Source organism: Ips typographus, unplaced genomic scaffold (genome assembly GCF_016097725.1).
Source record: "Ips typographus isolate SLU unplaced genomic scaffold, UJ_Ityp_2.0 IpsContig100, whole genome shotgun sequence".
In the NCBI taxonomy this organism is placed as follows: domain Eukaryota; kingdom Metazoa; phylum Arthropoda; class Insecta; order Coleoptera; family Curculionidae; genus Ips; species Ips typographus.
Window position 1 is genome coordinate 163,088 of NW_028098529.1, and position 72,089 is coordinate 235,176.

Genomic DNA, 72,089 nt, shown 5'->3' on the forward strand with positions numbered 1-72,089 from the left:
TTTAAAGTGAACTTCGTTTGAAGCCAAACAGATGATCGTTTGATCCCAAACAATCGTAAAATGTCTTTTTAGCGTTCAAATGATGTCGGGCCATGATGCAGTCAAAATATGTCACTCTACCTGCTACTTGCTCTGTCAGTATAAAAAACAAGTACCTATTATGCATACAGGGAGTAGGCAAACGTACTTAAGATTCAAGGTATTAAAGACAGATCCGTCAAGTTTTACATCTGTAGTAGCAAAATAAAATGGTCTAACATAGGCTTAAAATTAAAAATTTAACACGTAGAATCCTATGTTGCGCGTTAAAAATAACGCACCGTATTTTGTTTGTGCACAAACAAACTGACGCTGACTTGAACTGACAACTCGTGAACAAATATAAAAATAGTCTGATGTCTAGATTTTTAAGAAATGCTCGAATTTTTAACACTGTGGTGTCTAGAAGCCAATTTTATAGTGACAAAGTTTAAAATGACATTTTTAAGCTTATGGAAAATGAAAAATTTGTTTTTTTAAATCAGCTATGTCAAAAACTTAGTGAAGATAGCCTTCAAACTTGATTTTCCAAGCTGAAAGCAGTTTTAAAACACTAAAAATCCAGAGTTGTAAAAAAATAGAAAGAATATAAAAAAAATAATTGAAAAGCTAGTCTTAAAGTCAATTTTCATGAATCATATGTCAATATTCTCTATTTAAGACTATTTTCAAAACTAAAAAAATGATTTTTTTTTAAATTTTATAAACTTCCTTAAAATGCAAATTTTAAGCTTCTGATGTCACTTTTTATTCGTTCAGAGACACTTTTATGTGTCTAAGCCAATTTTCAAGGTTTAAATGTATGAATTTGTAGTAAAAAATTTTTGAGAGTTGTTAATAATTTTTAAGACAGTTGTTAAGCCTCACAAGTCAATTTTCAATGTTTCAAAGTTTACTACTGGTTTCTAAGTCAATTTTCTAAACAAGCCTTTCCCATTAGTCTGATTAGTATCGAGGACTGTTCTTAAGTATTTGGCGAGTGTCCAGTTGAAACGTTTTATCATTCCGTCTGATCGCGGGTGTAGCGGAGTAGTTCTGGTTTTCTTAATTCCCAGCCGATCACAAAGTGCTCTTAATACTGCGGACTCAAAATTGCGCCCCTAGTCGTAATGAAAATCTATCGTTACCTCGAATCTATAGAAGTTCTCCATCCCAACTTCTCTTACAGTGGCGGCTTCCTGGTTTAGTATTACATACACTTCTGACCATTTGCTAAAATAGGTAATTGCAACCAAAACATCGATTTCCGGAATTTGTTTTAAAAAAGGGTCTGCTACATCCACAGCGATTCTCTCAAACGGTGCCCCGATATTATACTGCTTCATACATCTTCTATATACCTGTGCAAGTAGTTTATCTAATATTTCAATTTTTCCACAAAATTATTACTTTTTACTATGACGGAAAATTGACTGTATGCATATCATGCAGGTGTTGTCAAACTTTGACATGTCAAATAAGTAAGTTTAAGTTTGTTGTAAGTGACGGACAAAAATAGAACAATTATGGATTTTCTTAAAAATGAATTAATTGATATGATTTATACAGTGCGTTTTTTTTAACGCGCAACATAGGATTTAGCATGTTAAATTTTTAAGCCCCTGTTAGACCATGTTATTTTGGAACTACAGGTCTAAAACTTGACGGCTGTATTTTCAGTACGCTGTTGCCAAAATCCAATACCGTCGACAAAATTAATTGGATTGATACTTGGTATTTTTTTCGTTTACTGTCTTCACGCATGCAATTATCTACGTTTCTCTGTCAGTTACACGTAATTAGAGAGAGAAATTTTCAAGAAATCTGGAATTTTTATAATAAAAAATGTTTATTCTCAATTAAAACGAAATGGGTTGGATTTAGGTATAGGCAAGTAAATTGAAACTTATAGTAATTTTTAATGCTCAAAATGATTCCGTCATAAAAAATGGGGGTTTCCATTTAAAAAACTTGAGATTTTTCAGTTTTTTTAGTGGCAAGTTTATGATTTTTTTTTGACGACCCTGTATACAAATGAGTCGTTACGCACCCTCAGTATAATAAAACGATCCTTTATTTACAATATCCCAAAGTTTCATTGCAAAATGAAATACGGTTTTAACATAGTACAAAAATATGTTGAGCGTTGCAACTGTCACTTTTTTGGAAAAACATCAAATATTTCGAAAACGGCTAGAGATAGACATAGGGCATTCTATACAAAAGTTGGTCAGAATTTTGTGAGGAATCCAAATATGTAATAATATATAGGGTGTTCTATTTAAAATAAGAAAGTTGTGATCGACTTCCGGTATAAGCGGAAGTGCAACCATCTTGAAAATATTTTAGTTGGATTGGGCATGCCCACATCAGTACCCTACCAAATTTTCAAAACTCTCCTATTTATACTTTTTCCAATATCAATCGAGGTCTTTCGTCGTGGGACACCCTGTATAAAGACCCTCAATAAAAAGTTATCATCCAACTGTTATGCTTTAAGAATAATTTCAAATGAGCTGGATAAAGGCTTATCAAGGCAAGCATATTTCGCATTGATAGAGTCCCACTTGCGTTTTGGCGTATGTTTTTGGGGATCCTGCACTGGGCGGCTTCTGCATTCGGTATTTGTCTTGCAGAAGAGAGCGGTTAGGTACTTAAGCGGGGCTAAACCTGGTGACTCGTGCAGGCCGCTCATTGCAAACAGAATTTTGACATTGCCAGCATGTTAGTGAATATTATGCGGAACGGTTTTAAATTTCTAATTATTATCTTTATGTGCATATGTACCTCTAAGTTATTGAAATTGTTTTTATACTAAACTTTTATACTTACATGTAATTTGTTAGTGATAACGTGACTGTGGGTTGGTGAATTTGTATTTTTATCTTTATTTGTATGTGTATAGAATGGCTTTATTTACAACTATTTTTAGTTAAAAAACAATAAAGCGTATTTTGATTTGATTTGATTTGATTTAGCTCAAGGTCGTGGATTAATTGCATGAGATAATCACTATAAATGAACACTCTTGGATTTACTGTAGGAAATCAAACAAACCGTTAGTTGTATAAAGTGCGTTTTTTTTTAACGCGCAACATAGGATTTCACGTGTTAAATTTTTAAGCCCATGTTAGACCATGTTGTTTTGGAACTACAAGTGTAAAACTTGACGGGTGTCTGTTTAGTACCCTGAAGCTTAAGTAAGTTTACCAATTCGGTCTAAAAACTGTTTACAAACTAACAAAAAATCATCTTTTTTTGAAAAGATTTTATCTTTCCGTGCTCCCTGTATGCATGGTAGGTGCTTGTTGTTTTTGATACTGGCAGGGCAGGTAGCAAGAACGTGCTAGACCACCAGTTGGTGGTCTAGCACGATCTTGGGGTGCTGTGGAAAAACTCCTGCCGTAACGTCCTAGTCAGAACTTATTTCGGTCAGGAAAAATTTCCAGGACTCTGGGTCGAGCCGAACACAAAATCTGTGTTGAAAAATATGGCCGATACAAAATAATTCTCAAATAATCCAAAATCAAACCAATTTACCTGTGTTTCGGCCAGATGAATCTAGATTTAGATTAAATCGCAAACACGTGGTACAGAGGTCAAGAATCAAACGTCAGGTCACTTCGATATTAATAGTTCGGGTGCTGCAGTGGTACCGATATCACAAAGTGGGGTGATTAAATAGGCCACATGGCACCTGACACAAAGAAACACGACCACAGTCGTGTGCACAAAGTGCAAATGGAGCTATTAAGCTATCGGAATCGGTCTACTAGTGTAACTAAAAGTAACAAAAAAGACGAAAACTCTATCTCGTGCGTAACAATATCCAGAAAAGCCAATAAACCAGTCAGTAGCTAGTAAAATTGAAAGGAAGTTTTGAGATACGGGTTCTGTACATAGAAAATAAGTCAAAAATAGACGTCCTGCGATAAACAAAGATGAAAAAATAAATGTTTTATTATCTGTGAAAGAAAATCCACATATTAGCATTCGTCAAGTTGCCCGCGACTATGATATCCCTTGTTACCTCATTACAGCAGGATGGTGCACCCCCACAGTATGCAATACAAATTAGACAATATCTTAACGAAGTAGCATTTCCCAACAGATGGATTGAAAGGCGTGGATCAATTGAATGGCCTCCAAGATTTCCTGATCTCAATCCCCTGGACTTTTTTGTGGGGCCATCTCATAATGTTATTTATTAGACTAAACCTGAATCATTGACGACTTAAAAATCAGAATTAGAAGAGTGTGTGCTAACATTAGTCAAGAAACCATAAATAGGGTTAAGCACGAATTTATCGATCGTTTGGAATAGTGCCACAATAAGGGTTTCAGTTTGAACATTTACCTAACTAAATAATTATTGTTTTTTCTTTAATAATAAAATAGTGTTTAATATTTTCAATAAAATCTGTTATATTTTTTAACTGTTACTTTCTCGAAAACGAAATCTGAATATCGACATAGGATATGCTACATGAAAAATACCCAAAACTTACGTAGAATCCATAAGTGCAATAAAAAATGGGGGTTATTATTTGAAAATGTCAACTCGAAGGTCATATCTCAGTTTTTGGACACCCTGTATATTTAATTTTTTTCTCAAAAAATGCTCGTCAATGCACACACTTTTATGAAATTAAATGTATGTAGGAAACTAATGTGTGACCGTAAGTTTCAATATTTGTATTAAACAATTGTTACAACTGTTCTAGGTCACATTTTGATGGCAACATACAACGAAATTTTATATCGAAGATACAAAAATCTCAGCTCACTGCCTTGAAAGGAACAGTCAATTGTACAAATACTAATAGTTTTTGTACTGAATCTGATACTCATCAAAAACGTTCTATCGAGGACTATGAACAAATCTACTTAAAAGTCCATGTTTACCGAGGTAGATTATAAATAATTGTATATTTTAATATTATTGTTCATAAAATCGTTATTGTTTTAAGTTCCAGTATTTGGACGCATCAAAACAGACCAGGTGGTCTGGGAGGATAGGACGGTTGTTCAGCATGAACATGATAACATGAATAGCAAAACTGAATCGAAACAAGAAAATAGTTGTGATAGAATTATCCTAAGCGGTGGAACACAGACGATTAAAAGCTGGAGTCGAGAGAATTGCAGTAGTGGAAGTAATAATCATGGTATTGATAATCATAGCAAACATATAAAGAAAAACCGAAGTCGGCAGAGTAGCAAAATCAGGTAATAAATTGTACCATTTTTACTCACTAAAACACCACGCTTTCTTTTTATTTAATACCATATACAGTGCGTTTTTTTTTTAAATTTTTAAGCCCACGTTAGACCATGTTTGTGACCTAAACAAGGTGGTCAAATTGCAGAAGATCATCATTGATATCAAGAAGCGGATAGCTTAGCTGAGAAAGATAGCTTAAGTTTAGTAAAAAAAAAGTATTTTTTTAAATGTATTGTTTAAAGTGAACTTCGTTTGAAGCCAAACAGATGATTGTTTGATCCCAAACAATCGTAAAATGTCTTTTTAGCGTTCAAAAGATGTCGGGCCATGATGCAGTCAAAATATGTCACTCTACCTGCTACTTGCTCTGCCAGTATAAAAAACAAGTACCTATTATGCATACAGGGAGTAGGCAAACTTATTTAAGATTCAAGGTATTAAAGACAGATCCGTCAAGTTTTACATCTGTAGTAGCAAAATAACATGGTCTAACATAGACTTTGTTGATGTATCAGTTCAATAAGTACAATTGTTCATTGTCTACTCTTAATACTCTACTTGTCACACTAGTGTAAGTCGTATGTCAGAATAAATTGACTTCCGTCAATTATGTCAAGAACGTCAAGAAGTGACAGAAGACAAGTTGTAAGAATTGTTGTTCTAGATTGTTCTAAAAACTGTCTCAACACAGAAACAACATATTATTTTTAACATGCTTTATATTCTTTAAATAAAGACCTTATAAGTAAAAAGGGCTATTCACGTGTCTTACTGTGCGGTACCTGCTTACAGGTTATGGGCCCAGGATTAGCCAGTATTGGAAGTTTGGTAGTGAAAGCCTGTTGTTAAAAGGAAAAGTGTTGAGTGTAAAGTGAAAATCATCCCGGAAATCAAAACAAGAACCTGTGCTGGTAAAAACAAAAAAAAACAGGATGGCTACAGCATCTGCAATTGTATCAGTGAAACCTTTCGACGGAGCTGGATTCTCAAATTGGGAATTTCGTGTTAAACTGCTCCTGGAACAGTATGAAGTTTTGGATGTTCTTGATATGGAAATGCCAACAGAACCCACCAGATTGGCGGAATTCAAGAAAAGGGATGTGAAAGCCAGGAATGTAATTGTACAATGTCTTACAGATGATGTTTTGAATACAGTCAAGGACAAAACTACTGCAAGAGAAATTAAGCAAGTATTGAGAAACACTTATTATAGAAAAGTCATTGCAAATTTAGTACAGCTGCAAAATAAGCTGAGGAACTTAAAATATACAGAAAAGGAACCAATGAATAAGTTTTTATCTGAATTTGACAAAATAGTGTTGGACATTAAGGATTGTGGTGGTATTTTAGAAGAACAGGAAACAATAACTCAGTTACTTTCAGCTATGCCTGAAAGCTATCAGTCTGTTGTAACAGCCATTGACATTATGTTTTCACATTCGATGAGCCTAGGAACATCAAACATATCACTCTCCTTAGTAAAAAATAAATTGCTTCAAGAGGAAGAAAGGAGACATAAACTGAAAAATGAAGTGAAAGATGAAGCCTGTGCCTTTGTGAGTAATACACAAGCAAAACAAAACTGGCGAAAAGCTTCCAACAGTTTTCAGTCATTTAGAAATGGAAATCCTAATCAAAATACAAGTAAGGGTGTATTTCGTTTTAACTGCCATTTTTGTGGAATTAAAGGCACAAGAAATCAGACTGTTTCAAGTATAAAAAGCAACAGAATGCTCAAAGTTCTACCTCCAGGAATTGCAATCTTGTTCAAGAAGAGGATATTGCATTTTTAACATCGGAAAATGACACTATAAGTAAGTCTCACTTTGTTATTGACAGTGGTGCTACAAACCATCTTGTCAAGAGAGGTTTTGAGCAATATCTAACAAATTGCAAAATGGCTCATCACCAGATTAAAGTTGCTAAACTAGGAATTACCGTTGAAGCTGTTATGGAAGGAAACCTTAAACTTGAGACATCAGAGGGAAAAATTATCACAGTAAACAATGTACTCGTATGTGACAGTTTATCACATAATTTGTTATCAGTTAAAAAAATAGTACAAAATGGATGTACTGTTACTTTTAAAGATGGGACTGTACATATCAAAAGAAGTGGAAAACAAGATACGATCATTGAAGGAAGTTTACAGGGAAACCTGTACATAGTTGAACTCTCTGTGCTGTGTTCTCCTATGGTAAACATTTCAAGTAGTCATGTTGTTAGTGATGCAAACTTGTGGCATCGAAGAATGGGACATTCATCAAAGTTTCCATCTTTTGGACTGTGTAAAGTGTGTCTCGAGGGTAAGCAGACTCAAAAACCCTATGTGCCAGTTCCTGAAGAAAGAAAAGCTCGACAACCAATGGACATTGTATCTACTGATGTGTGTGGTCCACTTAATCCTGCTAGTCACAATGGTAAGAAGTATTTCTTAACCTTTATTGATCATTATACTCATTTCACCATGTGTTACTTTCTTGAAACAAAAAATGAAGTATTTGTACATTTTAAAAACTGTATTTCTATGGTTGAAAATCAGTTTAACAGACGTCCTGTACATTTAATGTGTGACAATGGTGGTGAATATGTTTCTCATGATTTTAAGAACTTTTGCTTAGAAAAAGGAATACCTTAAGTTTATACAATAAAGTACACACCTCAACAGAACGGGGTTGCAGAACGTTTAAACTGAACTATAATGGAACGTGCCAGATGTCTAATTTTTGAGTCAAAATTATCCAAGGAGTTTTGGACTGAAGCTGTTTGCTACTGCCGTTTACCTGATTAATAGAACTATATCATCAGCCACATTAGATAAAAAAACACCTGCAGAACTGTGGTATGGACATAAACCTAACCTAGAAACAATTAGAGTATTTGGATGTGATGCCCATGTTCATATACCCAAAGAAATACGAGGAAACAAGTTGAATGCTAGAAGTAAAAAGATGATTCATGTTGGTTACACATCAAATGGTTACAGACTTTGGGATTTTGAAGATCAAAAAGTAATTACTGCTCGTAATGTGATATTTGACGAATCATCACTTGATAAGTCAAGCGACAAAAGAATGACTATGGACTTGACCTCAAGCAATGTTCCACATACAGATAATCATCATGACATTTTTATGGATAGTGTTGGTCAAGATAAACATAAACACAAAGTTGTTCAAAATGAAGCCATGCAACCACAAGACATGACAGAAGGAAATGTTGACAACATCAAAGTAACCAGTAGAGGCAGAAAAATTGTACCACCAGCCCGTTTTAATTGCTTTATCCATTGGTGATGTACATCAGGGTATTCCAGAAAGCTATGAAGAAGCCATAAATCAAAATGGTTGGAAAGAAGCAATAAAAAATGAACTAGTAGCTCTGGAGAAAAACTATACTTGGGACATTGTTCCATATCCTAATGATCAAGAAGTAATTGATTCCAAATGGATTTTTAAAGAAAAGAATATCAATGGACAAGTGACAAAGAAAGCAAGGCTTGTGGCTCGGGGTTTCAAACAATCCAATATATTCCTTCAAGGAGCTCTATTCACCAGTTGCCAGAATGATGACTATTAAATTGCTATTGTCATTGAGTGTGGAATTGGATATGTCAATACATCAACTAGACGTTAAATGTGCTTTTCTGAATGGAGAACTTGAGGAGCCAGTGTTTATGGAACTTCCAGAAGGTTTGGAACTATTGGGTGAGAAACATGTACAAAAATGTGTAACTAGTGGCGATAATCATAAGAAAGTGTGTAAGTTAAGAAAAGCGCTTTATGGTTTACGACAAGCTCCTAAATGTTGGTATAATCGACTACATTCATTTTTAATTAATAGTAGCTTTTGTAGATCTTCTGCTGATCCATGTTTTTATTTTAACACAGATGTATATTTAATTGTTCATGTTGATGATGTACTGTTATTTTCTAAACAAGAAAAGTTACTTATTGATTTTAAACATAAACTTATGTCTGAATTTGAAATGCGAGACTTGACACATAACGCTGAATTTAAATTTTTGGGTTTAACTATTGTGAAAGATAAAAGTAGTTTAATTATCCATCAAAACGAACTAACAGAAAGAATTCTTAATAAGTTCAATATGATCGATTGTAAACCTTCCAATGTTCCAATTCAACCCAAATTAAACTTATCTATAAGTAAAAATTGTGACAAAGATAATGTAAAATCTAATTTGCCTTACAAAGAGCTAATTGGTCACTTGATGTATTTAATGATTGGTAGTAGACCTGATTTAAGTTTTTCTGTTAGCTATTTTCGCCAATTCCAAACCAATTATTCAGAGGAACACTGGAAATTTCTGAAACAAATTTTGAGATATTTAAAATCGACAATAAACTTTGTGCTCAAGTATAATAAGTCAACTGAATGTGTTAATATTATAACAGCTTATGTAGATTCTGATTTTGCCAATAATTGTAATGACAGGAAAAGTATTACTGGGTTTTTTGTTAAACTATTTAACAATGTGATATTCTGGAAAACAAAGAAGCAAGCAACTGTTTCTTTATCTAGTGCCGAGTCAGAGTATGTTGCCTTGTCTATGTGTGTTTCTGAATGTCTCTTTATAGCACAACTGTTAAAAGATATTTTAAAATCGGATGTGATTTATCCAATAAAAGTCTATGAAGACAATCAGTCATCTATCAGAATGGCAAATACACTTGAAACTCGACGCACAAAACACATAGATGTAAAGCATCATTTTCTGAGAGACATCGTAGCGAACGGAAAAGTTAGTTTAGAATATCTGAGTACTGATGAACAAATAGCTGACATGTTAACTAAACCATTAGCTTATCCAAAGTTTGAATATTTTAGATCTAAGACTAATGTAATCAATAATTTGTAATTTAGCATTAAGTTTTGATGTTATGTATATGACATTGTTTGATACAACTTGTTTGATGTATTTAGAATTAATTCTTATTAGTTATGACAATTCACAATTGGGAGGGTGTGTTGATGTATCAGTTCAATAAGTACAATTGTTCATTGTCTACTCTTAATACTCTACTTGTCACACTAGTGTAAGTCGTATGTCAGAATAAATTGACTTCCGTCAATTATGTCAAGAACGTCAAGAAGTGACAGAAGACAAGTTATAAGAATTGTCGTTCTACATTGTTCTAAAAACTGTCTCAACACAGAAACAACATATTATTTTTAACATGCTTTATATTCTTTAAATAAAGACCTTATAAGTAAAAAGGGCTATTCACGTGTCTTACTGTGCGGTACCTGCTTACAGACTTAAAATTAAAAATTTAACAGGTAAAGTCCTATGTTGCGCGTTAAAAATAACGCACCGTATTTTGTTTGTGCACAAACAAACTGACGCTGACTTGAACTGACAACTCGTGAACAATCTCGACAACAATTTACTACCGGGCCTAGCCCGGCTGTTTATACAGGGAGGTCCAGTTGTAAGTGTCAGTAATTCAACATTCGATAACTTATCATAAAATAACTTCACATGCATTATGTCATTTTCCTAAAGAACGCTTCCTAAGGAAGAAAGAATTCTCCAAATTTCAGTTTAAAAATCGTATTTTGCTTAACTGTCAGATCATTCGATCCATTGGCAATTTTGATCAAATTTGGAACAAGTACTTATGAAATAAATTTTTGTTATGAGATGTAATTGACATTCGTCAAAATGGTTTTTTGGCATCGATATAGGGGGATGGTCTATATTTTCCCGCTCTAATTTCTACGCTTACTGGATATTATTTAGAAATTACAAAAATTTCTACCTAAGCTATCGTAAATTTTACTTTAAAATGGTTCAAAAAGATTCAAATCCCTTTATCTGAGAGGTTAACAAGTCAATTTTTGACACTGAAAAAAATAGTCAAAAAACAGGATTTTTGGACTCATTTTTACTGGCGTTTATTTTTTACATTATAGGTAGTGTAAAACTGAACATTCAAGACTTCCAAATTTGTACTGAATAGTCTAAAAACTTGTTATTTACTTCTAAGAATAATCTTATAATTTGTTTTTCCAGACTGCAATCCATTGTCAATCTGCAATAAGTGTTTAAAACGGAATTTCAAGTACTAAAAACAGTCCGGAAATCAATTTTTACTACTAAAAATAGTATAAAAGTTGACTTTTTTTCTCAATTTTCTGGATTAAAACAAGTCTAGAATTAAATTTCACAGTGGAAACAGTCCAAATTCAATTTTTGGACTAATTCATTTCCTAAAATTAGTTTTTATTGCTAATATCGTAGCATTTTGAGCCAGTTTTTTTGTTTGAAAGTCTGAAACTTTACTTTTAGTATTTTAAATAGTCTTAAACTCGATTTTTCAGTCTTAAAGCACTAAAAACAGTCAGAATTTCTTAAAAATTATCCAATTTTTTGCACCAATGAGTGAGGAAATCAATTTAATAGTGAAAAAGCTTGAAATGACATTTTCAAGATTATGGACAGTGTACAAACGGGCTTTCAGGCCTGATAAGTCCAAAACTGTATAAAAATAGTCTGAATGTCTAGATTTTTAAGATATGCACCACGCCATAAGTTTTTTGTTGTGTAAATGAGTATGAATGTGGCGAATTGCCATCCACCTCAGATCAGCTGGTCACATTGGCAACACCGCTGATCTCGTCGGCAGACGACAGCAGACAGACCCCGGACGTCAAGAGAGTTGACAGAAAGAAAGTGAGGAGACAGATTCTCCCGACCCCCCGACCGCGATCCCAAGATGACCGACTCGTTTTCGACCCACAATTTAGATATGCTTGCTGCCTTCACACCAATGCAGTGGGACAAGACAAGGACAAAGGCAGTCTAAACTCACACCCGCACAAAAAAATGGCTAAAAAAGTTTTGCTTATACTAGAACACCTGTTTCCTGTCTATTGTCAAAGCTTATGTACTAATGTACTTAAATATGTAAACTATAATAACACTAGTCACATCAAAACTTTACTGTACTAGCCCACATTCCTGTTTGGAAAAGTTTAATTGTGGTTTGGTGCGATATACCTAATAGTGTGTTCCAGTTTTAGCTCCAGTGATTGTTGCTATCCCTGTTACTACATATGTACCTGTGGACTTCTGGATAAACAAAATGAGTGGCCATAGTTCCTTAAGAAGCCTCAGATCAAGGTAAATAAATTTTGTATAATCATTTTATACTTTTATTATTAGGTATGTTAAAAAAGAACACAATGTAAACTTTTTAATATATAGTAAAACTGCAATATCTAGGTGAATGGAAAGATTTTGTTTTTTGTTTAGATTGGGATCTGGTTGAATGTTGCAAAAAGGTGATAAGTTAACAGGAATATAGTAGTCAAGCAAAATCACTGCCCTAACCCCTCGCCTAACCTCTATTAAACTGAAATTAAAAATTGCATACTTTAGTTATTTCTTTTTGCTGGTGAGATTTTAGCCTTTTCAACTAAGTTGAAAATAACATTACCAGTTGCATTAACCTAGTCATCCCAACACAGGACCACTAGACTAGGTTAATGGTTAATGTTATTTTTTTGTTAGTTGAAAATAATGGGAAATTCTATTTTTGCAACAATGGAGTAAATTTTTAATCAGGAAATGTATTATTGAATGTACCAGGTGTCCAAGAGCACCCTGGACATAGGAGATTAACATGGAAAAAGGGTTTTAATTTTTTTGCGCCTGTAGGGTTGATTTGATTGAAAAATCATATTAATGAAAGTTGTAGTACCTGTTGCCCTCGTACAAAACTACCCGTTTTGCCCTTGGAGTTGTCTCTTGCACTCTGGATCGGGAAAAAATATAACACCCTTTACTCGAATTCAACTTTATTCGGTGTTAGAACTAAACTTTAGATTGGGATTAAAACCCTAAAAGATATCAAGAACATGTGCCTATTTTTTACTTAACGCCAATAATCTCCCTTTTTTAGGTTATAGTTACACGTTGACATTACTTTTCAAAACAAAATTTTTCAGCTAACAGATGACAGTTGAAACTAGAAAATGTACATAGATACAACATTCTCCCACCTGAGTCACTTAAAAAGTACAATCAAGTGACTCACAAATCAAATTTAAATTTACAAGTATTTTTTGGGCATCTTAGACACACGCCCGCTTCTAGTCATCTTCTGCATCACTGGAGCCGGTCTAGGGATCAGAACTTCTTGCTCTGGATCAGCCTCATCTGTACCATTCTTTTTGGAGGTGGTTTTCACGACTTGAGGAACACATTCGGACGAACTTGGTTCACATACCTTAACCTGCTGCACACATTCCAAAGGGTAAAGTCTCTGAATCGGCCGCATAAAGGTTCCTCGGTTAGTAGACACTTTGACCAAACGTACTTGTCCGTCTTTGCCAGGCATCAGCTCACAAATCCGTTCCATAGTCCAATCGAGGCGTTTCTCATTGTCATTGCCAATAAGGACAATATCACCAAGTTTAGGTTCTGTTGTACGTTTTCCCCAGTTTAGTAACTTTAACTGACCTAAATACTCAGTTCGGAATCTTCGATGTAGATCTTCTCGGATTTTCCTGAGATATACAACTCTTTTGCAAAGTGACTGACCATCTATTGCATCAATGTCACAAACGCTACTGCTCGCCTGGTCTCTCAAAAAGAACATGGGAGTGAGAGGTATTAGTTCTTCGGGATCATCTGACAAATACGTCAACGGTCTGGAGTTCACAATTGCTTCGCAATCACACAATACTGTGACTAGCTCCTCGTAATTCAACGACGCCCGTCCTAAAGTCTTACGGAGAAGTTGTTTAACAGCTCCCACTAACCTTTCCCAAAATCCTCCCCACCAGGGTGCGGACGGAGGGTTGAATTTCCAGGTAATACGTTCTATACTGGTTTCCGTAGTAATTTTATCCCAGTCCAGCTTGCTGAACAGTGTCTCTGTCCCTACGAAATTAGTCCCATTATCACTGTAAATGGCCCGTGGTCGTCCTCGTCTAGCGATAAACCTACGAAGAGCTTGAAGAAAATTAACAACCGACAGTGAAGTACACAGTTCCAAATGCACCGCACGGTATACAGCACAAGTAAAAAGGCATATCCATGCCTTTTCTCCATTTTTTAAATATAAAGGTCCAGCAAAGTCTAAACCGGTCACTTCGAATGTAGCAGCTTCGCGAACACGGTCCCGCGGCAGAGCAGGTGAATCCACGACGTACGATTTACCGTTATGTCTCTTACACACGACACACTTAGAAATTATGGATTTGATAACTCGCCTACCGCCCGGGATCCAGTAGTTTTCTCGAAGTATCCCCAATAGACCCTGTGCTCGAACATGACACGATTTAATATGAAGGTCAAATATCAAGTTTTCAACCAGCTGGTTTTTGGCAGGTAAAATAATAGGGTAACGAAACTGGTCAGTATCGTCGCGTTGACTCACTCTAGACTTCAAACGTATGATACCCGATTTGTCCACAAAATAATCAAAACTTCCAAGTCGTTTTTCTTCATTTCCTTTAAATGACTGTTGTTGCAGCAGCTTAAATATAAACGTCTCTGCTTTACTCAATTCTTCAGTAGACAAGACACTTTGTAATCGTCTGGAAGGAAATCGAGCATTATGAGAAAATCTAAATATCCAAGCTATCATTCGGACGGTTTTCCAATACTTAGAGAAATAAGTCATATGCCAATCATCTACGGTCATACTACAATCATTATTGGCTAATAATGAGGTAACAAGCCCTTTCTTGCGTTCACGTTGAACTTCTTGTTCATTTGTTAGTGAACATTGGTTAGGCCAATTATCAGATGCTGTATAAAGCCATTCTGGGCCCTCCCACCAATTTGATTTTTTAAGTTGACTGGCCGAACATCCACGAGATGGCAGGTCTGCAGGATTAAGATGGCCAGGAACGTGTCTCCACGCATCGAAGGGGGTTGCATTTTTTATTTCATTGACTCGATTGGTGACGAATACGTTCCATTCTTCCTGTCGTCGAATCCAAGCTAAAACTGTAGAGGAGTCAGTCCAGAAAAAACTTCCATAACTACACTGTAAACTTTGCTGGACTGAAGAATACAACCTCGCTCCAATCACCGCTGCTAATAGTTCTAATCGTGGTATAGTTATTCTTTTCACTGGAGCGATTCTGCTTTTCGCTGCTAGGAGAGTAACAAAAACCTTACCATGTTTAACTCCACGCAAGAAAACAACAGCTGCGTAAGCAGTTTTACTTGCATCACAGAAAGTATGCAGCGTCCAGTCTTCTGCGTCTTCCAATCCTGCATGAATCCAACGAGGAATCTTGATGTCCAAAAGATGTTTTGACTCTGTCAGCCAGTTCTTAAAGTCTTTGGAAATATCCGGAGTAACCTCAGCGTCCCAACCTATTTTCATTCCCCATGTCAGTTGCAACAGCAGTTTGGGAACCAATGTCGTAGGACAAGTAAACCCAATAGGATCAAATATTCTTTGAGCTACAGACAGCATTATTCTTTTTGTTACAGGGGTATTCAGAAATTGTACAAAAAAACAGTGTGACACCGATTTATTCAAACCTAAGGTATCCTGGTCAGTGTTCCACTCCATTCCAAGTAACGCAGTCACGGGTTCGCTGTTTTCTGGTAACGTCTGATGAGAAAACTCCCACCCTCTCAAGTCAAATAATGCTTTCTCCAAAAATGTAGTGGCTTCTCGTCGAAAAGTAATCAAGCTTTCTTCATCTGGAACACTACAAACACAATTATCTACATAAAAGCTCTTACTAAGTCTTTCTAAAGTTTGTTTGGAAAACTCAAGACTACATTCCTTCAAACCTTGATTTATATGGTACTCTAAGGTAGCCCCCAACAAAAATGGACTACTTCTAATACCAAAGACTACTCGTTTGTGTCGATAAATTATTTCATTCCCTTCAGAATCGACCCATAAAAAGCGCAGAAAGTCTCGGTCAGCTTCGTGAATACTAATCTGTAGAAATGCTTTTCTTATATCTGCAGACACACCTATTTTATGTTGACGGAAACGAAGAAGTATGTCTGGTATCAGCTCTATTAAGTTGGGGCCAGTCTCTAAACATTGATTCAGTGAGGGTCCCTGTTTGTCTTTGGCTGACGCGTCGAACACTGGTCTAATTCTGGTAGTGCTATTTTCCTTGACGACTGGCCTGTGAGGTAAATAATGAACCAATGAAGTTACCTGGTTTTCTCTAACTTCTTCAATGATCCCAGCTTTAATCCATTCCAAGAAAACTTCATCGTAAGGTTGCCTCAATTGACTGGTGATTAATTTCGTCAAAGTGTTTTTCAAACGTTTTTGTGCCAGCTCATAATTTGAAGGCAATGGCGGATGTCCATCTACCCAGGGAAGCCTTACTTTATAACGACCCCTTGGTGTAACTTGAACAGATTCTAAAAAGAGCTGTACTGCCGCCGAAGCTTGTTCTCTTCGAGAGCGTTGTTCATAAGGGTCACGAATTCCTAAAGTATCTAAATCCCATAGTTGGGACAGTAAAGCAAACAGAATTTTGACATTGCCAGCATGTTAGTGAATATTATGCGGAACGGTTTTAAATTTCTAATTGTCTTTATGTGCATATGTACCTCAAAGTTATTGAAATTGTTTTTATACTAAACTTTTATACTTACATGTAATTTGTTAGTGATAACGTGACTGTGGATTGGTGAATTTGTATTTTTATCTTTATTTGTATATGTATACAATGGCTTTATTTACAACTATTTTTAGTTAAAAACAATAAAGCGTATTTTGATTTGATTTGATTTGATTTAGCTCAAGGTCGTGGATTAATTGCATGAGATAATCACTATAAATGAACACTCTTGGATTTACTGTAGGAAATCAAACAAACCGTTAGTTGTATACAGTGCGTTTTTTTAACGCGCAACATAGGATTTCACGTGTTAAATTTTTAAGCCCATGTTAGACCATGTTGTTTTGGAACTACAAGTGTAAAACTTGACGGGTGTCTGTTTAGTACCCTGAAGCTTAAGTAAGTTTACCAATTCGGTCTAAAAACTGTTTACAAACTAACAAAAAATCATCTTTTTTTGAAAAGATTTTATCTTTCCGTGCTCCCTGTATGCATGGTAGGTGCTTGTTGTTTTTGATACTGGCAGGGCAGGTAGCAGGTAAAATTTGGTGTATAAAGTAAAACAGGGTGGTCAAAATGCGATTATTAACTTTATATCAAGAATTAAGTACAGAAGAAGTATTTTTTAAAATAAATTGTTCAAAGTGACCTCCGTTTGAAACCAAACAGTATCCCAAACGATCATAAAATGCCCTTTTGACGTTATAAATAAATATGTCACTCTACCTGCTACCTGCCCTGTCAGTATCAAAAACAACAAGCACCTACCATGCATACAGGGAGCATGGAAAGATAAAATCTTATCGAAAAAAGATGATTTTTCGTTAGTTTGTAAACACTTTTTAGACCGAATTGGTAAACTTACTTAAGCTTCAGGGTACTAAACACACACCCATCAAGTTTTACACTTGAAGTTACAAAATAACATGGTCTGGCATGGGCTTAAAAATTTAACACGTAAAATCCTATGTTGCGCGTTAAAAAAAACGCACTGTATGTACATGTGTATATTACAAAAAACAACCACAATATTTACAATTTACAACTATTACAAAAATTACAGAGTTGCAAAACTAATGTTGTGAATGAAATTGATTAACGAAAAGAAATAAAGTTTAAACAGAATTGACAAAATTGAAAATGAATTAAAGTAAAAAAAAAAACAGGAAAAGTTTTCCCAGTGCCAAAACCGCTTTAAACTGCCCTTACCAGTTTAAAATCGGTGGTTGGGTCCTGGAACTTCCAGTATCCTCTTCCCAGTTGTCAGGAGTGGCCACTGCTGATTTGCAGGTAGGAAAGGGAGCCCAGAAACTGGTGACAGGTTTCCTAGGACAGAAAACAGCAAAGCACAGGGAAAACAGAAGGTTTCCTGGAGGAAGGTTTCCTCCCAGAAGTACCTCTGGAAACCTTTTGGGTTTCCAGAGGTACTGACAAGTGCTAAAGCCGTTTAAAGTAAATTAATTTAAAAAAAAGAAAAAATTTACAAAATTAAAAAGGAAATACAAGTTGAAATGCTACGAAATGAAATGAAATTAAATTAAATAAAAACTAAAACAAATGAATTAGGGACTTGGTGGTTTCAACCCTCACCTTTCAAGTCCCAAACCCCCTGGCTGTGGCGGCCGGCTCTTCCACCTATAAGGGTTGTTGATGTTAGACACTGCCCTTTTGGTGGTCTAGCACGATCTTGGGGTGCTGTGGAAAAACTCCTGCCGTAACGTCCTAGTCAGAACTTATTTCCGTCAGGAAAAATTTCCAGGACTCTGGGTCGAGCCGAACACAAAATCTGTGTTGGAAAATATGGCCGATACAAAATAATTCTCAAATAACCCAAAATCAAACCAATTTACCTGTGTTTCGGCCAGATGAATCTAGATTTAGATTAAATCGCAAACACGTGGTACAGAGGTCAAGAATCAAACGTCAGGTCACTTCGATATTAATAGTTCGGGTGCTGCAGTGGTACCGATATCACAAAGTGGGGTGATTAAATAGGCCACATGGCACCTGACACAAAGAAACACGACCACAAACCGACGCTTCCCCGTCAAAAATCGAAAACTAACCACGTGACTACGCTACCTGATAACTTATCAGGTCACGCACCCACATTAACCACAAAATGTGCACAAAGTGCAAATGGAGCTATTAAGCTATCGGAATCGGTCTACTAGTGTAACAAGGTTATGGACATTAAAAACACAAACCAAACGAGTTACGGACGAAAACTCTATTTCGTGCGTAACAATATCCAGAAAATCCAATAAACCAGTCAGTAGCTAGTAAAATTGAAAGGAACTTTTGAGATACGGGTTCTGTACATAGAAAATAAGTCAAAAATAGACGTCCTGCGATAAACAAAGATGAAAAAATAAATGTTTTATTATCTGTGAAAGAAAATCCACATATTAGCATTCGTCAAGTTGCCCGCGACTATGATATCCCTTGTTACCTCATTACAGCAGGATGGTGCACCCCCACAGTATGCAATACAAATTAGACAATATCTTAACGAAGTAGCATTTCCCAACAGATGGATTGAAAGGCGTGGATCAATTGAATGGCCTCCAAGATTTCCTGATCTCAATCCCCTGGACTTTTTTGTGGGGCCATCTCAAAAATGTTGTTTATTAGACTAAACATGAATCATTGACGACTTAAAAATCAGAATTAGAAGAGTGTATGCTAACATTAGTCAAGAAACCATAAATAGGGTTAAGCACGAATTTATCGATCGTTTGGAATAGTGCCACAATAAGGGTTTCAGTTTGAATATTTACCTAACTAAATAATTATTGTTTTTTCTTTAATAATAAAATAGTGTTTAATATTTTCAATAAAATCTGTTATATTTTTTAACTGTTACTTTCTCGAAAACGAAAGCTGAATATCGACATAGGATATGCTACATGAAAAATACCCAAAACTTACGTAGAATCCATAAGTGCAATAAAAAATGGGGGTTATTATTTGAAAATGTCAACTCGAAGGTCATATCTCAGTTTTTGGACACCCTGTAAATTTAATTTTTTTCTCAAAAAATGCTCGTCAATGCACACACTTTATGAAATAAAATGTATGTAGGAAACTAATGTGTGACCGTAAGTTTCAATATTTGTATTAAACAATTGTTACAACTGTTCTAGGTCACATTTTGATGGCAACATACAACGAAATTTTATATCGAAGATACAAAAATCTCAGCTTACTGCCTTGAAAGGAACAGTCAATTGTACAAATGCTAATAGTTTTTGTACTGAATCTGATACTCATCAAAAACGTTCTATCGAGGACTATGAACAAATCTACTTAAAAGTCCATGTTTACCGAGGTAGGTTATAAATAATTGTATATTTTAATATTATTGTTCATAAAATCGTTATTGTTTTAAGTTCCAGTATTTGGACGCATCCAAACAGACCAGGTGGTCTGGGAGGATAGAACGGTTGTTCAGCATGAACATGATAACATGAATAGCAAAACTGAATCGAAACAAGAAAATAGTTGTGATAGAATTATCCTAAGCGGTGGAACACAGATGATTAAAAGCTGGAGTCGAGAGAAATGCAGTAGTGAAAGTAATAATCATGGTATTGATAATCATAGCAAACATATAAAGAAAAACCGAAGTCGGCAGAGTAGCAAAATCAGGTAATAAATTGTACCATTTTTACTCACTAAAACACCACGCTTTCTTTTAATTTTATACCATATACAGTGCGTTTTTTTTTTAATTTTTAAGCCCACGTTAGACCATGTTTGTGACCTAAACAAGGTGGTCAAATTGCAGAAGATCATCATTGATATCAAGAAGCTGATAGCTTAGCTGAGAAAGATAGCTTAAGTTTAGTAAAAAAAAAGTATTTTTTTAAATGCATTGTTCTCAAAGTGAACTTCGTTTGAAGCCAAACAGATGATTGTTTGATCCCAAACAATCGTAAAATGTCTTTTTAGCGTTCAAAAGATGTCGGGCCATGATGCAGTCAAAATATGTCACTCTACCTGCTACTTGCTCTGCCAGTATAAAAAACAAGTACCTATTATGCATACAGGGAGAAGGCAAACTTACTTAAGATTCAAGGTATTAAAGACAGATCCGTCAAGTTTTACATCTGTAGTAGCAAAATAACATGGTCTAACATAGGCTTAAAATTAAAAATTTAACACGTAAAATCCTATGTTGCGCGTTAAAAATAACGCACCGTATTTTGTTTGTGCACAAACAAACTGACGCTGACTTGAACTGACAACTCGCGAACAATCTCGACAACAATTTACTACCGGGCCTAGCCCGGCTGTTTATACAGGGAGGTCCAGTTGTAAGTGTCAGTAATTCAACATTCGATAACTTATCATAAAACTTCACATGCATTATGTCATTTTCCTAAAGAACGCTTCCTAAGGAAGAAAGAGTTCTCCAAATTTCAGTTTAAAAATCGTATTTTGCTTAACTGTCAGATCATTCGATCCATTGGCAATTTTGATCAAATTTGGAACAAGTACTTATGAAATAAATTTTTGTTATGAGATGTAATTGACATTCGTCAAAATGGTTTTTTGGTATCGATATAGGGGGATGGTCTTTATTTTCCCGCCCTAATTTCTACGCTTACTGGATATTATTTAGAAATTACAAAAATGTCTACCTAAGCTATCGTAAATTTTACTTTAAAATGGTTCAAAAAGATTCAAATCCCTTTATCTGAGAGGTTAACAAGTCAATTTTTGACACTGAAAAAAATAGTCAGAAAACAGGATTTTTGGACTCATTTTTACTGGCGTTTATTTTTTACATTATAGGTAGTGTAAAACTGAACATTCAAGACTTCCAAATTTGTACTGAATAGTCTAAAAACTTGTTATTTACTTCTAAGAATAATCTTATAATTTGTTTTTCCAGACTGCAATCCATTGTCAATCTGCAATAAGTGTTTAAAACTGAATTTCAAGTACTAAAAACAGTCCGGAAATCAATTTTTACTACTAAAATAGTATAAAAGTTGACTTTTTTCTCAATTTTCTGGATTAAAACAAGTCTAGAATTAAATTTCACAGTGGAAACAGTCCAAATTCAATTTTTGGACTAATTCATTTCCTAAAATTAGTTTTTATTGCTAATATTGTCACGTTAAGGGGTAGCTCAGAGGAAGGAAACCACAGGTGTATCGGTAATCCACTTTTATTCATGATGATTGATACAATGGTCTTACTCCCAGATTGCCAAGATGGCGAGGATCATGATGTGCTGTGGGTGTGTCTGTGGGAATGTTTGTAGAGGTTCGTGGAGGGCGCACGCTTTCCGGGGGTGAATAGAACCCTAGACTAGTGTCCCAGGGCATTCACCACGCCGAATAAGACGCTGTGGTACCGTTAAGGGGAGATAAGCCGGTACGGCAACTAATGCTGCTCGCCCGTGCTATTTCCTTTAACAGGCTTATTCCCGGGTGCTTGCACTTGGTTACCACCTGCTCCACTAAAAGCTACACAGATGGTGAACCCAGACTACCCCAGAGATCAGTCAGTGACTTCCCTCTGGGGAAGACCCCAGAGTTCCGTGATTAGTACGTGCTTTGAAGCTGTATTTATACCCACATCATGACCCCAATTCGCCGATCTTGTTTACATAAGTCTGGTATTGGGGGAGACCGACGCAAATGTAGGTACGGAACATAGTGCAATTACTATGTTACAATATCGTAGCATTTTGAGCCAGTTTTTTTGTTTGAAAGTCTGAAACTTTACTTTTAGTATTTTAAATAGTCTTAAACTCGATTTTTCAGTCTTAAAGCACTAAAAACAGTCAGAATTTCTTAAAAATTATCCAATTTTTTGCACCAATGAGTGAGGAAATCAATTTAATAGTGAAGAAGCTTGAAATGACATTTTCAAGATTATGGACAGTGTACAAACGGGCTTTCAGGCCTGATAAGTCCAAAACAGTATAAAGTGAGGAGACAGATTCTCCCGACCCCCCGACCGCGATCCCAAGATGACCGACTCGTTTTCGACCCACAATTTAGATATGCTTGCTGCCTTCACACCAATGCAGTGGGACAAGACAAGGACAAAGGCAGTCTAAACTCACACCCGCACAAAAAAATGGCTAATAAAGTTTTGCTTATACTAGAACACCTGTTTCCTGTCTATTGTCAAAGCTTATGTACTTAAATATGTAAACTATAATAACACTAGTCCCATCAAAACTTTACTGTACTAGCCCACATTCCTGTTACTACATATGTACCTGTGGACTTCTGGATAAACAAAATGAGTGGCCATAGTTCCTTAAGAAGCCTCAGATCAAGATAAATAAATTTTGTATAATCATTTTATACTTTTGTTATTAGGTATGTTAAAAAAGAACACAATGTTCACTTTTTAATATATTGTTGCGAAGCGAACTTTTGATTATTAGTTAGGATTTCTTTAGTTATTTGTTGTTACCCCTGTATGTTACGTTGCTTTGTTTACGTTCTACATTCTTTTGTCTGTGTTCTAGAAAATCCTGGCTCCGTTGCTTATATAGAGAGAGATTTATGTTATAGCTTAATGAGTGTGAGAGAGAAAGTCAATTTCATGAATATTTGGGAACTTTCTAGAAACCATGGAAGCCTATATAAGCAGCTGAACCAGGCCTGGTTAGTTAGTTGTTGAGTTGATGGTTGTAGTGAAGTCGAAGTTGTCAGATAACGAGGTTAAAAGTCAGTGTCAGTTTATTGTTTGTAAACAATATACAGTGTTGTACAAGAAGTGTGTTATTAAGGAGTACGACGGTACATTTGGTGTCAGAAGTGGGATTGGAAAATCGAAGAGGAGTTCCAGAGGAAGACAGAATAAACCGACAAAAGCAGAAGGTGTGTTGAATGCCTGTGAGTACACGACAACAAAGCGCAAAAATGGATGAAGGAATGAAACAACTTATGGAGATGATTCAAGCAATGAAAGCAAGTCAGGACCAAAAGTTCGAAGAAATGAAAGCAAGCCAAATAAGTCAAGAGCAGTTCGAGGAGTTAAAAGCAAGCCAAATAAGTCAAGAGCAGTTCAAAGCAAGCCAAGACCAAATTAAAGACCAGTTTCAACGACAAGATGAAAAATTAGACCGAGTAATAAATGAAATAAAAGGAGAAATGGACAACAGGATGGAAATTTTGGAAGAAAAGGTAAATGAGAGGATAAGCGGTATGGAGGAGACCGTTCAGACCTTGCGAGAGGAATTTGACAAACTACAGGAAAAGTCTTCAAAGCCAACCGTAGTCGCCAGTTCTAGTGTCTGCTCAAATATTAAGCCACCAGTTTTCGACGGTAAGACCTCATGGCAGGTTTACAAAAAACAGTTTGAGGCTGCCGCAGAGGCCAACAATTGGACATCAAGTGACAAAGCCACTGCCTTGGTTTTGTCACTTCGAGAAGAAGCACTGGAGGTTTTGCAGACTTTGGACGAGAGCCAGTACAAAAACTACGACGACTTAATCCAACATTTAGAGATGATATTTGGAAATAAGCACCTAGAACAAGTATACGAAGCTCAGTTGTCTAGTAGGACCCAAAGAAGCACGGAAACACTTCAACAGTATGAAGCCGACATTGCTCGATTAGTTTGTCTGGCCTATCCAACGGCCTCTCACGACATTAGAGAGCGAATGGCAGAACGGGCTTTTGTACGAGGTCTTAAAGATTGTGACACAGAGCAAGCAATACGATTAGCGAGATGCCAAACATTGCATGATGCTCTTGCCTACGCTTTGGAGTTTGAGGCGGTCAAGCAAGTATCACGAGGACATACTCGAGTGCGTCAAGTCAGAAGCCTTACACCGGAACCGAGAAACCGATATTCCAATTCAGATCACACAATCACTCAGTCAGACTTGAATCGTCAGCTGGAGACATTTCGAAAAGAACTAATGGGAGCGTTAAATAGAAGAAGTCAGAACAACCGAAACGCTCAAACCACCACGTTTACTCGGTCATTGGAATGCTGGAACTGTGGAGAAAAGGGACACATTCAATCGCAGTGCCGCAAACCTAGAAGAATGCAGAACCAGGAAAACGAAGAGTAGCCAGTTTTCCGGGGCAAAAGCTGGCTACGCAACACTGTCAAGCCCCACCAACCATAATTAAAGTAGCCCGTCTTCAGCACGAAAACACCAGCTTAATAGTGACCGGTAAGATTTGCGGCCGGGATTGCCAAATGGTTGTTGATACCGGTTCTTGCCATACTATCGTAAGGCCGGACATAGTGAAACACTGCAGGATTAGCGACACTGGTACAAAGTTTATATTGGAAACTGCCGCTGGTGAGTCAATGCCTGTTCTGGGAATCCATGAAGCTGAAGTGAAGCTTGGGCGGCATGTCTTCAACCATACCGTTTTTGTGGCCAACATAACTGATGACGTCTTAATGGGCTTAGATCTTATGGAGCAACACAAGTTCCAGCTGGATTTGGAAAATAGACTGATCAAGACTGGACAAGACGAGATTGTTATGATGACACCCGAACAAGATATGCGTGTGAGGAAAGTCACGTTGCAAGAAGATGTCAACTTACCTGCAAGATCAGAGACCATCGTTAAAGTTAATTTGGATAGGAAAACGGAATTGAGCAAACTTCAGCTGATAGGACCGAGTTATGAAGAGGAAGATGATGCTGTGAAGAAGAGAGTTCTTGTAGCCCGCACCCTAGTCCAGCAGAAAAACGGCCAAGCCTACGTAAAAGTCGCCAATTTGAAAGAATGTGGTCAAAGATTAAAAAAAGGCGATATAATAGCCAAATCCGAACCAGTACTTATGGTGACTAAGGAGTCGCACGAAACAAAACCAAACCCCGACAGTGACCTTCCTGAGTGTTTGGTGCACTTAATGAAAAAGACGAGCTCAATTTTGACTGATCAAGAAAAACAGACTTTTGGCCGTTTGCTTCACGACTACAAGGACGTGTTCGCCTTAAATGAAACGGATTTGGGAAGAACTCATTTAGTGAGGCATAAAATTGAAACAGGGGATTATTTGCCCATTAAGCAAAGACCCAGACGACTCCCATTGGCTAAGCAGGCAGAAGTGGAAAATCTTATACAGGACATGGCGGATCGCAGCGTCATTGAGCCATCCACCAGCCCTTGGAGTTCTCCTGTGGTACTTGTTACTAAGAAAGATGGGTCGACAAGATTCTGCGTGGACTATAGAAGACTAAATGAAGTTACTAAGAAAGACAGTTATCCCTTGCCCAGAATAGATGACACCATAGACACTCTGGGTAACGCAAAGTGGTTTTCCACCTTGCATCTAAAAAGTGGATACTGGCAAGTGGAGATGGATCAACGGGACAAAGAGAAAACTGCCTTCTCAACTGGAAATGGCTTGTGGCATTTTAACGTCATGCCTTTTGGACTTTGCAATGCTCCGGCAACCTTCGAAAGATTAATGGAAACTGTTCTACGAGGATTGACTTGGAAAACCTGTCTTGTTTATTTAGACGACATCATTATTATGGGCAAAACATTTGAAGAACACCTGCAAAACGTTGAAGAAATCTTCAAGAAGTTCAGAGGGGCAAACCTGAAATTAAATCCGAAGAAGTGCAGCTTTTTCCAAGAAGAAGTCGAATACTTGGGACACGTTATATCGTCAAAAGGAGTAAAAACCGACCCGAAGAAAACTGAAGCTGTAAAAAATTGGCCTGTTCCGAAAGACAAGCATGAATTAAGAAGTTTTCTGGGATTGTGTTCCTATTACAGAAGGTTTGTTCGTGGATTTGCTGATATAGCCAGACCCCTACACAAATTGACGGAGAATAACCAGCCCTTCGAATGGACTGCAACATGTCAGGAAGCCATGGAAGAACTGAAAGTAACCCTTTGTTCTCCACCAGTTTTGGCTTTTCCACGACCTGGGGAAGAGTTTATTGTGGACGCAGATGCTAGTAACATTGGTTTAGGCGGAGTTTTATCTCAAATCCAAGATGGTGAAGAACGAGTGATCGCCTATTTCAGCAAATCACTATCAAAGCCAGAGAGAAATTATTGCGTAACCAGGAAGGAGCTGTTAGCCGTAGTGAAAACAGTCGAGCAGTTTCACAAATACCTGTACGGACAACGATTCAGACTAAGGACGGACCATGCCTCTCTGAAATGGCTATTTCAATTCAAAAATCCAGAAGGACAAATAGCTCGATGGTTGCAAAGACTTCAAGAATATGACTTCCAGATTGAACACAGAAAGGGACGTTTGCACGGAAACGCGGAGCAGTGTCACGAAGACCTTGTGTGGAAGGTTGCAATCACTGTAAACGCCTGGAGATAGCTGAATTTGGAAAGCCTTGTCGAAGGATCGCTCTGAAAAATGACATCGCATGGGATCGGGAAAACTTGGCTGCCGATCAACGAGAAGACCCCGATTTAGGACAGATAATTAACTGGAAAGAGCGTGGAGAAAGACCAAATTGGGAGGAGATTTCCGCTAAGTCTCCAACATTAAAGGGATATTGGGCATTATGGGAGTCCCTTATTATTGATGGAGATTTACTAAAAAGAAAATGGGAAAGTCCGGATGGGAAAGAAGAACGACTACAGGTAGTTCTGCCAAGAAACCGAGTTAGTGACGTACTGGAAGAAGCCCATAGAGGAATTGGTGGAGGGCACTTTGGCATCAACAAAACGTTAAATAAAGTTAGGGATAGGTTCTATTGGCTACAAAGCCGCTCAGATGTACAAGATTGGTGTCGGCGTTGCGCAGACTGTTTCAGTAGCAAGGGTCCCAAAACTCGGAGCCGAGGATGTATGAAGCAGTATAATGTCGGAGCTCCGTTTGAGAGGATTGCCGTTGATGTAGCTGGACCTTTTCCCAAAACTAATTCCGGAAATCGCTATGTCTTGGTCGCAATGGACTACTTCAGTAAATGGCCAGAAGTGTACGCAATACCAAACCAGGAAGCCGCTTCTGTAGCAGAAGTTCTGGTTGACAACTTCTTCTGCAGATTTGGAGTACCGAGGGAGCTGCATTCGGATCAAGGGCGTAATTTCGAATCGGCAGTATTCACGGAAGTGTGTGACCGATTGGGAATTAGGAAAACCAGAACTACTCCATTACACCCACAGTCAGACGGAATGGTGGAACGTTTCAACCGGACACTAGACAACTACCTAAGGACAGTCGTCGATAACAATCAGACAGATTGGGATCAGCACATTCCGTTGTTCCTGATGGCTTATCGATCGGCAGTACATGATTCCACTGGTAAAACACCAGCTAGTGTTGTCTTTGGAAGGGAGCTTCGTTTGCCAATGGATCTTCTTTTTGGACGACCGGAAGAACCCCCAGCCTCTTGTGATAGCTATTCAGAAAAATTGGCGCAACGCTTGCACGTGATCCATGAGGAAGTCCGGCAGAAGTTGAAATTTGCAAGCGACCGACTAAAGACAAGATATGACAAAAGGGCCAACAGCAGCGGATTCCAAGCCGGTGATCAGGTCTGGTTATACAATCCTGCTCGAAAGAAAGGAAAGTCACCGAAGCTACAGAGGTCATGGGAGGGACCCTACGACGTTATAAAGCGTCTGAACGACGTCGTCTACAGAATACAGCGAGGACATCGGGCGAAAATGAACATAGTTCACCTGGATCGACTTGCACCTTACCGATCACCCAAAGCTGGTGAAGTTGATGATCGGGACTCTAGGAGGGGGGCAGTGTTGCGAAGCAAACTTTTGATTATTAGTTAGGATTTCTTTAGTTATTTGTTGTTACCCCTGTATGTTACGTTGTTTTGTTTACGTTCTACATTCTTTTGTCTGTGTTCTAGAAAATCCTGGCTCCGTTGTTTATATAGAGAGAGATTTATGTTATAGCTTAATGAGTGTGAGAGAGAAAGTAAATTTCATGAATATTTGGGAACTTTCTAGAAACCATGGAAGCCTATATAAGCAGCTGAACCAGGCCTGGTTAGTTAGTTGTTGAGTTGATGGTTGTAGTGAAGTTGAAGTTGTCAGATAACGAGGTTAAAAGTCAGTGTCAGTTTATTGTTTGTAAACAATATACAGTGTTGTACAAGAAGTGTGTTATTAAGGAGTACGACGGTACAATATAGTAAAACTGCAATATATAGGTGAATGGAAAGATTTTGTTTTTTGTTTAGATTGGGATCTGGTTGAATGTTGCAAAAAGGTGATAAGTTAATAGGAATATAGTAGTCAAGCAAAATCACTGCCTTAACCCCTCGCCTAACCTCTACTAAACTGAAATTAAAAATTGCATACTTTAGTTATTTCTTTTTGCTGGTGAGATTTTAGCCTTTTCAACTAAGTTGAAAATAACATTACCAGTTGCATTAACCTAGTCATCCCAACACAGGACCACTAGACTAGGTTAATGTTATTTTTATGTTAGTTGAAAATAATGGAAAATTCTATTTTTGCAACAATGGAGTAAATTTTTAATCAGGAAATGTATTATTGAATATACCAGGTGTCCAAGAGCACCATGGACATAGGAGATTAACATGGGAAAAGGGTTTGATTGAAAAATCATATTAATGAAAGTTGTAGTACCTATCACGGACTAGTTTTCTGTATTTTTTTGAGATCTGTAACTTAAGCTCTTTCGTCATAAAACACAAACAAAAATGCGAAAATTTTAACTTTTTACCTGTACTGTATAAGCGGTGGTCGAGCAACCGTACCAGCAACAATGACCTGTTTACCCGTTGCCTGACAACCGCCTATACAGTGCAGGCCAAGAGTTTAAATTTTCTCATTTTTGTTCGTGTTTTACGACGAAAGGGCTCAAGTTAGAGATCCGAAAAAAATACAGAAAACTAGTCGGTTATAGGTACTACAACTTTTATTATTACGATTTTTCAATCAAATCAATCCTACAGGCGCAAAAAAATCAAAACCGTTTTCCCATGTTAATCTTCTATGTGCAGGGTGCTCTTGGACACCTGGTATGTTGTGCTTGAGATGTGAATGTCATTTGTCATCCTAACTGATCATCATGAGTAATGTTACTTGTTTTCTTTCTTTTAAATCAACCATTTTTTATTCAATTTACAATGCAACTTATATCATCATAAATTATTAACAGGAAATGTTGACTACTCTGTTAATACTATGTATTTTTATTTCGAATTTCTAATCTGAGTGTAATCCACATTCTAATTTGATTTTATCAGGGACTTGGCCAAAAATAAAACTGGTTGTTCTTTGATTAAAGTTTAAACCTTCGTTTAAAAGAAAAATCACCTGAAGTATTAAGAAAAGGTAATGTTATATTAGTAACAATTATATTAAAACCAAATGTGCTGTGTTCAAAGCCCTACTTTATAAAAATTTTCAATGACTATCAGGAGATATTTTTTCTTGGAATTCTTAACCTTACATAGTACCTATATAAAATTTTTTTTACATTTGGAATACTCAGTATATGAGAAATTGCTGTTAATTTTTGTTTCCAACCTCTTTCCCAGCATCCCACCACCTGATTGTTTAAACTTGGTCCAGGATTTGTTGTCCGCTTCAGAAGGTCTGGACCCTTTCCAGGTAGAAGACTTATTAACCCTGGTGGCTCTGGTACTGGACCAAAACTTTTTCCAGTTCAACAACACCTTCTATTCACAGTCCGGGGGCCTGGCTATGGGTTCATGCCTTTCCCCTCTGCTAGCAGAGATTTTTATGTCCAACATTGAACATTCCCTAGAATCCTACCACTCCTTCAATAAAATACTCTTTTTCAAAAGATATGTGGATGACATTTTTTGTATTTTTGATGGGTCTCTTGATGACCTTCAACAATTATTCATGTTTCTTAATGATTTACACCATTCAATCTCATTCACCATGGAACTAGAGTCATCCCATAAACTACCTTTCCTTGATATTTTGCTTTACAGGTCTTGTAACCACATTGAGTTTTCCATCTATCACAAACCCACAAGCACTGACTGCATAATCCCCTTCCAATCCAATCATCCAATTAATCAAAAGGTTGCGGCATTAAACTGTTTCTTTAACCGTCTATTTAACCTACCAATGTCTGAAACAAACGTTAACTTAGAACTTTCTTGGATCAGAACAGTATCAACCAATAATAATTTTCCAAACACATTAGTACTTAAAATTTATTTTAACCATTTTAAAAAATTTGTTAATAAGAATTTAATACATTCAGAAAAACCTGAAAACCCAAAATTCTTTTCCATTCCCGTTTTGGGTCCACTGTCACTTCAGATTAAAAACATTTTTAGGTTAAATAACATAAATATTTGCTTCAAAGTCTCCAACACACCGACAATTCCTTTCCCACTAGAAAGATCCTACTCCCCAACTCCATAAATCAGGCGTTTACCAACTGTCCTGTTGTACCCCAGGATGTAATGCTCTCTGTTGGTCAGACGGGCAGGAAGTTCTCCACTCGCATTCATGAACACACTCGGGAGTACTTGAAGTTCACCAACAACCCCAACCTAAATACCACTTATATGAAATCTAATTTCTCTCCACATCTTCGTCAGAATGATCATACCTTCAACACCGAACAGGGTTTCAAGATTCTGCATGTGTGTTGTCTAAATTCACATTTAGTCATAAAAAATATTATCAGTTTATATATTTCATAAACAACACAAAAGTTATTAACTAGGTTATTGCGGCTAATGCACCGCCACCAGGTCACCGGGCAACCAGGTACCAGACGCAGCGTCAGCAGGAAAATCACCAAACCTTCCAATGTGGAGCACAGAACAATATTGGTCAGCACTTATTATTTTCATTTGTTTATTACGTTTGTAAATGTGTATAAATAGTTGTTAACTGTTAAATAAAAATCAGTATTAATCCAACAGCGGTTCTTACTCAACCTTCCAACCTAAACAACAATAAACTACCAAGTATCCTGAGCATTCTTCCTGAAGTCCATTACAGGAATTTTACATTGGTCCTTCGAGCCGGACCCCAACAAAACAAAGAAATCGGTTGAGATACCAGCAAACAACAAACAAAAAAAAAACCATCCCCAACCAAACAAAGAAATCGGTTGAGATACCAGCAAACAACAAACAACAAACCCCAACAAAGAAATCGGTTGAGATACCAGCAAACAACAAACCACAAACCCAAACAAAGAAATCGGTGGAGATACCAACAAACAACAAACCCAAACAAAGAAATCGGTTGAGATACCAGCAAACAACACACAAAAAAAAAACACCTACTAAAATCATAAGAAGAAGCCAGGACATACAAACCTAGAAGAATGGAAGAAGCCAACGAAATCGCCAAGGCACAAGAGACCTTGGGTAAAAAATTAAAAACCCTATTTACCAATTACAAAAAAGACGCCCACGAGAGGAAAAATGAACAATATTTTCTCAAGAAAACTGCAGAGTTCGAGGCCATTTGGGAAAGCATTGAAGAAAACCATAAACAGCTTATAAAGCTTGACGTTCCGACGCATCCGTATTTCACAACCAGTTATTTTTGTCAACTAGAAGAGCTACTCCAAGAAATTACCAAACATATTTCCGATTCCAAACAAAAGTTTCTTCAGGCAGCCAAACCACTCGCACAACAAGAAGCCTTATATTATAATCCGAACCAGTGTCAAGCACCGAAAAATCGTTTAAAAGAAGAAGAGGTCCGAGTACACCAGATGAGTCAAACTTTAAGAGACATCTCAACGGAACTAATCAATGAGCAGTCTCGAAGCCGATATCAGTTCCTACTAGAGAAGTTATCCAAGCAATGGGACGTTATCTCTGAAATATACATCGAGCTTCAAGTTCAGGAAATTGACCATACCATCAAGAATCTCATACAAGACCTTGAAAAGCAGTACGAAGAAACAGTACCAAACCTACAAGACAAGATTCAAGGAGTACAACAAACTGTGAGACAATGCAATATAGTCTTACCTCAAATCAAATTGCCAAATTTTGATGGCCTATACGAAGAATGGGTCACATTTCGAGATATTTTCATCAAAGTGGTTCATGAAAATCCAACAATTACAACAATAGAGAAAATGCAGTATCTTAAAACGCATGTCAGATGGGAAGCTGGAAGACTGATCCAACACTTGTCCATAGCAGAAACCAACTATAATCCTGCTTGGAATATTCTCAATGACAAATACAGCAATGATAGACTCATAGTCTCCAAACTAATAGATAGGATCTTAGATCTTCCAGTAATTCAACATGAGTCACCATCCAAGATAAAGCAGCTTCACGATACAGTTGTGGAATGTCTTGAAGCCATCAATAATCTAAAAATTGATACTTCTAATTGGGGACCTATTATCAGTCGCATCATCTGCCGAAAATGGGATCATGAAACCAACAAGCTTTATGAACAATCGCTAAGCAAGCCCCATGAAATACAGGACTTTGTTGAAATTAGAAGATTTCTTCAAGCAAGATTCTAATCATTAGAAGCAATGTCAGATGCACAAACGAAAACTCCATACAACTCAAACAACAACAATGACAATAACAAACCCAGAAGTACTGATGCCTGCAAGTACTGCAATGAAGCCCACTTGATTTACCACTGCACAAAATTCAAAGCCTTACCATCAGAACTTCGACTAAAAGCTGCCAAGGACAAAAAGCTATGTTTGAACTGCTTAAACCATGACTACAAATCCAAATGCAACATTGATGGCATGGCAATAGACTACCCAGAATGTCTAAATTCACATTTAGTCATAAAAAATATTATCAGTTTATATATTTCATAAACAACACAAAAGTAATTAACTAGGTTATTGCGGCTAATGCACCGCCAGCAGGTCACCGGGCAACCAGGTACCAGACGCAGCGTCAGCAGGAAAATCACCAAACCTTCCAATGTGGAGCACAGAACAATATTGGTCAGCATTTATTATTTTCATTTGTTTATAACGTTTGTAAATGTGTATAAATAGTTGTTAACTGTTAGATAAAAATCAGTATTAATCCAACAGCGGTTCTTACTCAACCTTCCAACCTAAACAACAATAAACTACCAAGTATCCTGAGCATTCTTCCTGAAGTCCATTACAGGACTTTTACGGTAAGGGCAGCCTCCTTAACCATCTTGAGGTGCTTGAGATTAACAAGGCTTCTGGGGATGGTGGGTGCACCTGCCTGAATGATCAGCTTAACCATACATCAACCTCCTTTTTTAGGTCCCTAACCTTTTAATGCATCCCATACCCTTTTACGCAACCCTAACACATCCTCTTCCACCATCCCCTCCCTCACCGTGGCGTGTGTCGGTGTCGGCACTTCTTCGAGTTTTACCACCTTGTTTGAACCCCTATTAGCCACCCCCATCTGGCTTAATACGTTGTCCACCTGTTTGCTGGTTTGGTGCATTGTTTACTTTCAACTTCACTAGCTGCGGTATGAATGGTTGCGGTTTTTAACCTTTCTATTGTTAATCTTCAATTGCTTTGTGGGTTGCAGAACTATCTGCCTGTTGTCAGCTAAGTTATTGATTTTATTGTAACCCCCTCTTAACGTTTCCCCCTCTGCCTTCAAATTAACGGCTTATCAATGTGAATTTTTTTAAAAAATTTTTGCACCTCCTTTTTTTTTTCCTGTTTGATCTTCTGCGGATGGTGTATAAGTTTTAAACTCTTTTTTCCCCATAGGGTCTCACCCAGCCCTTAAAATGGGTCTAGTTTAAGTTTTTTGTTTTTAATTTAATGTGCTAGAGTTAGTTTTTTCTCCATAATGAGGTAACTATTTAAATTTCCCATAATCTTTTTAATTCATGTTACATGTGTTAAATTTTACAGCTTTGTTCGCCTATTGAACTATGTTAAATTCACTAATTCGGTATAACATGGGTCTCTCTGCCTCTCCCCTTGTAAAAAGACAGTAGTCACATTGATCGACTGATTTGAGGTATGTTTTCTCGTTTTTTAACATCTCGTTTTTTAACTTTGAACTTCCGGTACACCAAGTAAAGTAGGTTGTTCTTGTAGCTCCTGAAGATGGTCATTTATGTGACCAAAACTTGTTGAGCAGACCTTACCATCTAAGGTCATAATAAAGTATTGTGGAGAAGTCTGTTTGTCATTTCCTTCCTTTCGTGCAACAATTTTTTATTCAATTTACAATGCAACTTATATCATCATAAATTATTAACAGGAAATGTTGACTACTCTATTAATACTATGTATTTTCATTTCGAATTTCTAATCTGAGTGTAATCCACATTCTAATTTGATTTTATGAGGCATTTGGCCAAAAATAAAACTGGTTGTTCTTTGATAAAGTTTAAACCTTGGTTTAAAAGAAAAATCATCTGAAGTATTAAGAAAAGGTAATGTTATATTAGTAACAATTATATTAAAACCAAATGTGGTGTGTTCAAAGCCCTACTTTATAAAAATTTTCAATGACTATCAGGAGATATTTTTTTTGGGATTCTTAACCTTACATAGTACATATATAAAAAAATTTTTACTGCAGCTATATAGCTTCTGGCAAACACAAGGTCTTTTGTCAAAAACTTATAGCTGCTTTATTAAGACCTTTCTAAAACATTTGGAATACTCAGTATATGAGAAATTTGCTGTTAGTTTGTAAACTGATTTTATTTTTTTGTGTTTACAGGGTGCCCGTTCTTTGAGACTCATCATGGGGATTTTGGTTATTTAAAGAAATAGGTACAAGAATGTTTAAATTGGGGCAAAATTGAGCAATTTAAAGTCGAATAAAATGTTAAATATTAGAAAATTTTTAGTACTTTCGGAGATATCCCAAAAAAAAAACAAAATATTGGAAACTAGGTTTTAACTTTTACTTATTTCTTTGGTAAGATTACCATTGCCACTTTTCCTCCTCTACAATGTGACAATATCAAATTTCAAATTCAATTATGTTTTAATAAAGAGTCTCTTGAAAAAATTACATTTAAACAATTCTCCATTATTACTTGACACTTCTTCATGAGACATCATTGACTTTTTCTAACCAATGAGCATGTGACCCTGTTGAATGACATCATGGAATTCACTCTGCCTTCCTAATCAATTGTTGATTAATGCTCTGATTGATGTTATTTTATCCCAAGCTTTTGGGTCTTTCTTATTCCCGTCTTTTTGGTGCCACTTTTTTGACATAAAAAGTCCCTGTTTTTGACAACCATAATCAGTTTTAAGGTTTTTGTTTTGGGGATGCCATATTAGATAGAATTTTATTTATTTAAAATATTTTTGGTTACAGTTAAGCTATAATAACTCAATTTGTATCTTCACAATTGTGTCAATATTATCCGAGATATTTTTACAACAAATCTTTATGTTTTAATCAAAATTTTATAAGATTTGGTTTTTAAAAAATAGATTAACACCTGTTTTTGACATTTTGTGAGACTGCTCATGGTATTTACTATTTATCATATAATGCATATTCTTGAATATTTAACAACTTTATTTATACAGGGTGCGGAATGGCACACAGTCTTTGCCACTATAAATTTATTATAACCTACTAATTGGTTCCGGACATAGACATGTCCATCATCCGGAGCTAGAAAATTAACATTCTACAAAGGTGAACAATGGCGAAGGACATAGGTACCTTAAATGCGAGCTTAAATGTTACTTAATAAAATTAAAGTAATGCTTTCTATACAGCAAGACCCCCCATTGATTGATATTATTTAAACATTAAAACGGGGCGAATAAACTGTAAAATAATTATCTCGTTAGGATAATTAAATTAATAAAAGTATATAAAAGAGTTTCTTACCTTATACTGCAGAAGAAAAAAAAAACCAGCTTCCCACCCCCAACCTTGACTTCAAACTTTATTTATAACTAAAAGTAATATTACGAAAACTGAGAAGAAAACTATTTTATGTCCATATGTTCATAAACTTCATTTTGAAAAAAATACAATTTAGTTTTTTTACAAAATAGTAAACTCGATAGTGAGTTTCAATCTAGTTTGCTCAACAAACAAATTATCTTGAATATTTACAGAATACATTACAAAGTTAAGATGAATTTGTGGTTTGGAAATCATGTAGTACCTGTTCTAAGATATAAGTCTCCCAGTTTTTTGAAGTTTGGCCCTTATTTCTCTAAAAGGCTCCATAACTAGAAATGCAGCATACAGCCAAATTGAAACCTATTTTTTACAATGTTAGAATAAAAAATAGAAAAAACTTAGACAGTCATTCCATGGCACAATGTTTACTCAAATCAAGTAAAACTCCAACCATAAAATTGAATCAAAGTCAAATTTGCTTTTACAGAAGACAGTTGTGGTATCACCTAACAACATTAATTAATAACATCGAGACTGTCTATTATTTTAAACCATAGTGCAGTTATAGTAATAAAACAACATAAACATAAAATAGTTTATATCTCAATTTTCTTGATATTATTTTTAGTTATAAATACAGATACTAAATATTCAAGTATATGCATAATATGATAAATAGTAAATACCAAAATAAATACTATGAGCAGTCAAACAAAATGTCAAAAACAAGTGTTAATCTATTTTTTAAAAACCTTATAAAATATTGATTAAAATATAAACATTGTTGTGAAAATATTGATACAATTGTGAAGATACAAATTATGTTATTTTAGCTTAACTTTAACAAAAAATATTTTCAATAAATACAATTCTATCTAATATGGCGTCTCCATAACAAAAACCTAAAAACTGATGATAGATGTCAAAAACAGGGACTTTTGTCATTTATGATAATGCCATGTAAAGGAAGAAACGTCGCACTGTTAAATTTCATTTATTTTTAGATTTTTAATTTGTCATAACTTTGTTATTAATGAATGGATTTTCATGAAATTTTGGTCACAGCTATTTGAAAGCACTATAGATCCAGTGGCGTAGTAATTTTTTCAATAAAAAAATCGCAAATAATAATTCTCCATTTTCTATCAAGAAAAACTATCGTAATATGACCTGAAAACTTTCTCCCGTAATAGACATTTAATTCCTAATTATTTCAAAAAAAAAAATCATTGAAATCGGTTAATAACCTAAAATTTTATAGGGGTGTTCCCATTCTAAATGGGTCACACTGTATAAGTATCTTTAAGTACTACATAGTTCATAGTTTACCATGACGCTATTTCCTTTGTATTAGTTGATAATGTAGATTGTACTCTATCCTAATCACAATTCGAAATAACTGATAAAAAACTGTTATTATTATTATTATTTGCAATAAAAATGTGTAAAACGGTAAATAGCAGGGGGACACAAAAAACAGTTTTTGCGGAAGAACTATTAATGAATGCTAGAAGATTTTACCAAGAGTAGTAAAACCTTGAAAAAGAACCAATACATCAGATTAAATAATAAAAAAATAATTTTAACGACGAAATAAAAAGCTCTAGTAATTTCTTGAACCCAGTCACTGAAGAACTTAGAAGGCAATTGGACGTGGTTGTTTCATCGAACCATGAGCCTTACTTAGAAAATCATTCTCCAAATATTTCCGAAAATAGATTTAAAAAAAAAAAAAACACTTTTTTCTAATGACAATTACGTCAAATCGGCACCTTTCGATCTAAAGAATGCCACAGTACCCTTTTGATCATGTGCTTACCGGACAACCTGTATAAGAGTTTAACTAAATTCCTCAAGGTGACCAAGAGGGGTTATTAGACTTACTCTCTTTTAGAGGCCACCAGGATCGCCATAAAAAATGCTCCAACCGATGTCTGAACAAATAACGTAGCCAAGAACCTAGAGAGAGAATCAAAAGCCATGCAAGTAAAAAACCAAACACGATAATGAAATCGCCAGAACCATTGTCATAGATGTAAAAAGTAGTAGTCCATGTTCCCACCATTGAATTGCCAATGTAAATGCCAACAAAAAACATAAAGTCGAGCATTTTGTATTTAAAACGACTTTGTGTTTTTTGTTTACACTTAGATTGTCACCGATGTTAGCTGTACGGACATCTCCAAAGCTGCTACCACACTAAACCCAAGTGAGGGAAAAACTATTATCGGAGTAAAAAAACCGACCAAATGGTTGAAAGGATCAAAAATGGTTAAAGTTTAAAATGTTAAAAACTGACCTAATAAGGGCGCTTAAGCGTTCGACTCCTTCAAATCCTGCAACCTGGCCAATTGGTGGGGTTCTAACTTGTCAGGAATACTGGCTCTACCTCCTACCACCTGTTTGGGCGCGTCCGTATCAGCTGGTAACGGTGCTTGGCTCACCGAGTTTTCTGCTGTACTAGGTCCTGTTGTTTCTCCTATATCCCCAACACAAACATGGAAAACATATCACTCAATTTTGCTTTCATTAAGATATTATGTTTTAATGCATGCACTGTTCAAAAAAAAAGTAAATAAAACAGAATTTTCTCAGCAGTTCTCTTGCGTAAAACTGAGGGTTGCCAGATCCTTGTCTAAATAAAAAATCCCCAAAAAAAATATTTTTTTTGGATTACAATTTGTTATTTTTGGATTTACATTTCGTCAATGTCTTTATACCTCCCCATTTCATTCAAACTGACATTTTTCTATCGTTAAAGATGACAGAGGTGTCCTTATTTGACACGTGCTAACTTAACGTGTTAGCTAAAAATTACCTCAAAGAAGAAATTACCCTCAAAGTTTGAGGATTTTGAACTATATGTATATGGCATTTGATGCATGTAGTTATCTTGAAAATGTGCTGAAAACATTTGATGAAGTAGGTATAGAGTATAGGTTACATAAATAAAAATGGATAAATGCTATAAAGGGAGAAATAAGTTCAATAGAGAATTATACATGGGAAAAAGTGAAAAACCCAAGTGGTTTAAAAGTTTTAGATACAAAGTGGGTATTTGCTTAAAAGAAAATAAACAGGACAGATTTAAAGCTATGTTAGTAGTAAGGGGCTTTGAACAGGAAAAAAATAAGCATTACCCAGAAATATATTCTCCTGTTACAAAAATGAACACAATTATTAGATCATTGTTGAATATTGGAAATCAGTTTGGTTATCATTTTCAACAATTATATGTCAAAACTGCTTTCCTAAAATTGTATTTCTTTTTAAAAAAGTGAATTCAAACGCCATAAAAAATAAATCACATTTAAAAAATGGCTACAGCATTGTTGTAAGGGTGAAATATAATTTCAATAGTTAAAACACAAATGCAGTCTTAAAAACATTTTAACGATTTTGACTAAACTTCCAATTCATTAGCATTACACTTATGTGAGTGTAACATAAAAAGAACAAAAATATAGATACTTTTCTAGACTATGAGAACAGAGCATCCAAAACTTTGAGAGCCTTGATACCAAACAGTTACTATATTTGCAATTTCTCCACCTTCTCCTTCTAAATATATGGTCAGAGTAGTCAGAGATAAATTTTTCAAAATACTGATACAGTAGGTAATAAGTATGGAAAATCAGTGTTTGCAAAGATATTATCAATACAGCTGGCACAACAACTAAATACTTATTCAAGTACTTCAAACAAATTGTGCTATTTTAAAATGTAATGTGTTGTCCACACATGCAACACTTTCAACAAAACAGTAATGATATAACTTATTTGACAAGAAATGTCACTGTCATATCATTAGAAAAACGACTCACATCTTATTGTATAATATTTATACATATTACTTTTGATAGCATATTTTAGCATTTAAATTAAACAAAAATATATTTTATTATTATTTTTATATACATATATTTATTTTATTATTAATTTTATTAATACTTGTTTTTTGTGATTTTTAACATTACTTAGTATATCAAAATTTTATCATTGTCCCTTCTGACAAAAACAAAGTGTTTTGCTATTGCTTTTGTCAGAAGCTTATAGCTGCTTTATTGAGACATTTCTAGAACATTTGGAATACTCTGTATATGAAAAATTGCTGTTAGTTTGTTAGCTGATTTATACTTTTTTGTGCATACAGGGTGCCAATTTTTTGACCCTCACCATGGGGATATCAATTATTGGAAAATATACAAGAAAGTGTAAATTGGGGCAAAATTGAGCAATTTAAAGTCGACTAAAATGCCCCTTTAAATATTAAAAAAATGTTAGTACTTTCGGAGATATCCAAAAAAAAACGAAATATTGTAAATTAGTTTTTAGTTTTTACTTATTTATTTGATAAGATAACTGCACACAAAAGACCTTTTACCATTGCCACTTTTCCTTCTCTACAATCTAACAATATCAAATTTCAGATCCAATTACGTTTTAATAAAGGTTCTCTTAAAAAAACAACATCTCAACAATTCTCTATTTAGTCACTTGACCCTTCTTCATGTTACATCATTGATTTTTCCAAACCAATGAGCATGTGACACAAACCATTCACTCTGACTTTCTAATCAATTGTTGATAGATGTTACTTTATCGCACTTTTTTATTCTAACATTGTCAAAAATAGGTTTCAATTTGGCTGTATGCTGCATTTCTAGTTATGTAGCCTTTTAGAGAAATAAGGGCCAAACTTCAAAAAACTGGGAGACTTATATCTTAGAACAGGTACTACATGATTTCCAAACCACAAATTCATCTTAACTTTGTAATGTATTCTGTAAATATTCAAGATAATTTGTTTGTTGAGCAAACTAGATTGAAACTCACTATCGAGTTTACAATTTTGTAAATCTCAACTAAATCGTATTTTTTTTTTCAAAATGAAGTTTATGAACTTATGGACATAAAATAGTTTTCGTAATATTATTTTTAGTTATAAATAAAGTTTGAAGTCAAGATTGGGGGTGGGGAGCTGGTTTTTTTTTTCTTCTGCAATATAAGGTAAAAAAACTCTTTTATATACTTTTCTTAATTTAATTATCCGAACGTGTTACTTATTTTACAGTTTATTCGCCCCGTTTTAATGTTTAAATAATATCAATCAATGGGGGGTCTTGCTGTCTATCCCTGTATAGAAAGACAGCATTACTTTAATTTTATTAAGTAACATTTAAGCTCGCATATAAGGAACCTATGTCCTTCGCCATTGTTCACTTTGTGAGTTCACCTTTGTAGAATGTTAATTTTCTAGCTGTTGATGATGGACATGTCTATGTCCGAAACCAGTCGAGCGCGCCCCCTTTAATTAGTAGGTTATAATAAATTTATAGTGGCGAAGACTGTGTGCCATTCCGCACCCTGTATAAAAAAAGTTGCTAAATATTCAAGAATATGCATTATATGATAAATAGTAAATACCATGAGCAGTCTCACAAAATGTCAAAAACAGGTGTTAATCTATTTTTAAAAAACCAAATCTTATAAAATTTTGATTAAAACATAAAGATTTGTTGTAAAAATATCTCGGATAATATTGACACAATTGTGAAGATACAAATTGAGTTATTATAGTTTAACTGTAACCAAAAATATTGTTACGGTTTGGGCCTACTATGCTCGATACTCGATGAAACCGATGCGCCGCAATATCCGGCCGGGCGCGTATTAAAGTAGGCCACAGTTAGGAAGCGCCACACCTGGAAGATTCGAAGCAAATCGCGAAGCGTTTCGCGGTCATTCTAGAACGTGGTTTGCGAATATAAAAGAAGCGGCGTCGACGAGAGAGAGTAGTAGTAGTGCAGTAGTGAATTTGAGAACGCGGTAAAGTTTAAATAGTGAAATAGTTGTGGAACTGTAGTAGTGTTTTTAATAGCCGAGTTAATTATTGTACGGAGTGTTTTGAAGTGTAAATAAAGTTATTAATTGTTGAGTTAAATTGACTTTGTGTGAACCCACGGGAAAATCGTAACAATTGGTGTCAGAAGTGCGATCAGACTTTAGTGCGACGTGAATTGGAACTAAACTTCGGGTTAGAGACTTGTGATCAGAACCGGACTAGAGATTTTCGGAACAGTGGTGTGTTAAATTTATTTTATTAACTATGTTATTAACTTGCAGCTATTATGGCAATGCTTGAAAAACGAGAAGAAAGAATTCGACAACAAGAAAAGGAAGAACAAGAAAGGATTCGACAACGAGAAGAAAGTCCATAGTCTCAGTAAAATTCATAATGATGTTCGGGAGGACATTAATAAAATTCAGAATGATGTCAAGATAAAGCTACGCGACTTAGAGCGGAAAATTGACAGCAGAAGAGTCAGCTCTACAGTGTTCACCGGAAACGGGCTCCACAAGATCAAGTCTCCCACATACGACGGTCAAACTTCATGGGCAACGTACCAACTCCAATTTGAGGCCTCTGCAAATGCAAATAGATGGAGTAATGAGGAAATGGCTGTAGCACTGATAGTGGCATTACGAGGACCTGCATTGGAGCTGTTACAGACTCTGCCTATCGCCCAACAAAGCAACTATGACGCATTAGTAGCTGCATTAGAACGACGTTATGGGGATCAACATAAGAAAGGACTGTATTGAACGCAATTAATGGCAAGACAGCAGAAAACTGGTGAAAATCTAGAAGAGTTTGAAACCGAAATTCGTCGCCTTGTGCATCTGGCTTACCCAGCCGTCCCGGATGAAATCCAAGAAGAACTTGTGGCACAGTATTTTGTAGATGGTATTCAAGATCTGGAGGTAAAGAAATGGCTGAAGATGTTCAAAGGGAGCAACAACAGCGAATTACTGATTCGAGCGCTGGAAATTGAAGCTGCGTGCAATGATTTAAAGCCAGAGCCTATTCAAGAGGAGAGAGAACCGCCAGCCGATCATGTTGCTACATCAATAAATAAAATTGAATCAATGTTCGGCCAATTAGTGCAACAAATGGCAGCATTAGGAAATGGTCAGTCCACACAGTTAGAACGATCACGTCCGATCACTAGAGTGGAATGTTATCGATGTGGACGCAAAGGACACTATAGAAGGAATTGCAGACAGCGGTCTTGTTCTCCAAACCCACAGTGTCGACGAAACCAGGACATCAGAACAAATCACCGGAACTCCTCTGCTAAAAGAAACATTACATGTTATATTTGTGGACGTAAAGGACATTACCAATGGAATTGCAGACAGCAGTCTCGTTTACCGACCCCGCAGAACTGGCGTAACCAGGAGCAGGAAATGAAGAACCCGGAAGGACATTTACCGCGATATGTAGAGGATCGTCAAGCTTTGGATAGTGACTTAAGGTATCGGAAAGGACAAATTCATAATGGTTGGAGGATTGGTCAAATCGCGATGGTGACAGATAAAGGGGCTACAAAAAGAATGAAGAGCTGCGTTTCTAAGGAGGACATAATAAAAGGACAGCGCTCAGACTCTGATTTGAAAGTAATCAGAAGATGGTTGGAGAAGGATTTGAAACCGGATTGGCAACAGATTTCCAGATATGGACCAACAGTAAGGGGTTACTGGTTGCAGTGGAATTTGCTTCGACTGCGAGATGACATAATTACTCGCAAATGGGAAAGTCCAGACGGAAAACGCTTTGTTTACCAAACAATAGTGTCCAATTCCTGCAAAGAGAATGTGCTGCGAGAACTACATGACAGTCGCGGAGGAGGACACTTTGGAGTAAACCAGACTTTGGCTAGAATAAGGGATCGATTTTACTGGATTAACTTCAGAAAGGACGTTGAGGAATGGTGTAAACGGTGTGACCAGTGTTCGTTACAGAAGGAATCCATCACAATTCGGGAACTTGAGAGAGAGAAGATGAAACCAAACAACGACCGTATGAAGATGACACTGGACCACAGACCAACTGGTGGCAATTATAAGGAAGGTGATGCTGTGTGGATGTTTCAACCCAGGAGGAGCAAAGGATTAAGTCAAAGATGGCAACGACACTGGGAGGGTCCTTACAATGTGGTAAAAAAGTTAAACGACGTCGCATACAGAGTCCAACGCAGCCCCAAAGGCAAGATGAAAATTGTCCATCTGGACAGACTCAAGAAATACCAGGGACTAGATGAAGCGGATCGGGACGATCAGCTTTAAGAGGGGGGCAGTGTTACGGTTTGGGCCTACTATGCTCGATACTCGATGAAACCGATGCGCCGCAATATCCGGCCGGGCGCGTATTAAAGTAGGCCACAGTTAGGAAGCGCCACACCTGGAAGATTCGAAGCAAATCGCGAAGCGTTTCGCGGTCATTCTAGAACGTGGTTTGCGAATATAAAAGACGCGGTGTCAACCGCGGGAGTAGTGAATTTGGGAACGCGGTTAAGCTTAAATAGTGGAATAATTGTGGAATTGTAGTAGTGTTTTTTTTAGTAGTTGAGTTAATTATTGTACGGAGTGTTTTGAAGTGTAAATAAATTTATTAATTGTTGAGTTAAATTGACTTTGTGTGAACCCACGGGAAAATCGTAACAATATTTTAACTAAATAAAATTCTATCTAATATGGCATCCCCAAAACAAAAACCTTAAAACTGATGATGGTTGTCAAAAACAGGGACTTTTTATGTCATTTATGATAATGCCATGTTACAAAGGAAAAAAAGTGGCACCAAAAAGACTAGAAGAAAGACCCAAAAGATTGGAATAAATTAACATCAATCAGAGCATTAATCAACAATTGATTAGGAAGGCAGAGTGAATTCCATGATGTCATTCAACAGGATCACATGCTCATTGGTTAGAAAAAGTCAATGATGTTTTATGAAGAAGTGTCAAGTAATAATGGAGAATTGTTTAAATGTAATTTTTTCAAGAGACTCTTTATTAAAACATAATTGAATCTGAAATTGGATATTGTCACATTGTAGAGGAGGAAAAGTGGCAATGGTAATTTTACCAAAAAAAATAAGTAAAAATTAAAACCTAATTTCCAATATTTTGGTTTTTTTTTGGGATATCTCCAAAAGTACTAAAAATTTTCTAATATTTAACATTTTATTCGACTTTAAATTGCTCAATTTTGCCCCGATTTAAACTTTCTTTTACCTATTTCTTTAAATAACCAAAATCTTCATGATGAGTCTCAAAGAATGGGCACCCTGTAAACACAAAAAAATAAAATCAGTTTACAAACTAACAGCAATTTCTCATATACTGAGTATTCCAAATGTTTTAGAAAGGTCTTAATAAAGCAGCTATAAGTTTCTGACAAAAGACCTTGTGTTTGCCAGAAGCTATATAGCTGCAGTAAAAAAATGTTTATATAGGTACTATGTAAGGTTAAGAATCCCAAAAAAAAATATCTCCTGATAGCCATTGAAAATTTTTATAAAGTAGGGCTTTGAACACACCACATTTGGTTTTAATATAATTGTTACTAATATAACATTACCTTTTCTTAATACTTCAGGTGATTTTTCTTTTAAACCAAGGTTTATAAGAAAACTTTATCAAAGAACAACCAGTTTGATTTTTGGCCAAATGCCTGATAAAATCAAATTAGAATGTGGATTACACTCAGATTAGAAATTCGAAATGAAAATACATAGTATTAACAGAGTAGTCAACATTTCCTGTTAATAATGTATGATGATATAAGTTGCATTGTAAATTGAATGAAAAATGGTTGATTTAAAAGAAAGAAAACAAGTAACATTACTCTGAGCATTACTCATGATGATCAGTTAGGATGACAAATGACATTCACATCTCAAGCACAATATACCAGGTGTCCAAGAGCACCCTGGACATAGGAGATTAACATGGAAAAACGGTTTTGATTTTTTTGCGCCTGTAGGGTTGATTTGATTGAAAAATCGTAATAATGAAAGTTGTAGTACCTATCACGGACTAGTTTTCTGTATTTTTTTCAGATCTGTAACTTGGGTCCTTTCGTCATAAAACACAAACAAAATTGCAATGAAAATTTTAACTTTTTACCTGCACTGTATAAGCGGTTGTCGAGCAACCGTACCAGCAACAATTACCTGTTTACTCGTTGTCCGACAACCGCCTATAGAGTGCAGGCCAAAAGTTTAAATTTTCTTATTTTTGTTCGTGTTTTACGACGAAAGGGCTCAAGTTAAAGATCTGAAAAAAATACAGAAAACTAGTCCGTGATAGGTACTACAACTTTCATTATAACGCATTTTCAATCAAATCAATCCTACAGGGGCAAAAATGAAGCACGTTATATAGGGCGTGTTATATGAAGCACGAGACCTGTCTAAGCGCCCGAGAGAGGAAGAAGAGTTTTAGAGGTTATGTAGTTTAAGTTAAGAGTTTAAGATTTTTCCCCGACTTATGTTTTGGCTTTGTCTTTTGATTTTCTTTTTGTTATAATAAAGTATTAATTAAAGTCTACAACCAGTGTCTGCTTCTCTGAAACAACAGAGTATAACGGTGGCCCGTTACATTGACGCCCAACGCGGCCCGAACCAAATTTTTGCTGGCTAATTAATCCGCAAAAAGTATAGGTTTTTTTCGACATGTGGTTTGCAAAAAAGACTTTATTTCTCGTGTTTACACCCAAAGTGAGCCAATAAAATCCTGTGTTTCGGTTAAAACAGTGCAAAACTTTGAACATTTTGTGTGTGACTGTTTCTCTGGACTGGTGCACTTTCCTAGTCAGAATGTCAAGATATCAAACATCCCCTTCTAACACAGAAGCTTCGAAGCCAACACCCAACGTTGTGCTAAGCAATGAGCAGTTCCAACAGTTGCTAGGCACTATTTCCAGCTTATCATTACAGGCAAGTACTAATAGTGTTGATCCGAATGCTTGTCAGAGGATTGTAAAACAGGGAAACTTTGCAAAATGTACTAGCCGTTTTGATGGAGCAGAAACATCATCGGTTGAAGCATTTATTGATGCAGTGCAGACCTATAAATCCTGTGCAAATGTATCAGACACAGACGCTTTAAAGGGTTTACCAATGTTGTTAACTGATTTAGCTGCAACCTGGTATCAAGGCATAAAACATTCTGTTTCAACCTGGGCTGATACTGTGACCCTTATGAGACAAGTTTTTGGACGAACAGATCCCCTTTATAATTTTTTTTGCAGTTATTTTCACAACCACAAAATGGTTTAAAAACTGAATTGTTTGTCTGTAATGCCAGGGCTATTTTGTCAAAATTACCTTACACTCTTCCAGAGTATGTATGCTTCGATATGGTGTACGGCTTATTAGACCGCCGTATAAGAGAGCATATTCCACGTAGTGAGCTTGATTCATTTATGGATTTACTTGTTAGGAGCCGTCATATAGAAACCACATTTGAAGAGGATTCTAGGTCCAATCGGGATCATACTGTGGACAAAACACAACCTAGCAAACCTCGGATCAGGCCAAAATGTACTTACTGTCATCGTCTGGGACATTATGTTGACCAATGCAGGACTAAAGAACATGAATTGAGGGGTCAGACTCAGGAGTCAAGGAAAACTGATCAAATCGTAGAGTCCAGCAATAATAAGGTAATACCAACATGTTATGGCTGTGGTACTGCAGGTTTTATTAGGTCAAAGTGTCCTAAATGCAACAAAGACAATCCTACTCATAGAAGAAGTCCAGATGTGCACCCACCATCAAGGAAACCAGAGACATTATTTGGCATCGATTTTCCAGATGAACTTTTGCATATACAGTCATCTAGGCCAGTTTTACCTATCAAAGTGATGGATGAGAAATGAATAGCATATGCCGATACAGGAGCTACTCGATCTGTTGCTGGAAAACGATTGTTTGACCTTGTTAAGCAAAATGTTACCATCAAATATGAAGTTTTGACAATATCACTTGCAGATGGTACTGCTACCACTCAAGAAGTGCCTTCATTCACAATTGAAGTGGAAATTGAGAGCCGTAAAGTGCTGACAACATTTTTAGCTCTTCCAAATTCACAGTACACATTACTTGGTGCTGATTTTTTGTGTTGTTCTAAAGTTGTGTTGGATGTTTACAACCAGACATGGCATTTTGCAGGTGAACCCGACAACAGTCATCATTTCCCACAGGTGGCAGTGACTGCAGCTTTACAAACAAGTTCAAATATCTCAACGATATTATTACAAGAAAATGAGGCGACACTTCTTAATTTGGAAGAACGTGGAAGATTAAGTGCTTTGTTGCATGAGAATTCTGAAGTTTTTGACCCACAAGGTGAAGCCACTAGATTTGCTGAATTACATATCAGAATACTACCTGGCACGGAACCAATTTCACTCCGACCGTATCAACTGAACCGAACTAAACGAGAAATTCTGAAACAAGAAATTGACAAGATGCTTGAGAATGACATCATTGAGGAATGCGAAAGTCCTTGGGCTGCACCTGTAGTCATGGTGAACAAACCAGATGGAAGTACCAGAATATGCATAGATTATCAACAGCTGAACCGTGTAACTATTAGTGACAAATATCCAATGCCAAGAATTGATGATTTGCTGCATGGAAGTACTCAAACCAAGTTTATGTCCACCATCGATTTGCAAGCTGGATATTGGCAGATTGCGGTTGCTGAGGAAGATAGAGATGAAACGGCGTTTATCACACCTTTTGGCCTATTTAGATTCAAACGGATGCCATTTGGATTGAAAAATGCGCCGGCGGTTTTCCAACGACTAATTGACAAGTTTAAAACTTAACGTTACTATACTTGCTTACCTGGATGATCTGTTAATTTTATCCGACAGTTTTGAGAGTCATCTAAAAGACCTTAAAATTGTCTTTGACCGATTGAAACACTTCAAGCTACGAGCAAACAGGAAAAAGTGCCATTTTGTTGTTGAAAGGATTAAATACTTAGGGCATGTTCTTACCCCTGAAGGGATATGCGCGAATCCAGAGAAGGTATCAGCCATTGCAAATTTGACAAGCCCTAAGAACATCAAAGAATTGTGAACTTTTATCCAAACTTGTTCATGGTATCGCAAGTTTGTACCCAACTTTGCTGCCATTGTAAAGCCTCTGACAGACTTAACCCGGAAACTTGGAAGTGGACAGAAATTCAGGAGAAAGCGTTTATCCTTCTGAGAAACGCTCTAATAACAGCTCCAATATTACGACAAGCAGATGAAAATATTCCATTTGTTATCAGGACGGATGCTAGTGCCTATGCGATCGGAGCGGTGTAACTCCAGGGGGAGCGCACCGAAGAAAGACCAGTGGAATATGCAAGCCGTTTGTTGAGTGCTTCAGTGAGGAACTTCAGTACCACCGAACGCGAAGCCTTGGCAGTAGTGTGGGCTGTCAAAAGATTTAGAGGTTACATAGAAGGAACAGAAGTAGTTCTAAGAAGCGACCATCAGCCTCTGAAGTGGCTCCTATCTATCAAGACGCCAACTGGACGACTTGCAAGGTGGGCTTTAGAACTGCAATCATATAATTTTAAGATTGAGTACACTCCCGGAAAGAATAATGTTGTAGTCGACACCTTATCCAGACCGCCATTATCCGAGAACCAAGAGATTGCCATTTGCAATGTTACTGTGGAATTACCGCGATATTCACCAAAAGAGCTGCGCACTGAACAAATGGAAGACCCAGAACTTGTAAAAATCAGTTCAAAAGTTTAAGCGACGACAGTAACAGATGGGCAGAACGAGGTTACCTGATGGAGAAAGGTGTACTTTACCGCTATTCAGCAGAAAACGATACTGAGGAAGTACAACTGGTGGTACCTGCTCATAAAAGAAAACAAGTGTTAGCAGAATACCACGATTCAGAAACAGCATGCCACGATGGTGTAGACCGAACCTTGGGACGCATACGCTTAAGATACTATTGGCCAGGAATGCGGAAGACAGTTTTAGAATATGTGAAGAGTTGCGTTGACTGCCAATGATTTAAACCATCAAATTTGAAACCTGCAGGTTTACTGCAGACGCCCGTCCAATCAGCTCGTTTCGAAGTGTTATCAGTAGATTATTTTGGACCTTTACCGCCAAGTAGTAAAGGCAACCGCTGGATCTTAATAGTGGAAGATGCAGCTTCCAGATGGGTGGAATTGTTTGCTCTACCCGACGCCACTGCGATTGTTTCTCTCCACATCTTCGTCAGAATGATCATACCTTCAACACCGAACAGGGTTTCAAGATTCTGCATGTGTGTGGTAAGGGCAGCCTCCTTAACCATCTTGAGGTGCTTGAAATTAACAAGGCTTCTGGGGATGGTGGGTGCACCTGCCTGAGAGATCAGCTTAACCATACATCAACCTCCTTTTTTAGGTCCCTAACCTTTTAATGCATCCCATACCCTTTTACGCAACCCTAACACATCCTCTTCCACCATCCCCTCCCTCACCGTGGCGTGTGTCGGTGTCGGCACGTTTTACCACCTTGTTTGAATCTCTATTAGCCACCCCCATCTGGCTTAATACGTTGTCCACCTGTTTGCTGGTTTGGTGCATTGTTTACTTTCAACTTCACTACCTGCGGTATGAATGGTTGCGGTTTTTAACCTTTCTATTGTTAATCTTCAATTGCTTTATGGGTTGCAGAACTATCTACCTGTTGTCAGCTAAGTTATTGATTTTATTGTAACCCCTCTTAACGTTTCCCCCTCTGCCTTCAAATTAACGGCTTATCAATGTGAATTTTTTTTTTAAATTTTTGCACCTCCATTTTGTTTCCTGTTTGATCGCCTCTTCTGCGGATGGTGTATAAGTTTGAAACTCTTTTTTCCCAATAGGGTCTCACCCAGCCCTTAAAATGGGTCTAGTTTAAGTTTTTTGTTTTTAATTTAATGTGCTAGAGTTAGTTTTTTCTCCATAATGAGGTAACTATTTAAATTTCCCATAATCTTTTTAATTCATGTTACATGTGTTAAATTTTACAGCTTTGTTCGCCTATTGAACTATGTTTAATTCACTAATTCGGTATAACATGGGTCTCTCTGTCTCTCCCCTTGTAAAAAGACAGTAGTCACATTGATCGACTGATTTGAGGTATGTTTTCTCGTTTTTTAACATCTCGTTTTTTAACTTTTAACTTCCGGTACACCAAGTAAAGTAGGTTATTCTTGTAGCTCCTGAAGATGGTCATTTATGTGACCGAAACTTGTTGAGCAGACCTTACCATCTAAGGTCATAATAAAGTATTGTGGAAAAGACTGTTTGTCATTTCCTTCCTTTCGTGCAACCATTTTTTATTAAATTTACAATGCAACTTATATCATCATAAATTATTAACAGGAAAGGTTGACTACTCTATTAATACTATGCATTTTCATTTCGAATTTCTAATCTGAGTGTAATCCACATTCTAATTTGATTTTATGAGGCATTTGGCCAAAAATAAAACTGGTTGTTCTTTGATAAAGTTTAAACCTTGGTTTAAAAGAAAAATCACCTGAAGTATTAAGAAAAGGTAATGTTATATTAGTAACAATTATATTAAAACCAAATGTGGTGTGTTCAAAGCCCTACTTTATAAAAATTTTCAATGACTATCAGGAGATATTTTTTTTTTGGGATTCTTAACTTTACATAGTACATATATAAACATTTTTTTACTGCAGCTATATAGCTTCTGGCAAACACAAGGTCTTTTGTCAAAAACTTATAGCTGCTTTATTAAGACCTTTCTAAAACATTTGGAATACTCAGTATATGAGAAATTTGCTGTTAGTTTGTAAACTGATTTTATTTTTTTGTGTTTACAGGGTGCCCATTCTTTGAGACTCATCATGGGGATTTTGGTTATTTAAAGAAATAGGTACAAGAAAGTTTAAATTTGGGCAAAATTGAGCAATTTAAAGTCGAATAAAATGTTAAATATTAGAAAATTTTTAGTACTTTCGGAGATATCCCAAAAAAAAAAACCAAAATATTGGAAATTAGGTTTTAACTTTTACTTATTTCTTTGGTAAGATTACCATTGCCACTTTTCCTCCTCTACAATGTGACAATATCAAATTTCAAATTCAATTATGTTTTAATAAAGAGTCTCTTGAAAAAATTTCATTTAAACAATTCTCCATTATTACTTGACACTTCTTCATGAGACATCATTGACTTTTTCTAACCAATGAGCATGTGACCCTGTTGAATGACATCATGGAATTCACTCTGCCTTCCTAATCAATTGTTGATTAATGCTCTGATTGATGTTATTTTATCCCAAGCTTTTGGGTCTTTCTTATTCCCGTCTTTTTGGTGCCACTTTTTTGACATAAAAAGTCCCTGTTTTTGACAACCATTATCAGTTTTAAGGTTTTTGTTTTGGGGGTGCTATATTAGATAAACTTTTATTTATTTAAAATATTGTTGGTTACAGTTAAGCTATAATAACTCAATTTGTATCTTCACAATTGTGTCAATATTATCCGAGATATTTTTACAACAAATCTTTATGTTTTAATCAAAATTTTATAAGGTTTGGTTTTTTAAAAATAGATTAACACCTGTTTTGGACATTTTGTGAGACTGCTCATGGTATTTACTATTTATCATATAATGCATATTCTTGAATATTTAGCAACTTTATTTATACAGGGTGCGGAATGGCACACAGTCTTCGCCACTATAAATTTATTATAACCTACTAATTAAAAGGCTCGACTGGTTTCGGACATAGACATGTCCATCATCAGGAGCTAGAAAATTAACATTCTACAAAGGTGAACTCACAAAGTGAACAATGGCGAAGGACATAGGTACCTTAAATGCGAGCTTAAATGTTACTTAATAAAATTAAAGTAATGCTTTCTATACAGGGATAGACAGCAAGACCCCCCATTGATTGATATTGTTACGATTTTCCCGTGGGTTCACACAAAGTCAATTTAACTCAACAATTAATAAATTTATTACACTTCAAAACACTCCGTACAATAATTAACACAGCTACTAAAAACACTACTACAATTCCACAATTATTCCGCTATTTAAACTTATCCGCGTTCCCAAATTCACTACTATACACTCTCTACTAACTAACTACGCCGTCGTCAACGCCGCTTCTTTTATATTCACAAACCACGTTCTAGAATGACCGCGAAACGCTTCGCGATTTACATCGAATATTAACGATTGTTCCAGGTCCGGCGCTTCCTAACTGTGGCCTACTTTAATACGCGGCCGGCCAGATATTACGGCGCATCGGTTTCATCCCGAAGCGAGCGCTTGTTAAGAAGTATCGAGCATAGTAGGTCCAGACCGTAACACTGCCCCCCTCTTAAAGCTGATCGTCCCGATCCGCTTCATCTAATCCGTGGTATTTCTTGAGTCTGTCCAGATGGACAATTTTCATCTTGCCTTTGGGGCTGCGTTGGACTCTGTATGCGACGTCGTTTAACCTTTTTACCACATTGTAAGGTCCCTCCCAGTGTCGTTGCCATCTTTGACTTAATCCTTTGCTCCTCCTGGGTTGAAACATCCACACAGCATCACCTTCCTTATAATTGCCACCAGTTGGTCTGTGGTCCAGTGTCATCTTCATACGGTCGTTGTTTGGTTTCATCTTCTCTCTCTCAGGTTCCCGAATTGTGATGGATTCCTTCTGTAACGAACACTGGTCACACCGTTTACACCATTCCTCAACGTCCTTTCTGAAGTTAATCCAGTAAAACCGATCTCTTATTCTAGCCAAAGTCTGGTTTACTTCAAAGTGTCCTCCTCCGCAACTGTCATGTAGTTCTCGCAGCACATTCTCTTTGCAGGAATTGGGCACTATTGTTTGGTAAACAAAGCGTTTTCCGTCCGGACTTTCCCATTTGCGAGTAATTAAGTCATCTCGCAGTCGAAGCGAATTCCACTGTAACCAGTAACCCCTTACTGTTGGTCCATATCTGGAAATCTGTTGCCAATCCGGTTTCAAATCCTTCTCCAACCATCTTCTGATTACTTTCAAATCAGAGTCTGAGCGCTGTCCTTTTATTATGTCCTCCTTAGAAACGCTGCTCTTCATTCTTTTTGTAGCCTCTTTATCTGTCACAATCGCGATTTGACCAATCCTCCAACCATTATGAATTTGTCCTTTCCGGTACCTTAAGTCACTATCCAAAACTTGACGATCCTCTACATATCGCGGTAAATGTCTTTCCGGATTCTTCATTTCCTGCTCGTGGTTACGCCAGTTCTGCGGGGTCGGTAAACGAGACTGCTGTTTGCAATTCCATTGGTAATGTCCTTTACGTCCACAAATATAACATGTAATGTTTCTTTTAACAGAGGAGTTCCGGTGATTTGTTCTGATGTCCTGATTTCGTCGACACTGTGGGTTTGGAGAACAAGACCGCTGTCTGCAATTCCTTCTATAGTGTCCTTTGCGTCCACATCGATAACACTCCACTCTCGTGATCGGACGTGACCGTTCTAACTGTCTGGACTGACCATTTCCTAATGCTGCCATTTGTTGCACTAATTGGCCGAACATTGATTTAATTTCATCTATTAATGTAGCAACATGATCGGCTGGCGGTACTCTTTCCTCTTGAATAGGCTCTGGCTTTAAATCATTGCACGCAGCTTCAATTTCCAGCGCTCGAACCAGTAATTCGCTGTTGTTGCTCCCTTTGAACATCTTCAGCCATTTCTTTACCTCCAGATCTCGAATCCCATCTACAAAATACTGTGCCACAAGTTCTTCTTGGATTTCATCCGGGACGGCTGGGTAAGCCAGATGCACAAGGCGACGAATTTCGGTTTCAAACTCTTCTAGATTTTCACCAGTTTTCTGCTGTCTTGCCATTAATTGCGTTCGATACAGTCCTTTCTTATGTTGATCCCCATAACGACGTTCTAATGCAGCTACTAATGCTTCATAGTTGCTTCGTTGGGCGATAGGCACCGTCTGTAACAGCTCCAATGCAGGTCCTCGTAATGCCACTACTAGTGCTACAGCCATTTCCTTGGTACTCCATCCATTTGCATTTGCAGCGGCCTCAAATTGGAGTTGGTACATTGCCCATGAAGTTTGACCGTCGTATGTGGGAGGCTTGATCTTGTTGAGCGTGTTTCCGGTGATCACTGTAGAGCTGGCTCCTTTGCTGTCAATTTTTCGCTCTAAGTCGCGTAGCTTTATCTCGACATCATTCCGAATTCTATTAATGTCCTCCCGAACATCATTCTGAATTTTATTAATGTCCTCCCGGACATCAATCTGAATTTTACTAATGTCGTCCCGAACATCATTAATGTCTTCCCGAACATCCTTTAATTTTAACTGAACATCACACTCCATCTTTTTGAGACTTTGGGATACATACTCTTGGATTTCTGTCTTGGTCCCCGCTAGAACGTTCAATATTTCTACGTTACGGTTTTCATGCCGCTCTTTGTCTTCTTCTTTGTCTTGTTGTCGAATTCTTTCTTCTTGTTTTTCCTTGTTTTGTTGTCGCATCTTTTCTAGATCTTCTTTGGCTTGTTTAAGCATAGCTTCAAATTGGGCCTCCATGTTTGCACTTTGACGTCTTGTTATTGGCATAAAATAAATTTAACACACCACTGTTCCGAAAATCTCTAGTCCGGTTCTGAACACAAGTCTTTAACCCGAAGTTTAGTTCCAATTCACGTCGCACTAACGTCTGATCGCACTTCTGACACCAATTGTTACGATTTTCCCGTGGGTTCACACAAAGTCAATTTAACTCAGCAATTAATAAATTTATTACACTTCAAAACACTCCGTACAATAATTAACACAGCTACTAAAAACACTACTACAATTCCACAATTATTCCGCTATTTAAACTTATCCGCGTTCCCAAATTCACTACTATACACTCTCTACTAACTAACTACGCCGTCGTCAACGCCGCTTCTTTTATATTCACAAACCACGTTCTAGAATGACCGCGAAACGCTTCGCGATTTACGTCGAATATTAACGATTGTTCCAGGTCCGGCGCTTCCTAACTGTGGCCTACTTTAATACGCGCCCGGCCAGATATTACGGCGCATCGGTTTCATCCCGAAGCGAGCGCTTGTTAAGAAGTATCGAGCATAGTAGGTCCAGACCGTAACAATATTATTTAAACATTAAAACGGGGCGAATAAACTGTAAAATAATTAACTCGTTAGGATAATTAAATTAATAAAAGTATATAAAAGAGTTTCTTACCTTATACTGCAGAAGAAAAAAAAACCCAGCTTCTCACCCCCAATCTTGACTTCAAACTTTATTTATAACTAAAAGTAATAGATCGTAGTAGTGGCGTCCCAAATATGTGAATATTTAATGATTATTTGGCGGAGTTAGGGACAAATAAGTTCTACCAGTTCTTGGCCAACGTTTCGATATATTAAACATATATCTTCATCAGGGCTAAAAGGTATAAAATGTTACAAAAGATAGTGAAACATGTACGGACCAAACGCTTACCTCGAACTGTCTTAAAATATGCACACTATTCATATGAGATGTTACAAACGTGTATGTGCACAATACACAATCATGTAATAAAAGGTTAAAACAACACATAACAAACTAATTACAAACACAATTGGGGAATTGTCAAGAAAACGTACGGTCGGGACCCACCGTTAGACTGCAACAGAACGCATAGGGTGATGGCCCACTGACCATTGACCCACAAAAAGTTGTTTTTTTGTGTCCGTTAAATATAAACATTTAGCATATTTAGGTGTACGAATGAGTGTAAGCGAGAATTATTATTATTATTATTATTAATGTTTATTTCCATAAGAGTTAGAGTTAGATCAGTCTGTTCATAAAATTGTCAATTAAGTTCGAATAAATGACGTTTAAATTTTGGGTATCAGTTCTAAAATTTACGGCTTTGTCCCTCCACTTGTTTATCCACAGCATTGCGGAAATCACCCGTTTTTTGTAATTCGCTGCACTATCCAGTATCCTTGGCTGCGAAAAATCAAATGTGTGGCCGTTGTTTTGGTAATGACACGCAAGAGCCGTTGTACCTTCTCCTCCATTGTGTGTCAACCTAGTACAATCATATTGATGTTGTTTTAGTCTTAGGTTTAATTTATTTTTTGTTTGCCCAATGTAGTTATTGTTACAATCTTTACAAGGAATTAGGTAAACTACGCCAGATCTCTCCAACAGCGGAATTTTATCCTTTATCTTTGAGAACAGATCCCCTACTGTTTTTTTGGGATATGTGACTAATCTTATCTGGTCATTATTCAAGATTCTCGTTAGTTGGTTGCTTAAACCTGAGATTAAAGGTATTTTATAATAATGTAGATCAGGTTCTGAATTTGGTGTTGTCTGATTTTGATTGGTACGTTGGGCACGAGAGTCCGATTGACTTAAGATTTTGTTAACTACGATGGGGGGATATTCATTAAGATTAGCAATATGTCTGATTTTATCAAAGTTAGTCTTCCAGAACTTCTCGTGGCTCAACTTTGTGACTCTATTCTTCAAGGACTTCAATATGGCAATTTTCTGTGACAGGGGATGCGTAGACTTGAAATTAATAACTCTTCCAGAGTGAGTTGGTTTCTGGTACCAGTCAGTAAGAAGGGTATTGTCATTATTTCTAATGACTAATACATCCAAAAATGGAATACATTGGTGCTCCTCCACTTCACAAGTAAATTGTAAGTGTGGCTCAAAAGAATTAAAAATATTCAAGACCCTATCACAAGTGTTGGAAGGCACGCAAGTTATGATGTCATCTACGTAGATATAGAGGAAAGGAACCACAAAAGGTAACTATAATGTATGTATATGTAACCACAAAATAAAATTAATTCTCTAATTAAAAAAATGTATAATGACAACTGTTTAGACAAAAAAACCCACGATTACCTAATAACAAAAAATTCATTACCACCTAGAATTTACGGTTTACCTAAGATTCATAAAAACGACACTCCCCTGAGACCGGTAGTGTCGTGTGTACAGTCACCATTATATAAATTGTCCAAATATTTAAACAACATCCTTTCAAATATTAACCACTTGTTCAAGTATTCAATCACTAACTCATTTGCATTGGTAGAGGAAATAAAACAAATCAACGCTGTCCCCGATGGATACGTTCTCATATCATTAGATGTGAAGTCACTGTTCACCAATATCTCAAAGGAACTGGCTTTAAATACATTACAAAAACATTGGCACTTAATAGTACCTCACACTAACATCCCCAAAGACCAATTCTTTCACATCATTTCTCTCATTTTTGACTTTAATTATTTCTCATACAACAATGTGTTTTATTCCCAAGTTTTTGGATGTGCCATGGGTAATCCTCTGTCTCCCTTCCTCGCTAACATGTGTATGCATGAGCTGTTGTCCCACACATTGCCCTAGTTACCTTTTGTGGTTCCTTTCCTCTATATCTACGTAGATGACATCATAACTTGCGTGCCTTCCAACACTTGTGATAGGGTCTTGAATATTTTTAATTCTTTTGAGCCACACTTACAATTTACTTGTGAAGTGGAGGAGCACCAATGTATTCCATTTTTGGATGTATTAGTCATTAGAAATAATGACAATACCCTTCTTACTGACTGGTACCAGAAACCAACTCACTCTGGAAGAGTTATTAATTTCAAGTCTACGCATCCCCTGTCACAGAAAATTGCCATATTGAAGTCCTTGAAGAATAGAGTCACAAAGTTGAGCCACGAGAAGTTCTGGAAGACTAACTTTGATAAAATCAGACATATTGCTAATCTTAATGAATATCCCCCCATCGTAGTTAACAAAATCTTAAGTCAATCGGACTCTCGTGCCCAACGTACCAATCAAAATCAGACAACACCAAATTCAGAACCTGATCTACATTATTATAAAATACCTTTAATCTCAGGTTTAAGCAACCAACTAACGAGAATCTTGAATAATGACCAGATAAGATTAGTCACATATCCCAAAAAAACAGTAGGGGATCTGTTCTCAAAGATAAAGGATAAAATTCCGCTGTTGGAGAGATCTGGCGTAGTTTACCTAATTCCTTGTAAAGATTGTAACAATAACTACATTGGGCAAACAAAAAATAAATTAAACCTAAGACTAAAACAACATCAATATGATTGTACTAGGTTGACACACAATGGAGGAGAAGGTACAACGGCTCTTGCGTGTCATTACCAAAACAACGGCCACACATTTGATTTTTCGCAGCCAAGGATACTGGATAGTGCAGCGAATTACAAAAAACGGGTGATTTCCGAAATGCTGTGGATAAACAAGTGGAGGGACAAAGCCGTAAATTTTAGAACTGATACCCAAAATTTAAACGTCATTTATTCGAACTTAATTGACAATTTTATGAACAGACTGATCTAACTCTAACTCTTATGGAAATAAACATTAATAATAATAATAATAATAATTCTCGCTTACACTCATTCGTACACCTAAATATGCTAAATGTTTATATTTAACGGACACAAAAAAACAACTTTTTGTGGGTCAATGGTCAGTGGGCCATCACCCTATGCGTTCTGTTGCAGTCTAACGGTGGGTCCCGACCGTACGTTTTCTTGACAATTCCCCAATTGTGTTTGTAATTAGTTTGTTATGTGTTGTTTTAACCTTTTATTACATGATTGTGTATTGTGCACATACACGTTTGTAACATCTCATATGAATAGTGTGCATATTTTAAGACAGTTCGAGGTAAGCGTTTGGTCCGTACATGTTTCACTATCTTTTGTAACATTTTATACCTTTTAGCCCTGATGAAGATATATGTTTAATATATCGAAACGTTGGCCAAGAACTGGTAGAACTTATTTGTCCCTAACTCCGCCAAATAATCATTAAATACTAAAAGTAATATTACGAAAACTGAGAAGAAAACTATTTTATGTCCATATGTTCATAAACTTCATTTTGAAAAAAAAAATACAATTTAGTTTTTTTTCAAAATAGTAAACTCGATAGTGAGTTTCAATCTAGTTTGCTCAACAAACAAATTATCTTGAATATTTACAGAATACATTACAAAGTTAAGATGAATTTGTAGTTTGGAAATCATGCAGTACCTGTTCTAAGATATAAGTCTCCCAGTTTTTTGAAGTTTGGCCCTTATTTCTCTAAAAGGCTCCATAACTAGAAATGCAGCATACAGCCAAATTGAAACCTATTTTTTACAATGTTAGAATAAAAAATAGAAAAAACTTAGACAGTCATTCCATGGCACAATGTTTACTCAAATCAAGTAAAACTCCAACCATAAAATTGAATCAAAGTCAAATTTGCTTTTACAGAAGACAGGTGATACCACAACCTAACAACATTAATTAATAACATCGAGACTGTCTATTATTTTAAACCATAGTGCAGTTATAGTAATAAAACAACATAAACATAAAATAGTTTATATCTCAATTTGCTTGATATTATTTTTAGTTATAAATAAAGTTACTAAATATTCAAGTATATGCATTATATGATAAATAGTAAATACCAAAATAAATACTATGAGCAGTCAAACAAAATGTCAAAAACAAGTGTTAATCTATTTTTTAAAAACCTTATAAAATATTGATTAAAATATAAAGATTGTTGTGAAAATATTGATACAATTGTGAAGATACAAATTATGTTATTTTAGCTTAACTTTAACAAAAAATATTTTCAATAAATACAATTCTATCTAATATGGCGTCTCCATAACAAAAACCTAAAAACTGATGATAGATGTCAAAAACAGGGACTTTTGTCATTTATGATAATGCCATGTAAAGGAAGAAACGTCGCACTGTTAAATTTCATTTATTTTTGGATACCTTATCAAATAAATCAGGAAAAACCCAAAAAAGTGCGATAAAGTAACATCTATCAACAATTGATTAGAAAGTCAGAGTGAATGGTTTGTATCACATGCTCATTGGTTTGAAAAAATCAATGATGTCACATGAAGAAGGGTCAAGTGACTAAATAGAGAATTGTTGAGATGTGGTTTTTTTAAGAGACCCTTTATTAAAACATAATTGGATCTGAAATTTGATAGTGTTAGATTGTAGAGAAGGAAAAGTGGCAATGGTAAAAGGTCTTTTGTGTGCAGTTATAAAATAAATAAGTAAAAACTAAAAACTAATTTCCAGTATTTCGTTTTTTTTTGGTTATCTCCGAAAGTACTAACATTTTTTTAATATTTAACGGGGTATTTTATTCGACTTTAAATTGCTCAATTTTGCCCCAATTTACACTTTCTTGTATATTTTCCAATAATTGATATCCCCATGGTGAGGGTCAAAAAATGCTCACCCTGTATGCACAAAAAAAGTATAAATCAGCTAACAAACTAACAGCAATTTCTCATATACAGAGTATTCCAAATGTTCTAGAAATGTCTCAATAAAGCAGCTATAAGCTTCTGACAAAAGCAATGGCAAAAAACTTTGTTTTTGTCAGAAGGGGCAATGATAAAATTTTGATATACTAAGTAATGTTAAAAATCACAAAAATCAAGTATTAATAAAATTAATAATAAAATAAATATACAGTGTGACCCATTTAGAATGGAAACACCCCTATAAAATTTTAGGTTATTAACCGATTTCAATGATTTTTTTTTTGAAATAATTAGGAATGAAATGTCTATTACGGGAGAAAATTTTAAATATTTATTTCAGTTTTCAGGTCATATTACGATACTTTTTCTTGATAGAAAATGGAGAATTTTTATTAGCGATTTTTTTATTGAAAAATTTATTTGTATAAAGTTTATTTATTTATTGATTTTTTTTTTTTTTTTAGAAATTAATCAATTAATAATTAATAATAAACAAGTAAATAGTAACACCATTTCTATGGCAACAGTTGATGCAGGGTGTTCTTTTGTGACCGTTAGCTTAGAGGATTTTTGAATTTTAATTTGTCATAACTTTGTTATTAATGAATGGATTTTCATGAAATTTTGGTCACAGCTATTTGAAAGCACTATAGATCCAGTGGCGTAGTAATTTTTTCAATAAAAAAATCGCAAATAATAATTCTCCATTTTCTATCAAGAAAAAGTTTCGTAATATGACCTGAAAACTTTCTCCCGTAATAGACATTTAATTCCTAATTATTTAAAAAAAAAAAATCACTGAAATCGGTTAATAACCTAAAATTTTATAGGGGTGTTCCCATTCTAAATGGGTCACACTGTATAAGTATCTTTAAGTACTACATAGTTCATAGTTTACCATGACGCTATTTCCTTTGTATTAGTTGATAATGTAGATTGTACTCTATCCTAATCACAATTCGAAATAAAAACTGTTATTATTATTATTATTTGCAATAAAAATGTGTAAAATGGTAAATAGCAGGGGGACACAAAAAACAGTTTTTGCGGAAAAACTATTAATGAATGCTAGAAGATTTTACCAAGAGTAGTAAAACCTTGAAAAAGAACCAATACATCAGATTAAATAATAAAAAAATAATTTTAACGACGAAATAAAAAGTTCTAGTATTTCTTGAACCCAGTCACTGAAGAACTTAGAAGGCAAATGGACGTGGTTGTTTCATTGAACCATGAGCCTTACTTAGAAAATCACTCTCCAAATATTTCCGAAAATAGATTTAAAAAAAAAACACTTTTTTCTAATGACAATTACGTCAAATCGGCACCTTTCGATCTAAAGAATGCCACAGTACCCTTTTGATCATGTGCTTACTGGACAACCTGTATAAGAGTTTAACTAAATTCCTCAAGGTGACCAAGAGGGGTTATTAGACTTACTCTCTTTTAGAGGCCACCAGGATCGCCATAAAAAATGCTTCAACCGATGTCTGAACAAATAACGTAGCCAAGAACCTAGAGAGAGAATCAAAAGCCATGCAAGTAAAAAACCAAACACGATAATGAAATCGCCAGAACCATTGTCATAGATGTAAAAAGTAAAAAGTAGTAGTCCATGTTCCCACCATTGAATTGTCAATGTAAATGCCAACAAAAAACATAAAGTCGAGCATTTTGTATTTAAAACGACTTTGTGTTTTTTGTTTACACTTAGATTGTCACCGATGTTAGCTGTACGGACATCTCCAAAGCTGCTACCACACTAAACCCAAGTGAGGGAAAAACTATTATCGGAGTAAAAAAACCGACCAAATATGTGAATTGCGGAGGATCAAAAAAGGTTAAAGTTTAAAATGTTAAAAACTGACCTAATAAGGGCGCTTAAGCGTTCGACTCCTTCAAATCCTGCAACCTGGCCAATTGGTGGGGTTCTAACTCGTCAGGAATACTGGCTCTACCTCCTACCACCCGTTTGGGCGCGTCCGTATCAGCTGGTAACGGTGCTTGGCTCACCGAGTTTTCTGCTGTACTAGGTCCTGTTGTTTCTCCTATATCCCCAACACAAACATGCAAAACATATCACTCAATTTTGCTTTCATTAAGATATTATGTTTTAATGCATGCACTGTTCAAAAAAAAAGTAAATAAAACAGAATTTTCTCAGCAGTTCTCTTGCGTAAAACTGAGGGTTGCCAGATCCTTGTCTAAATAAAAAATCCCAAAAAAAAAATATTTTTTTTGGATTACAATTTGTTATTTTTGGATTTACATTTCGTCAATGTCTTTATACCTCCCCATTTCATTCAAACTGACATTTTTCTATCGTTAAAGATGACAGAGGTGTCCTTATTTGACACGTGCTAACTTAACGTGTTAGCTAAAAATTACCTCAAAGAAGAAATTACCCTCAAAGTTTGAGGATTTTGAACTATATGTATATGGCATTTGATGCATGTAGTTATCTTGAAAATGTGCTGAAAACATTTGATGAAGTAGGTATAGAGTATAGGTTACATAAATAAAAATGGATAAATGCTATAAAGGGAGAAATAAGTTCAATAGAGAATTATACATAGGAAAAAGTGAAAAAGCCAAGTGGTGTAAAAGTTTTAGATACAAAGTGGGTATTTGCTTAAAAGAAAATAAACAGGACAGATTTAAAGCTATGTTAGTAGTAAGGGGCTTTGAACAGGAAAAAAATAAGCATTACCCAGAAATATATTCTCCTGTTACAAAAATGAACACAATTATTAGATCATTGTTGAATCAGTTTGGTTATCATTTTCAACAATTATATGTCAAAACTGCTTTCCTAAAATTGTATTTCTTTTTAAAAAAGTGAATTCAAACGCAATAAAAAATAAATCAGATTTAAAAAATGGCTACAGCATTGTTGTACGGGTGAAATATAATTTCAATAGTTAAAACACAAATGCAGTCTTAAAAACATTTTAACGATTTTGACTAAACTTCCAATTCATTAGCATTACACTTATGTGAGTGTAATATAAAAAGAACAAAAATATAGATACTTTTCTAGACTATGAGAACAGAGCATCCAAAACTTTGAGAGCCTTGATACCAAACAGTTACTATATTTGCAATTTCTCCACCTTCTCCTTCTAAATATATGGTCAGAGTAGTCAGAGATAAATTTTTCAAAATACTGATACAGTAGGTAATAAGTATGGAAAATCAGTGTTTGCGAAGATATTATCAATACAGCTGCCACAACAACTAAATACTTATTCAAGTACTTCAAACAAATTGTGCTATTTTAAAATGTAATGTGTTGTCCACACATGCAACACTTTCAACAAAACAGTAATGATATAACTTATTTGACAAGAAATGTCACTGTCATATCATTAGAAAAACGACTCACATCTTATTGTATAATATTTATACATATTACTTTTGATAGCATATTTTAGCATTTAAATTAAACAAAAATATATTTTATTATTATTTTTATATACATATATTTATTTTATTATTAATTTTATTAATACTTGTTTTTTGTGATTTTTAACATTACTTGACCTGGTATATCAAAAAACATTACCTGGTATATCAAAATTTTATCATTGCCCCTTCTGACAAAAACAAAGTGTTTTGCCATTGCTTTTGTCAGAAGCTTATAGCTGCTTTATTGAGACATTTCTAGAACATTTGGAATACTCTGTATATGAAAAATTGCTGTTAGTTTGTTAGCTGATTTATACTTTTTTGTGCATACAGTGTGCCAATTTTTTGACCCTCACCATGGGGATATCAATTATTGGAAAATATACAAGAAAGTGTAAATTGGGGCAAAATTGAGCAATTTAAAGTCGAATAAAATGCCTCTTTAAATATTAAAAAAATGTTAGTACTTTCGGAGATATCCAAAAAAAAACGAAATATTGGAAATTAGTTTTTAGTTTTTACTTATTTATTTGATAAGATAACTGCACACAAAAGACCTTTTATTACCATTGCCACTTTTCCTTCTCTACAATCTAACAATATCAAATTTCAGATCCAATTACGTTTTAATAAAGGTTCTCTTAAAAAAACAACATCTCAACAATTCTCTATTTAGTCACTTGACCCTTCTTCAGGTGACATCATTGATTTTTCCAAACCAATGAGCATGTGACACAACACTCTGACTTTCTAATCAATTGTTGATAGATGTTACTTTATCGCACTTTTTTGGGTTTTTCCTGATTTATTTGATGTTGTATCTTCACAACAATCTTTATATTTTAATCAATATTTTATAAGTTTTTTGAAAAATAGGTTAACACTTGTTTTTGACATTTTGTTTGACTGCTCATTGTATTTATTTTGGTATTTACTATTTATCATATAATGCATATATTTGAATATTTAGTAACTTTATTTATAACTAAAAATAATATCAAGAAAATTGAGATATAAACTATTTTATGTTTATGTTGTTTTATTACTATAACTGCACTATGGTTTAAAATAATAGACAGTCTCGATGTTATTAATTAATGTTGTTAGGTGATACCACAACTGTCTTCTGCAAAAGCAAAGCTGACTTTGATTCAATTTTATGGTTGGAGTTTTACTTGATTTGAGTGAACATTGTGCCATGGAATTACTGTCTAGTTTTTTCTATTTTTTATTCTAACATTGTCAAAAATCGGTTTCAATTTGGCTGTATGCTGCATTTCTAGTTATGGAGCCTTTTAGAGAAATAAGGGCCAAACTTCAAAAAACTGGGAGACTTATATCTTAGAACAGGTACTACATGATTTCCAAACCACAAATTCATCTTAACTTTGTAATGTATTCTGTAAATATTCAAGATAATTTGTTTGTTGAGCAAACTAGATTGAAACTCACTATCGAGTTTACTATTTTGCAATATAAGGTAAAAAAACTCTTTTATATACTTTTCTTAATTTAATTATCCGAACGTGTTAATTATTTTACAGTTTATTCGCCCCGTTTTAATGTTTAAATAATATCAATCAATGGGGGGTCTTGCTGTCTATCCCTGTATAGAAAGACAGCATTACTTTAATTTTATTAAGCAACATTTAAGCTCGCATTTAAGGAACCTATGTCCTTCGCCATTGTTCACTTTGTGAGTTCACCTTTGTAGAATGTTAATTTTCTACCTCCTGATGATGGACATGTCTATGTCCGAAACCAGTCGAGCGCGCCTCCTTTGATTAGTAGGTTATAATTTATAGTGGCGAAGACTGTGTGCCATTCCGCACCCTGTATAAAAAAGTTGCTAAATATTCAAGAATATGCATTATATGATAAATAGTAAATACCATAAGCAGTCTCACAAAATGTCAAAAAGAGGTGTTAATCTATTTTTAAAAAACCAAATATTATAAAATTTTGATTAAAACATAAAGATTTGTTGTAAAAATATCTCGGATAATATTGACACAATTGTGAAGATACAAATTGAGTTATTATAGCTTAACTGTAACCAAAAATATTTTAAATAAATAAAATTCTATCTAATATGGCATCCCCAAAACAAAAACCTTACAACTGATGATGGTTGTCAAAAACAGGGACTTTTTATGTCATTTATGATAATGCCATGTTGCAAAGGAAAAAAAGTGGCACCAAAAAGACTGGAAGAAAGACCCAAAAGATTGGGATAAATTAACATCAATCAGAGCATTAATCAACAATTGATTAGGAAGGCAGAGTGAATTCCATGATGTCATTCAACAGGATCACATGCTCATTGGTTAGAAAAAGTCAATGATGTCTCATAAAGAAGTGTCAAGTAATAATGGAGAATTGTTTAAATGTAATTTTTTCAAGAGACTCTTTATTAAAACATAATTGAATCTGAAATTTGATATTGTCACATTGTAGAGGAGGAAAAGTGGCAATGGTAATTTTATCAAAAAAAATAAGTAAAAATTAAAACCTAATTTCCAATATTTTGGTTTTTTTTTTGGGATATCTCCAAAAGTACTAAAAATTTTCTAATATTTAACATTTTATTCGACTTTAAATTGCTCAATTTTGCCCCGATTTAAACTTTCTTTTACCTATTTCTTTAAATAACCAAAAACTCCATGATGAGTCTCAAAGAATGGGCACCCTGTAAACACAAAAAAATAAAATCAGTTTACAAACTAACAGCAATTTCTCATATACTGAGTATTCCAAATGTTTTAGAAAGGTCTTAATAAAGCAGCTATAAGTTTCTGACAAAAGACCTTGTGTTTGCCAGAAGCTATATAGCTGCAGTAAAAAAATGTTTATATAGGTACTATGTAACGTTAAGAATCCCAAAAAAAAATATCTCCTGATAGTCATTGAAAATTTTTATAAAGTAGGGCTTTGAACACACCACATTTGGTTTTAATATAATTGTTACTAATATAACATTACCTTTTCTTAATACTTCAGGTGATTTTTCTTTTAAACCAAGGTTTAAACTTTATCAAAGAACAACCAGTTTTATTTTTGGCCAAATGCCTGATAAAATCAAATTAGAATGTGGATTACACTCAGATTAGAAATTCGAAATGAAAATACATAGTATTAACAGAGTAGTCAACATTTCCTGTTAATAAAGTATGATGATATAAGTTGCATTGTAAATTGAATGAAAAATGGTTGATTTAAAAGAAAGAAAACAAGTAACATTACTCTGAGCATTACTCATGATGATCAGTTAGGATGACAAATGACATTCACATCTCAAGCACAATATACCAGGTGTCCAAGAGCACCCTGGACATAGGAGATTAACATGGAAAAACGGTTTTGATTTTTTTGCGCCTGTAGGGTTGATTTGATTGAAAAATCGTAATAATGAAAGTTGTAGTACCTATCACGGACTAGTTTTCTGTATTTTTTCAGATCTGTAACTTGGGTCCTTTCGTCATAAAACACAAACAAAAATGCAATGAAAATTTTAACTTTTTACCTGCACTGTATAAGCGGTTGTCGAGCAACCGTACCAGCAACAATTACCTGTTTACTCGTTGTCCGACAACCGCCTATAGAGTGCAGGCCAAAAGTTTAAATTTTCTTATTTTTGTTCGTGTTTTACGACGAAAGGGCTCAAGTTAGAGATTTGAAAAAAATACAGAAAACTAGTCCGTGATAGGTACTACAACTTTCATTATAACGCATTTTCAATCAAATCAATCCTACAGGCGCAAAAAAATCAAAACTGTAACACAACCGTGTTATATGAAGCACGAGACCTGTCTATGCGCCCGAGAGAGGAAGAAGAGTTTTAGAGGTTATGTAGTTTAATTTAAGAGGTTAAGATTTTTCCCGGACTTATGTTTTGGCTTTGTCTTTTGATTTTCTTTTTGTTATAATAAAGTATTAATTAAAGTCTACAACCAGTGTCTGCTTCTCTGAAACAACAGAGTATAACGGTGGCCCGTTACATTGACGCCCAACGCGGCCCGAACCAAATTTTTGCTGGCTAATTAATCCGCAAAAAGTATAGGTTTTTTTCGACATGTGGTTTGCAAAAAAGACTTTATTTCTCGTGTTGACACCCAAAGTGAGCCAATAAAATCCTGTGTTTCGGTTAAAACAGTGCAAAACTGTGAACATTTGTGAAAACTTTGAACATTTTGTATGTGACTGTTTCTCTGGACTGGTGCACTTTCCTAGTCAGAATGTCAAGACATCAAACATCCCCTTCTAACACAGAAGCTTCGGAGCCAACACCCAACGTTGTGCTAAGCAATGAGCAGTTCCAACAGTTGCTAGGCACTATTTCCAGCTTATCATTACAGGCAAGTACTAATAGTGTTGATCCGAATGCTTGTCAGAGCATTGTAAAACAGGGAAACTTTGCAAAATGTACTAGCCGTTTTGATGGAGCAGAAACATCATCGGTTGAAGCATTTATTGATGCAGTGCAGACCTATAAATCCTGTGCAAATGTATCAGACACAGACGCGTTAAAGGGTTTACCAATGTTGCTAACTGATTTAGCTGCAACCTGGTATCAAGGCATAAAACATTCTGTTTCAACCTGGGCTGATACTGTGACCCTTATGAGACAAGTTTTTGGACGAACAGATCCCCCTTATAAATTGTTTTTGCAGTTATTTTCACAACCACAAAATGGTTTAAAAACTGAATTGTTTGTCTGTAATGCCAGGGCTATTTTGTCAAAATTACCTTACACTCTTCCAGAGTATGTATGCCTGGATATGGTGTACGGCCTATTAGACCGCCATATAAGAGAGCATATTCCACGTAGTGAGCTTGATTCATTTATGGATTTACTTGTTAGGAGCCGTCATATAGAAACCACATTTGAAGGGGATTCTAGGTCCAATCGGGATCATACTGTGGACAAAACACAACCTAGCAAACCTCGGATCGGCCCAAAATGTACTTACTGTCATCGTCTGGGACATTATGTTGACCAATGCAGGACTAAAGAACATGAATTGAGGTGTCAGACTCAGGAGTCAAGGAAAACTGATCAAATCGAAGAGTCCAGCAATAATAAGGTAATACCAACATGTTATGGCTGTGGTACTGCAGGTTTTATTAGGTCAAAGTGTCCTAAATGCAACAAAGACAATCCTCCTCATAGAAGAAGTCCAGATGTGCACCCACCATCAAGGAAACCAGAGACATTATTTGGCATCGATTTTCCAGATGAACTTTTGCATATACAGTCATCTAGGCCAGTTTTACCTATCAAAGTGATGGATGAGAAAGGAATAGCATATGCCGATACAGGAGCTACTCGATCTGTTGCTGGAAAACGATTGTTTGACCTTGTTAAGCAAAATGTTACCATCAAATATGAAGTTTTGACAATATCACTTGCAGATGGTACTGCTACCACTCAAGAAGTGCCTTCATTCACAATTGAAGTGGAAATTGAAAGCCGTAAAGTGCTGACAACATTTTTAGCTCTTCCAAATGCACAGTACACATTACTTGGTGCTGATTTTTTGTGTTGTTCTAAAGTTGTGTTGGATGTTTACAACCAGACTTGGCATTTTGCAGGTGAACCCGACAACAGTCATCATTTCCCACAGGTGGCAGTGACTGCAGCTTTACAAACAAGTTCAAATATCTCAACGATATTATTACAAGAAAATGAGGCGACACTTCTTAATTTGGAAGAACGTGGAAGATTAAGTGCTTTGTTGCATGAGAATTCTGAAGTTTTTGACCCACAAGGTGAAGCCACTAGATTTGCTGAATTACATATCAGAATACTACCTGGCACGGAACCAATTTCATTCCGACCGTATCAACTGAACCGAACTAAACGAGAAATTCTGAAACAAGAAATTGACAAGATGCTTGAGAATGACATCATTGAGGAATGCGAAAGTCCTTGGGCTTGTTACGTTCGAAATAGAGTTTTCGTCCGTACCTCGTTTGGTTTGTGTTTTTAATGTCCGTGGGCCTAGTTACACTAGTAGACCGATTCCGATCGCTTAAATCCTCCAATTGCACTTTGTGCACATTTTGTTGTAAATGTGGGTGCGTGACCTGATAAGTTATCAGGTGCCGTAGTCACGTGATTAGTTTTGATTTTTGTCGGGGAAGCATCGGTTTGTGGTCGTGTTTCTTTGTGTCAGGTGCCATGTGGCCTATTTAATCACCCCACTTTGTGATATCGGTCTCTTTACCACTACAGCACCCGAACTGCCGACATCTGATCTTTTTTCTGAGCGGTGTGGCGCGTGTGTGACTTTGAATTTTTGATCCGTGATCATCTGGCCGAATTACAGGTAAATTGGTTTTGTTGTTAGTTCTTTTGAATTATTTTGTATCGGCCCAATTTTCCAACACAGTATTGTGTTCGGCCCAACCGGATATTCAGAGATTTTTCCAACCGGATATTCAGAGATTTTTCCATCCGGATATTCAGGGACTTTTCCAACCGGAATTTCAAGGACTTTTCGACCGGAATTCCAAGGGCTTTCCGACCAGAGATCCAAGGGTTTTCTGACCAGAGATCCAAGGGTTTTCCCGACCAAATAACATTTCGAAAGGAAGAAAATGACAAACAGTCTTCTCCACAATACTTTATTATGACCTTAGATGGTAAGGTCTGCTCAACAAGTTTCGGTCACATAAATGACCATCTTCAGGAGCTCAAATCAGTCGACCAATGTGACTACTGTCTTTTTACAAGGGAAGAGACAGAGAGACCCATGTTATGACGAAATAGTGAAATTAACAAAGTTAAATAGGTGAACAAAGCTCATTATGGAGAAAAAATAACTATAGCACATTAAATCAAAAAATTAATTAAAATTAAACATAAAACTTAAAC

The 72,089-nt window shown here is 35.8% G+C and overlaps 2 protein-coding genes and 1 long non-coding RNA gene across 4 annotated transcripts in view; all 3 read left to right on the top strand.

Moving 5' to 3' along the window:
• The first annotated feature begins 4,951 nt into the window (after positions 1 to 4,951).
• Positions 4,952 to 20,149, top strand: LOC145739353 (uncharacterized). Its single transcript, XR_014180992.1, has 3 exons — positions 4,952 to 5,247; positions 5,340 to 12,389; positions 19,975 to 20,149. It is a non-coding gene; the product is annotated as an uncharacterized LOC145739353 (long non-coding RNA).
• An 83-nt stretch (positions 20,150 to 20,232) lies between these two features.
• LOC145739354 (uncharacterized) lies at positions 20,233 to 35,059 on the top strand. 2 transcript variants are annotated; one of them, XM_081994798.1, is made up of 2 exons: positions 20,233 to 20,479; positions 31,458 to 35,059. In XM_081994798.1, exon 2 carries the CDS (start codon positions 32,070 to 32,072, stop codon positions 33,237 to 33,239), a length of 1,170 nt encoding a protein of 389 aa, XP_081850924.1. In that variant the 5' UTR covers positions 20,233 to 20,479; positions 31,458 to 32,069; the 3' UTR covers positions 33,240 to 35,059. The 2 variants fall into 2 exon arrangements, 1 of the variants encoding a protein (XP_081850924.1); XR_014180993.1 differs by lacking the exon at positions 20,233 to 20,479 and having other exon boundaries at positions 28,549 to 34,538; positions 34,599 to 35,059.
• A 33,651-nt stretch (positions 35,060 to 68,710) lies between these two features.
• Positions 68,711 to 72,089, top strand: part of LOC145739357 (uncharacterized) — a 3,397-nt gene continuing 18 nt past the window's right edge. The window contains exons 1-2 of the mRNA XM_081994801.1: positions 68,711 to 71,541; positions 71,605 to 72,089. The exon at positions 71,605 to 72,089 is cut by the window's right edge and continues 18 nt beyond it. Of these exons, the coding sequence (XP_081850927.1) occupies positions 69,448 to 71,202 (1,755 nt within the window). The 5' untranslated portion in view covers positions 68,711 to 69,447 and the 3' untranslated portion in view covers positions 71,203 to 71,541; positions 71,605 to 72,089. The remainder of the gene's footprint in view (positions 71,542 to 71,604) is intronic.

Bases quoted from the DNA above. Each gene is read 5' to 3' on its own strand.
- LOC145739354 (XM_081994798.1), top strand. From the start codon at position 32,070: ATGGAAGAAGCCAACGAAATCGCCAAGGCACAAGAGACCTTGGGTAAA.